The 71,706-nt window shown below is 43.8% G+C and overlaps 4 protein-coding genes, 1 non-coding gene and 1 pseudogene across 6 annotated transcripts; 2 read left to right on the top strand and 4 right to left on the bottom strand.

The window, feature by feature from the left end:
• The first annotated feature begins 26,778 nt into the window (after positions 1–26,778).
• On the top strand, positions 26,779–32,206 carry LOC136541782 (serine/threonine-protein kinase PBL34-like). Of its 2 annotated transcripts, XM_066533877.1 has the most exons (6): positions 26,779–27,243; positions 28,591–28,928; positions 29,027–29,162; positions 30,220–30,356; positions 30,426–30,549; positions 31,386–32,206. In XM_066533877.1, exons 1-6 carry the CDS (start codon positions 27,039–27,041, stop codon positions 31,892–31,894), a joined length of 1,449 nt encoding a protein of 482 aa, XP_066389974.1. In that variant the 5' UTR covers positions 26,779–27,038; the 3' UTR covers positions 31,895–32,206. The 2 variants fall into 2 exon arrangements, with proteins under 2 accessions (XP_066389974.1, XP_066389973.1); XM_066533876.1 differs by having other exon boundaries at positions 30,220–30,549.
• Positions 32,207–32,726: 520 nt separating this feature from the next.
• Positions 32,727–34,578, bottom strand: LOC136545954 (signal recognition particle subunit SRP54 2-like). Its single transcript, XM_066537915.1, has one exon. It carries the CDS (start codon positions 34,361–34,363, stop codon positions 32,915–32,917), a length of 1,449 nt encoding a protein of 482 aa, XP_066394012.1. The 5' UTR covers positions 34,364–34,578; the 3' UTR covers positions 32,727–32,914.
• Positions 34,579–38,480: 3,902 nt separating this feature from the next.
• Positions 38,481–40,403, top strand: LOC136545953 (protein ALP1-like). Its single transcript, XM_066537914.1, has 3 exons — positions 38,481–38,646; positions 39,038–39,281; positions 39,362–40,403. Exons 2-3 carry the CDS (start codon positions 39,043–39,045, stop codon positions 40,401–40,403), a joined length of 1,281 nt encoding a protein of 426 aa, XP_066394011.1. The 5' UTR covers positions 38,481–38,646; positions 39,038–39,042.
• Positions 40,404–40,644: 241 nt separating this feature from the next.
• On the bottom strand, positions 40,645–41,767 carry LOC136545952 (glutathione S-transferase T3-like; annotated as a pseudogene).
• A 4,473-nt stretch (positions 41,768–46,240) lies between these two features.
• Positions 46,241–47,283, bottom strand: LOC136545951 (protein RGF1 INDUCIBLE TRANSCRIPTION FACTOR 1-like). Its single transcript, XM_066537913.1, has 3 exons — positions 47,095–47,283; positions 46,590–46,829; positions 46,241–46,456 (listed from the first exon to the last, which is right to left on the bottom strand). Exons 1-3 carry the CDS (start codon positions 47,281–47,283, stop codon positions 46,241–46,243), a joined length of 645 nt encoding a protein of 214 aa, XP_066394010.1.
• An 11,732-nt stretch (positions 47,284–59,015) lies between these two features.
• On the bottom strand, positions 59,016–59,124 carry LOC136547713 (small nucleolar RNA R71). Its single transcript, XR_010781676.1, has one exon. It is a non-coding gene; the product is annotated as a small nucleolar RNA R71 (small nucleolar RNA).
• Between the last annotated feature and the right edge of the window lie 12,582 nt (positions 59,125–71,706).

Raw genomic sequence — 71,706 nt, 5'->3', positions numbered from 1 at the left:
TACTAAGCATTCTACGCCTTTGTAAATGAAATCATCTTCAAGGATGGTAAACAATCAACAAGGTAGGCAATGCATCAAGTAGGTAACATTTGAATTAATCAACTTAATGCAATAGGTAACATAGGTGATAAACTTTTCAAAGTAAACAAGGTAATGGTTTAATGCATAAACCGGGGCTTGCCTTCGTTGGCGATCTCAGGTTCCGGATCCATACCACAATTATCGAATCCCGTGACAACCAGGGATTCTTCCAGAACTTGCTCAACTAGAATCGTTTCACTCTCGGGTTCTACACGAAACGATAACATATGCCTTACCATGATGATAATGTAAACATGATGCTTTCATGGTACATGAAATGTAAAAACACCCCGCAAATGATTTTATTTCACGGTACAGTTGCAAGCCAACAAAACCAACTTGCAAACCTACCATCAAGAACCACACATGTGACTTGACCAAATGGATCTTGAAACCTCACTAGTCACAAAACATGACCAAAACAAGATCCAACACTAATCAAACACTTAGAGTTTGTCTTTATTTATTTTTGAATTAATCTGGAATTAAGCCCAAAAATGAACTTGTTCCAAATAACCTGAAAATTTTATGTAAGCTTCCCCATGACAAATTAGTGTACCAAAAGAAATTTCATAATTTTTGGAATTATATAGTGACCTACAAAAATCATGGAAATTGCATTTTCAATTAATGGACTGAATATTTGAACATTAAAAGTTTATTCAAATTTCAAGTTTCAAATTTTTAAATCATACTAGAACATGTATAGAAGCTACACACAAAATTTCAGAATTTTTGGAGCTATCATGAATTTCTTACAAAATCCCAAAGTTTCAGCACTATTCACAAATTCAGAAAATAAAAATTTTCACTGTTCTTCTTCCTCACTCGCACTGACAGGCGGTCCCGCTCGTCAGTGACACGGAACAAGACACGGCGGCGTGGCCAGCTCCGACCAGCAAAATGCGCCGGCGGTGTTTCTCCGGTGAGATGGACTGCACCAACGTGATCTACACCATGTCGCGAATCTAACCCAACCCTCAAAACAGCAACAGGCACACCAAATGGAACTCTATGCCGGCCATGGCGACTCGGACTCGACGGCGGTCGACGTAGCTATGGCTACGGTGCAGTAGAGTCAAAAGAAAAGCGAGCATCATGCTCAGGAGCTCACTGTGATCACGAGGGTGTACTTGGTGCAGGCGGAGGCGTACTGAATCGCCCTGGCCACGGTGAGGTGAGTCGCGGCGGAGCTTTGGCCGGCTCCGAAGAAGACGACGGCGCGCGGTGGCGCTGATCGGCTAGAAGCGAGGCGAGTAGGTTGGGAATGAGCGGCAGGGTGAGGCAGAGCTGCCAGCCAACGCAATTGGCCTGAGGCAGTCCGACGAGGATGAATGTCACGAGCACGGCAATGGCACCGGCGGCGAGCAGTCGACGGAAAACCGAGGAATGACGACGGCGTGCTCCTATTTATAGAAAGGAAGAAGGCGTCTGGCGTCGACAGCACACGAATGAGCTTGCCACGGAGATGGCAGCGTGTCACCACGCGTGAAAGCGGCGAAGAAGGTCGGCGGTAAGCAGCTCGGTGGCGGTGGCGTCCTGTTCCGGTTGGATTTTGAATTTTGAAATAATTATAGAACTGCCACTGCGTCCATTTTTCAAATTACTCACAAATTTTCTAAAGAAGTTGAAAATCTCCAAAAATGAAAGTTGTTCAATTTTTCAAACTCTACAACTTTGCTTCTAGGAACATTTTCAAATTCTGCCTCCATTTTGAAATTTGAATTTGGGGTGCATTTGAGCATTTCAATCATTTCAAAATTACTCCAAATTTTATATGTAAACTTGAAAAACTTTGAATACCAAAGTTGATCCACATAAAATCACCTCCAACTTTGCTTTTTGCCTCAACCCCAAATTCCATATGGATTTTGAATTAGTCAAAAGGGGCAAAAAGGACTTTTATAATTTGAATATGAATTCAAATTTGATTTGTCTTCCTTTTACTTAAATTTTGATTTTTGACCAGTAACATGGCCCATTAGGGTCATTTAAGTCAAATGACACATGACCTCACATGATCACATGAAATTTGACCCTTGTGGTCATGATCTTTATTTAGGGTTTTGAAACACATCACATGAAATAACAACATTATGAAATAAGGCTTATTTAGTGAATGCATTCAAAAAATTTCTACTTTATGAATGCTTTGCAATGCATATGATGACATGTCAAATTTTAGTGCTAGGTCAAAACACCAGAGGTGTTAAAACCCTTCCCCCTTAAAGAAATCTCATCCCGAGATTTAAAACTTAAGGCTAAGTAATGGAAAAGGAAATATGTCAAGCTAACACATTAGAACTTTATTCAAAAAGGCGAGTGAGGGGGTTTTCCATTCTGTTGACAAACGAGACAAGTTACAATATAGACAAGGTATTGCAACTAGATAGAAGCGAAGAAGTTAGGAAAATTCTCTTCTAAGTAATCCTCGGACTCCCAAGTAGCTTCATCTTAAGTGTGTTGATTCCATTATACTTTGTAGAACTTGATCGTACGTCTCTGAGTGACTCGATCTTTCTGATCTAAGACTCTAATGGGGTACTCGGCATAAGTCAAATCAGGTTCTAGTTCTACATCACCAAAGTCGATCTCTTGGTCAGGTACTTGAAGACATTTCTTTAACTGAGATACATGGAAGATATCATGCATAGCTGACATGTGATCTGGTAGCTTGACGCAATAGGCAACCGGTCCACATCGTTGTTGGATTTGAAAAGGACCTACATAACGGGGCGCCAACTTTCCACGAATCCCAAAATGATGAACTCCTTTCATTGGTGATACCTTGAGGTAGACATAATCTCCCACTTTGAATTCTAGCGGTCGTCTCCTCTTATCAGCATAGCTTTTCTGTCGGGATTGAGCTACCTTCATATTGGCTTGTATGAGTTTAACTTTCTCTTCAGCTTCCTTGACCACATTCGGTCCAAAGAACCAACGTTCTCCAGCTTCTGACCAATTTAAAGGTATCTGGCATCTACGGCCATACAGTGCTTCGAATGGTGCCATTCTAATGCTCTCTTGATGGCTATTATTATATGAGAATTCAGCTAAGGGAAGGCATTCGTCCCATTTAGCACCAAAGGAAAGAACACATGCTCTTAACATATCTTCAAGAATTTGATTTACCCTTTCAGTCTGTCCATCTATTTGCGGATGATAAGCAGAACTACAGATAAGTTTAGTTCCCAAAGACTCATGTAGACTTTTCCAAAACTTGGATATGAACAATGACCCTCTGTCAGAGACAATGGTCTTGGGTGCCCCATGCAGACTGAAGATTCTATCAAGATAAAGCTTGGCATATTGTTTCGCTCGATATTTATCTCTAACTGGTAAGAAATGAGCTATCTTGGTTAGACGATCAACAATAACCCATATTGAATTGTAGCCTGCAGATGTCCTAGGCAATCCTACGATGAAGTCCATACAGATATCTTCCCACTTCCAAGATGGAACTGGCAACAAATGTAATGGACCTGCAGTCTTCATATGAACCGCTTTGACTCTCTGACAAATATCACACTTGGCCACATATTGAGCTATTTCTATTTTCATTTTGGTCCACCAATATCTCTTTCTCAAATCATGATACATTTTGTTGCTACCTAGATGAATGGAGTATCTTGTAGAATGAGCTTCATCAAGAATCTGCTTTCGCAGCTTTAGATTTTTGGGTACTACCAATCTATCCTTAAACCATACAACATCTGATTCATCAATCTTGAAACATGTTGGTTTTCTAGATCTGACTTTATCTTTGATATGGGCTATGCCCTTACTTTTCCGTTGAGCATCAATGATCTGATCTTTGATAGTGGATTCAACTGCAATATTGGACAGGGAACCTTGTTCTATGATTTGTAAATTCAGATGCTCCATCTCTTGACACAATGTTTACTGCATAGGTTCTACAATTAGGCAATGACAATGACTCTTGCGACTCAGGGCATCGGCAACCACATTAGCCTTGCCCAGATGATAGTGCACTTCTAAATCATAATCTTTAATAAGTTCCAACCATCTTCTTTGCCTCATATTCAACTCTGACTGGGTGAAGATGTATTTCAAACTTTTGTGATCCATATAGATATGACATATATTGCCCAATAAATAATGTCGCCAAATCTTGAGTGAATGAACAACATCAGCTAATTCAAGATCATGGGTGGGATAATGTTCTTCATGCTTCTTGAGTTGTCTAGAAGCGTATGCTATGACTCTGCCTTCTTGCATAAGAACACAGCCAATACCAATTCCAGATACATCACAATAGATATCAAATGGCCTCTCGATATCAGGTTGTGCTAATACTGGTGCAGTTGTCAATAACTTCTTCAATATCTGAAAGGCCTCTTCACATTCTGTTGACCATACAAACTTAGTTTGATTTTTCAATAGTCCAGTAATTGGCTTCGCAATTCTAGAGAAGTCAGGGATAAACCGACGGTAATACCCTGCCAACCCCAGGAAACTACGAACTTGATGAACAGTTGTAGGTGCTTTCCAATTAAGGACTTCTTCTACCTTGCTCGGATCTACAGCTATACCTTCAGCAGATAGCACATGACCCAGAAATTGTACTTCCTCCAACCAAAATGCACATTTGCTGAATTTGGCATATAATTGGTGATCTCTTAATCTTTGTAGAACAATACGGAGATGTTCCGCATGTTCCTCTTTGCTCTTAGAGTAGATAAGAATGTCATCAATAAACACCACGGCAAACTTATCCAACTCAGGCATGAAAACTGAGTTCATCAGGTACATGAAATGAGCCGGGGCATTGGTCAGCCCAAAAGACATGACTAAATACTCATATAGACCATATCGGGTAGTAAATGCTATCTTCGGCACATCTTCTCGTCTGATCTTAATCTGGTGATAGCCTGATCTCAAGTCTATCTTCGAGAACACCTTAGCTCCCGCAAGTTGATCAAAAAGCAAATCAATTCAGGGTAAGGGGTATTTATTCTTTATGGTGACTTCATTTAACGGCCGATAGTCAACACATAACCTTAAGGTTTGGTCCTTCTTCTTCACGAAGATAGCAGGGCATCCCCAAGGTGATGAACTGGGTTGAATGAAACCCTTGTCTAACAACTCTTGTAGTTGCATTTTTAATTCTGCTAGTTCTTTGGGTGGCATCCTATATGCTCTTCTTGATATTGGTGCTGTTCCTGGTTTCAGATCAATTCTGAACTCCACGTCTCAGTCTGGTGGCAGACCAGGCAGATCATCGGGAAAGACATCCACAAAATCACATACCACTGAAATTTTCTCGGCTTCTTCAACAATAGTTGCACAGACTGTTTCCACTGTACTCTTAGGAAAGGGAAGTTGGATGAGAAGTTGGGTTTTGCTGTCAGGTGCATTTACCCTTATGGTTCTACGCAGGACATCTATGATAGCCCCATGTTGAGTTAACCAATTCATACCAAGGATCACATCTATATCTTGATCCTTTAATATCAGCATATTGGTAGGGAACTCATAACCTCCCAAATCAATAGGTACATGCTGAACTACCTCCCTTGTATAGATTCGTCCCCCGGGCTACTGTATATGATAGGGTTCTTTTGTTTCCCCAATAGCTATCCCATGCTTCACAACAAATGTACGATTGATGAATGTATGGGATGCACCAGAATCAAATAAGGTAATTGCAGGATGCTTAGCAATGGGAAACATACCCATCATAATTGGTTCTCCTTCTGGAATAGATTCCACTTGAGTATAGAAGACCCTTCCAGTTTTCTTCTCAGCCTGACCCTTCTGATTGTTTTGAGCATTGCCCTTGTACTGATTCTGAGCTTGATTAACAGGGGCTTTGGGTGCATCAGGATTGTTCTTCCTAGGATACGGACATTCTTGGGAAAAGTGTCCGAGTTTACCACAATTATAACATGGAAAATTGTGATTCTGGGGAGTAGCATTGCGGTTTGCATTATTTGTATTATTTTGTTGCTGCGGTGCTTGATGAGTATAAGGCGTATTAGTTGCAGGGCGAATGAAGATTTGCTGCCTGCTTTGGCCTTGTTGTGGGCGGAATGGTGCACGGCCATGATTCTAAGGATGGTATATGATCTTCTGATGCTTTCCACTCGACGATCCGAAAGCAAATATTTTCTTCTTCTTCGCCTCCTTGTGTCGGTGGTAATTCTCCTCTGAAGCGATAGCAATGTTGATTGTCTCGTGGTAAGTTGCGTTACCACAAGTTGCCATCATGGTCTGAAGTTTAGTGTTCAGGCCTCTAAGAAAATGATTCTTTTTCTTCCTGTCAGTATTCACATACTCAATAGCATACTGCGACAGGTGGTTAAAACGCCCAACATAATGCATCACTGGGTGCTCCCCTTGCTTAAGAGCCAAGAACTCTTCTAACTTCATGGTCATCACACCGTCTGGAATATAGTGTGCCCTAAAGGCATCCTTGAACTCCCTCTAGTTGATTTGGTGACCAGCGGGCTGTACTGCTACCAAATTTGCCCACCAGGCACCAGTAGCTCCTCGGAGTTGCTGTGCCACAAACCTAGGTTTCTAAACCTCAGTACAGTGAATCAGCTCAAACTTTTGCTCTATTGTCCTAAGCTAATCATCTGCTTCTAAAGGTTCTTCTGCCTTAGAGAACACTGGTGGACGTGTGTCAGTAAAATCCACATAGGTTGACTCGTCATTTCCATTACGATGGCCACGATTAGGGTATGGTGCCTGCTGGTTCTACACCAATTCCCTTAATAGCCTAGCATTCTCTGCCATTGCATTGACAAGTGCGGCTATGGCATCTGCCATAGTCGAAGGCATTGGTGGAGGATTTGGGCACTCATCATTGTCGTGCGAGCCACTAGCACCAGTTCGGGTGATAGGACGAGGCATCTATTAGAGAAACACATTTACTTACATTATTCTTTATTGAAAGCATTTAAAAGGTTTCATGCTACAAAGGGTCCTTATTTATATTACATGTCTTGTATCCCACAAGACAACCCTAGTTTTCTAGGAAAGCAGTAAAGGAACTACTTCTACTCTAAGCTCTCAGTCTTCGGCATCCGTGCCCATATCGGACGAAACCTCATCTTCATCTGAGAAGTACACTAACTCCTCAGGATCCTCCTCCTCTTCTTCATTCTCGACTTCTCCTAGAGCTACAATCATTTCTTCATCGGTAACTTCACCATCCCCATGAGGAGGATGAAGTTGATCATACAACAGGTGGACATTCTCATGAAGAATGGCATTGTCCATCTCCAGGTCTTCTACGTAGAACTCCAACTCATGGACGTGTTCATTGGCCGCATCCTCTCGTGTCCAGGCTTCATTCCGCAGCTCCATGGTCATGGTGATGCCCCTTTGCATTTCCGCCAACTCCTCTTGATCTTTGGCATGAGCTCGACGAAGAGTGTTGAGCTCCTTGTTAAGGTTCTCGACATTGGCGGGGTTGCTTGAAGATCCTTCCTCACCTAGGTTCTTGTCACTTCCCTCACCAAGCTCATGGCTTCTTGGTGCCAATTGGTGACGAGGGACTCCATGAGGTCCGGTGGACTTGCGTGCGGTTTTCTTGGTCTTTGCCATAGCTTGTAGGATTTAAGGTAGGACTATAAGAATAGCTTGAGGATAATGGAGGTTAGCAAGAATGGGATTGACATTACTTACCCAACCACTATTAAGGGGATTTATTATGCAATGTGCTTAAGCATGATGCATGAATCGATCTTATGAATCTAAGTACAACAGATTTATATAATCATAAGTACTAGATTTTTAATACATAGGACAAACCTAATCATATTATCCGCCACAAACTTTCAAATAAGATAGGATTGAGTCTAGCTCAAAGGTAAGAAGAAAGAAATTGAACTTTCGAAATATCATGTTTACTTTACTTGATCCAAATCATTTTGAAGGTTTTCCAAAGTAACCTACAATGATCTTAGATGGGAACTGCTCTAATACCAGCTATGGCAGAACCTCCTAAGGAATCGGGCCCACGTATATCTATCGTTGTCTCAACAGACCTTTGATAGCGTACACGAGTTCCCAACAACTTAAAAGGTCTATCGGGTATCCTCGGGAAACCCAAATCATCCACGATACTCTTTTCAAATAGGATCCCAATCACAGTCATTGCAGATTACAACAGTTTATTCAAATATATACCAGAGTAAAAGATAGCGGAAGTCTTAAGATAACATAGTTACAAACCAGTTGTTTTCAAACTTACAATACCATAAGTGTCATACAACCATAGTAGCGAGATAATATTACATTAACTTTATTTATCATACAAACTAGTGCCTTGTCCAAAGGCCATTCATCACTCCTCATCATCATTGACTTCAAACATAGACATGCAGTAGGGACCAAAAAAAGCCTGCGCATGTGACTCACCTGTAACAAGGGTTAACAAACCCTGAGTACAAAGGTACTCAACAAGACTAACCCGACGTAACGGGTGTAAGACTTTAGGGATGCAGGGGTTTGGGACAAGGTAAGGATGTAGCAAAATTCAAAGTCCTTTGCCAAAGGCTTACTATATTTATCCTATTCTCAAATTTTACCCCTAAGTCCTTTTAGTTCACTATCTCAATTAAATATACATTTCTCATATTCCGTTCCTTCTCATTCCATTCTTTTTCTCATATTTTAGTAATTCACCAGTCCTGCATTGCTTCTGTAATGAATCGAGTCTCCATATCCGTGGAGCACCGGCAATTCGAATTGATTCAAGTCCCAGCTGGGGATTCCTTATCACACGACATATGTAGAACTTAATCTTGCATATATCAACCTTGCTACCGGATCCTCCTATACTAAGCCGTCTCCACGCCACCCGAGAGCACAGCACACCTCAAATCCGACCACATTCTAGCTATGAGGGTACACACTACTCCCGCCATCTCTCCACTCCCAGTGCGTGGGCATTCGTCTTAGTATCGGATTAGCCGAAGTAGGCTTACCGAAGTATGTGACCAGTACTACAAAGTGTCTCATTCAGAAGATCCACAATGAGTGGCCTTTAAGCGACATAGTGGACAACATTACCCAACATTCAAGGTAAGTCGCCCGACTAGTCTCTAGTTCATTCTACCTTCTTTCTTTCTTTGGCTAGTATGCCATCTTTGATTGTATCGAAACTTTTACTTTGAAAGCCTACCATAAAGCATACTAAGCATTCTACGCCTTTGTAAATGAAATCATCTTCAAGGATGGTAAACAATCAACAAGGTAGGCAATGCATCAAGTAGGTAACATTTGAATTAATCAACTTAATGCAATAGGTAACATAGGTGATAAACTTTTCAAAGTAAACAAGGTAATGGTTTAATGCATAAACCGGGGCTTGCCTTCGTTGACGATCTTAGGTTCCGGATCCATACCACAATTATCGAATCCCGTGACAACCAGGGATTCTATTTAAGCCCCATGGGCGGTTGTAGCTCCAACTCTTGCACATTTTCATTGACATAGCAACCTTGTGAGCTTAGCCAAAGCACTCCCACTCATCTCCATCATTGATCCATCATCATTGTGAGATTGGGAGAGAATCCAAGTACATTGCTTGAGTGATTGCATCTAGTGGCACTTGGTATTCGTGTTGCGCTACAGATTTTGCTTGTTTCTCTTGGTGGTTGCCACCACCTAGATGGTTGGAGCAGCGGTGGAGGATCGGCACGAGTTGGTGATTGTTCATGGCCATCTTCGGTGATTGTAAGGGGAGTTGTACCTTCCTCGGTGGAGTGACGAAAGGTAACTCTAGTAAATTGCTCGTGTCATTGAGTTACCTCACTTATGGGTCGGTTCTTGTGGTGTCCTATCGTGTGGACGAGGTTTGTGAAACACCTCTTAGCCGCCGAACCACCAAGTGTTGGTCGACACAATAGGGACGTAGTGTGTTGGCAAGCACGTGAACCTCGGGAGAAAATCGATTGTCTCTTGTCATTTGCATTCTCCCGGTGATTGGCTTGATCTTCATCTTGTGATTGGTTCATCCCTACACGGCGGTATAATCACCCTACTTACTTGCTTACATTCTTGCAAACTAGTTGATATAAGCTCTTGTGGCAGAACCTCCTAAGGAATCGGGCCCATGTATATCTATCATTGTCTCAACAGACCTTTGATAGCGTACACGAGTTCCCAACAACTTAAAAGGTCTATCGGGTGTCCTCGGGAAACCCGAATCATCCACGATACTCTTTTCAAACAGGATCCCAATCACAGTCATTGCAGATTACAACAGTTTATTCAAATATATACCAGAGTAAAAGATAGCGGAAGTCTTAAGATAACATAGTTACAAACCAGTTGTTTTCAAACTTACAATACCATAAGTGTCATACAACCATAGTAGCAAGATAATATTACATTAACTTTATTTATCATACAAACTAGTGCCTTGTCCAAAGGTCATTCATCACTCCTCATCGTCATTGACTTCAAACACAGACATGCAGCAGGGACCAAAACAAGCCTGCACATGTGACTCATCTGCAACAAGGGTTAACAAACCCTGAGTACAAAGGTACTCAACAAGACTAACCCGACGTAACGGGTGTAAGACTTTAGGGATGCAGGGGTTTGGGACAAGGTAAGGATGTAGCAAAATTCAAAGTCCTTTGCCAAAAGCTTACTATATTTATCCTATTCTCAAATTTTACCCCTAAGTCCTTTTAGTTCACTATCTCAATTAAATATACATTTCTCATATTCCGTTCCTTCTCATTCCATTCTTTTTCTCATATTTTAGTAATTCACCAGTCCTGCATTGCTTCTGTAATGAATCGAGTCTCCATATCCGTAGAGCACCGGCAATTTGAATTGATTCAAGTCCCAGCTGGGGATTCCTTATCACACGACATATGTAAAACTTAATCTTGCATATATCAACCTTGCTACCAGATCCTCCTATACTAAGCCATCTCCACGCCACCTGAGAGCACAGCACACCTCAAATCCGGCCACATTCCAGCCATGAGGGTACACACTACTCCTGCCATCTCTCCACTCCCAGTGCGTGGGCATTCGTCTTAGTATCGGATTAGCCGAAGTAGGCTTACCGGAGTATGTGACCAGTACTACAAAGTGTCTCATTCAGAAGATCCACAATGAGTGGCCTTTAAGCGACATAGTCGACAACATTACCCAACATTCAAGGTAAGTCGCCCGACTAGTCTCTAGTTCATTCTATCTTCTTTCTTTCTTTGGCCAGTATGCCATCTTTGATTGTATCGAAACTTTTACTTTGAAAGCCTACCATAAAGCATACTAAGCATTCTACGCCTTTGTAAATGAAATCATCTTCAAGGATGGTAAACAATCAACAAGGTAGGCATGCATCAAGTAGGTAACATTTGAATTAATCAACTTAATGCAATAGGTAACATAGGTGATAAACTTTTCAAAGTAAACAAGGTAATGGTTTAATGCATAAACCGGGGCTTGCCTTCGTTGGCGATCTCAGGTTCCGGATCCGTACCACAATTATCGAATCCCGTGACAACCAGGGATTCTTCCAGAACTTGCTCAACTAGAATCGTTTCACTCTCAGGTTCTACACGAAATGATAACATATGCCTTAACATGATGATAATGTAAACATGATGCTTTCATGGTACATAAAATGTAAAAACACCCCGCAAATGATTTTATTTCACGGTACAGTTGCAAGCCAACAAAACCAACTTGCAAACCTACCATCAAGAACCACACATGTGACTTGACCAAATGGATCTTGAAACCTCACTAGTCACAAAACATGACCAAAACAAGATCCAACACTAATCAAACACTTAGGGTTTGTCTTTATTTATTTTTGAATTAATCTGGAATTAAGCCCAAAAATGAACTTGTTCAAAATGACCTGAAAGTTTTATGTAAGCTTCCCCATGACAAATTAGTATGCCAAAACAAATTTCATAATTTTCTGAATTATACAGTGACCTACAAAAATCATGGAAATTGCATTTTTCAATTAATGGACTGAATATTTGAACATTAAAAATTTATTCAAATTTCAAGTTTCAAATTTTTAAATCATACTAGAACATGTACAGAAGCTACACACAAAATTTCAGAATTTTTGGAGCTATCATGAATTTCTTACAAAATCCCAAAGTTTCAGCACTATTCATAAATTCAGAAAATAAAAATTTTCACTGTTCTTCTTCCTCACTCGCACTGACAGGCGGTCCTGCTCGTCAGTGACACGGAACAAGACACGGCGGCGCGGCCAGCTCCGACCAGCAAAATGCGCCGGCGGTGATTCTCCGGTGAGATGGACTGCACCAACGTGATCTACACCATGTCGCGAATCTAACCCAACCCTCAGAACAGCAACAGGCACACCAGATGGAACTCTACGCCGGCCATGGCGACTCGGACTCGATGGCGGTCGACGTAGCTATGGCTACGGTGCAGTAGAGTCAAAAGAAAAGCAAGCATCACGCTCAGGAGCTCACTGTGATCACGAGGGTGTACTTGGTGCAGGCAGAGGCGTACTGAATCGCCCTGGCCACGGTGAGGTGAGTCGCGGCGGAGCTTCGACCGGCTCCGAAGAAGACGACGTCGCGCGGTGGCGCTGATCGGCTAGAAGCAAGGCGAGTAGGTCGGGAATGAGCGGCAGGGTGAGGCAGAGCTGTCGGCCAACGCAATTGGCCTGAGGCGGTCCGACGAGGATGAATGTCACGAGCGCGGCAATGGCACCGGCGGCGAGCAGTCGACGAAAAACCGAGGAATGACGACGGCGTGCTCCTATTTATAGAAAGGAAGAAGGCGTCTGGCGTCGACAGCACACGAATGAGCTTGCCACGGAGATGGCAACGTGTCACCACGCGTGAAAGCGGCGAAGAAGGTCGGCGGCAAGCAGCTCGGTGGCGGTGGCGTCCTGTTCCGGTTGGATTTTGAATTTTGAAATAATTACAGAACTGCCACTGCGTCCATTTTTCAAATTACTCACAAATTTTCTAAAGAAGTTGAAAATCTCCAAAAATGAAAGTTGTTCAATTTTTCAAACTCTACAACTTTGCTTCTAGGAACATTTTCAAATTCTGCCTCCATTTTGAAATTTGAATTTGGGGTGCATTTGAGCATTTCAATCATTTCAAAATTACTCCAAATTTTATATGTAAACTTGAAAAACTTTGAATACCAAAGTTGATCCACATAAAATCACCTCCAACTTTGCTTTTTGCCTCAACCCCAAATTCCATATGGATTTTGAATTAGTCAAAAGGGGCAAAAAGGACTTTTATAATTTGAATATGAATTCAAATTTGATTTGTCTTCCTTTTACTTAAATTTTGATTTTTGACCAGTAACATGGCCCATTAGGGTCATTTAAGTCAAATGACACATGACCTCACATGATCACATGAAATTTGACCCTTGTGGTCATGATCTTTATTTAGGGTTTTGAAACACATCACATGAAATAACAACATTATGAAATAAGGCTTATTTAGTGAATGCATTAAAAAAATTTCTACTTTATGAATGCTTTGCAATGCATATGATGACATGTCAAATTTTAGTGCTAGGTCAAAACACCAGAGGTGTTACAGCTCTTTAGTGTAACTAGAATTGAGAGCTTGCTTGATTATTTACATTCATCTAGTTGAGCTCTTTGGAGTAGCAAGTTTGTGTGCCTAAGTAATCATTGCAACTAGAATTGTTGAATAGGTGGCTTGCAACCCTTGTAGAGCTAGAGCAAGTTTGCATTACGCTATTTGTCATACTAATCAAATTGCTCTAGTTGATTTGTAGATTTTTAAATAGGCTATTCACCCCCCCCCCTCTAGCCATATTAGGACCTTTCACCTAGGCTCAGGAATAAAGTCACCGACCGACTCAAACTGGACGTAGGGCACGTTGCCTGAACCAGTATAAACCCTGTATCATTGAGTGCTAGGCCACCTCCGACCACAACGTACGGCAAAACTACAAATATTTACGTGTTGGTCACTTTCTGCACCGATAGATGGCGACAGGAAAGTGGCCAGGCGTGGTGAAGAACGCCGCGTCGGAGCAGTCATCATGGACCACACCGCATCGACTCGAAAGAACTCGGCGGCGAGTGGTGAGTGATGGTGGGGAGACAGGAAAGCAGATGGCGACGCTCGAGCACAGTGGAGCACGTCGCTGCATTGCGGCCGCAGTGATGCGGGGGCAGAGAGTTGGTTCAAGAATGGATAGGGAAACAACAACGATTCGATAAATATGTGAGAGTGGCAATTTTGCGGATGGCAATGTTGCCTGTTGAGCTGTTCGGGCGTTGGGGCCCACCAACGTGCGTCCGGACAAAACGGACGCCCCATCCACAACATTATCCATCTCCAAAACACACTCTCTCGTAAGTGCACGGGAAAGCAATGACAATTTTGTATTTTAGGCCTTTTTGAAAACTGTTGTTATAAATAGATATCTATGAAACTTTCTTTAAAAGGCAGAAGCGAAGGAAGGGTGCTCATATACATAGAGGAGCATAATCCTAGAAGTGGAAACTTCGAAACATGGCATAATCTGGAGAATTGGGAATGGGCAGCAAATCAATATTTGGAGTGACCCGTGGCTTACCCCAAAGGGCCAAAACCTTCTGACCACAGTGGAAGAGTTGATAGACCCGACAACGGGACAGTGGGATGCTCAACTACTGAACCAAACTTTTTGGGAGGAATAAGCTGACGACACTTTGATAGTCATGAAAGCTTGCAGCTGACAACTCCTCACTTTAAAGGCCCTGCTACACTCTTTTGGTGAATCAACAGGTCTGAAAGTGAACTATAGCAAATCAGTCATGGTGCCAATCAATATTCAGGAGAGTAAGCTTGACCATCTGGCAAGGACTTTCAATTGTGAGACAGGCAAGCTGCCTTTCATATATCTGGGCCTGCCTCTTGGATTAACAAAGCCCAAAGTCATTGATTTTTCACCTCTTGTCAGCAGATGTCAAAGAAGGCTAGCTGCAACATCAATTTTCCTCAATCAAGTTGGAAGGCTAGAATTGACCAACTCAGTTTTCTCAGCTTTTCCTACTTTCTGCATGAGCACTTTTGCTCTTCATAACACAGTGATTGCTCAAATTGATAAATTCAGAAAATTGTGTCTATGGAGAGGGGCTGACCTCAATGCAAGACAAAAGCCAAAAGCTGCCTGGACAAATGTTTGTAAATCAAAGCAGGAAGGGGGACTAGGAGTGATAGATCTCAAAACTCAAAATGAAGCACAGCTCCTAAAGCACTTGATGAAATTTTTCAACGGAGAAGACTTACCCTGGGTTTCACTTGTATGGGAGAGTTACTATGAGGCTGGTAGTTTACCATCCCTAGCTAAGAAAGGCTCTTTTTGGTGGAGAGATATCTTAAAATTACTGGACAAATTCAAAGGGTTAGCAATGGTAAACATCAACAATGCTAAGTCATGCTTCCTATGGACAGACTTATGGAACAACAAGGTCCCAATGCACACCTATCCAGAACTTTTTTCATTTGTGAAATCAAAGACAACAATTCTAGCGGAAGCCAAATCAAGGGAAAACATTCTGAACCTTTTCCACTTACCACTATCACAACAAGCTTTTGATCAGCTGACTCAATTACAGCAAGACCGTAGAGAAATATTGGATTGCTAATAAGAAGCATGTGATATCTAATGTTGTTTCTTTTGCTGTATTATGGTCTTTGTGGAAACTAAGAAATGAGCTGTGCTTTCAGGGAGTGGTTTGGTTGGGAGTGAAGATAGTGTTGATCCGGGTCTCAAGAATGCTAAGAAGGTGGTTGCCGTTGTACAAGCAGGAAGTTGGAAGAGCTGGTCTACAAGCTGGAAGGTTACCACGTCGTCCGGCGCAGATCGAGTGAAAGGAGGAGATTACAATGGCTTCGTCATCGCAGTTGGATCCACTGGGTGCTCAGTCTTTAACCGATGCCAGGAATGAATCTCATGTGATTGAGTCTTGTAATGAGCAACTTGGCTAGCTTGTGTTTGGTTCAGTGATTTTGTGCGTGAGCGCCGAACTTTGTCTGAACTCGATGGTTTTGCTTTTTGAAATACAAAAGCAAGGGAGACTGTCTAAAAAAAATACTTCTAAGATATTCAGTTTTTTTAGCTGGGTCCCATATTCGTCGACGCTACTGTCAATGCCCGATATACAAATATTCTTGCATATAATTTTCAAAAAGAAATATTCTTGCATATATATTGTATATATATAATTCCATAGTCAAGAGATTCTCTGCGATGAAATCCACCCACATTTCATTATTCGATCACCAAACATTGTTATTGTTAGTCATCATTGACAATCTCCCAAAATAATAGATAATAAAATTAACCGGAGACTAAGGAAAACTATTCGCTGACCATTCTAACGTTCTGCAACAAGCAATTGTTTAGTGACAAGTCACAGGCCAAAGCTTGGACTCCCACTCTGTAACATTCTCGTTGTTACACCTAAATCATTTACTAAAATATGTAATGAGCATCATATTTAGGCCATCTTCGCTGGTCTGAAACTTGACTGAAACTGGCTGGTTTTGTGAGAGAGAAACACTGTAGCGGCTGGTTGATGAACAATGTTCGCTGAGGAGGAGCAGCCGACTGACCAGCGAACGCGCCCTTATATGTTAGTGCATGTGATGAAGTGTGTAGATCAATTTCTTATAACCTAAAATGACTAATAAAAATGTTAAATGAAAGTTGATTCAATAGCTCATGTATATCAAGTAGGGTTTAAAACTAATTTTTATTGAACAAAAATGCTATAGAACATATATGTGGTGCTTAAATAAAGATTGGAATATGAACTTTGTAGATGACAATGAAATACTTGCTGTAGAAAAATAATATTGCTAGCCAATATTTTTAATAGGCTAGAAAAGCAATTTGAAATCAAGTTCAGCTCAAAAGACAGAATATTTTTAAGTATGTTGACAGCTAGACAATGCCATGTTTGGCAATTTATTTTGCGAAATCTGGTTAAGAAAATGTATAAGTGTTAGCTCGGTTTGGTAGCCTCATATGCCATCTTGAGCATGATGAAGATAGTTAAGGTCCAGAAGCAACCGTTTAGTTTTTATATGCGCTTTAAAATTCGTGCACAACACGGTCTCGAGCTGGTTGGCCGCGTGGGCGCAGTCACCACGCTCGGGAGTTCGGCGTCGCCACGCTGGTTGTCCCGCGTGCACGCGCGCTGCCATGCGTGGCCGGCCACGGCTACTCTGGCCTGGCTGTGGCCTGGACGCCGCTGGCTCCTGGCGCGCGGAGCCGCCGCCGCTGCTTGCGTAACCAGGCGGTGCTGTCGCCGGCCCCATCGCGCTGCCGCACTACCGACCCACCTCGCGCAGCGACGCAGCCGCTGCCGGTGCCATCGCCTCGCCGTCATGTCCGTGCCTCCCTCTGCGTCTCTGTGTCGTTGCCGGCCCAGTGCGGTGCCGCCTCTGCCGCGCGCACGTGGCTAGGCTCACCGCCGCCTTGTCATTGATGGCACTACGGTGCGCGGGCCACGTCGGTCGCGAACGCGCGCACCTGTCTGCTAGCGCCGGGACGTGGGTCTCTACAGTCGCGCCAACCACATCCAACCAAGTCACGCGCACACCGAGCCATCGGCCGTACCCCACCGCTCTCTCTCTCTCTGTTTCTCATCTCTCTGCTGCCGTCGAGCCGCACCCACGTGCGAGCCAGAGAACGGTCACCTCTACTCAATTCCGCCCGTCTACACCTTCGCCCTCCCGTCTTCTCGCCGCCCGACCCCGCACACCCATGATGACGCCCCCGCCCAAGCACCAATTTGGCTTCTTTCCTCCAGCGTGCCATTAAGGCCGTGTCTGGCTGTGGACGAGGGCAACCCTCCTACCATCCCTCCCGAGTCAATTCACTCGCACCACTAGCTTCGCCTTGCCTTCCTCTCCACCTTGCGCACGTCAGCGGAACCGCTACCGCCTCCCCATCATTACTGATGCGACCGTGCCGCCACGGTGCACCGCTGCACGGCTCGGCCGCACATGGTCAGCCCTCCTCCATCATCCTCCGCCCCAATCGTCACCTCGCCCTGGTCCATGGTAGCCTCCTGATGCTCATGCGCTAACCAATTAGGCCTATAGCTACCCCAGCACATCGAAACAGTGGTGCCACCATCGCAGATGGCCGTGTGCCACTGTAGCCTTCCTCAGCCAGTCGTGTCACCCAGCATCGCCGCTTAGCGTAGCCGCTCAGGTCGGAGAGTGTGAGACGGTACGACTTGGCTATGGTCTAGCGCCGTAGTAAGAACTAGAAGATGAAGAATGATGAAATGGTTCTGATTGCTCAACCATTGCTTGAAAGTAGAATAGGTGCTTACCTAGACTGGTTAGCTAATGAAGTAATCATGACTGCTAATAAAACTTGACTGTAAGGGTGAACTATTAGTAATGCTTTTCGTAAATAAAAAGAAAACAGCAAACCTATATTGCCTATCATATCCTTGAGAGTCGGGAAACTATTCTCACTAGTTGGGTAAGTCTTGCGAGTACATTGTGTACTCAGGGTTTATTTTACCCCTGTTGCAGGTGCAGCTTGAGGAGTAGCTCTTGTGTGGAGGATTCTTTTGGTGGGCATAGACGGATCCTTATATCGTTTCCGCTAGATGTTTATTTTCATTCCGCCGTTTAATTATCGCACTCTGAACTCTGGTATTGTAATAAATAATTTCCAAGAACTCTTGTTGTATGAAATAGACTAAGTATTGTAACTCGCACTCATTATCAGATTCTGAATGTAAAACGTGGATTATTTTGAGTTCTTCCTTGGGGTGTGCTCGACAGAATTGTCCGATATAGCTCACTTTCGAGGTGCTTAGTGTCTAGTGGAAGACGAGCGTCTCCGAAAGCGTGTTATTTTGGACGGTTCTGCCACACACTCCCACATAACTTTTTTTTGTTCGAGATGTTAGCCACTCACCTGGACATTCTTGACCATGTTCAGACACAGCAGAGTTCTGAAGCTTTCTGCGTCATTCTTTATACGATTACTAAGTAGCGTGCCCGTGCGTTGCTACGGGACAACTAAATTTGTTTACTAAAAACACACGGATCGCACCATAAGATAATAATACTGTAAAATTAAATACCGACGTTAAAGCGACATTTAATCCAAAAAGCAAAGTTCATGAAATTAACGCAGTCATGGAGAGCGCGGCGTCGCATGCTTACAAACTCTATTGTATATCTATATAGACCTTTCCATGATACGGGTAAGATAATATTTTATATCAGCAGGAAGAAATATCCGATATTAATTTCTTTTGTCTACCAATAAATCCACGAATAAGTTCCACCACATCACGAGGCTCACATTTTAGTGACCTCTGATCCTGAGCAAGTAATGTCGTGCCATGAATGGCCACAAGGACCACCGCCATTCGCCTGCCAACCTCTGAGCTGCCCATGAGAATTCAGATGGGTGAAGAGCATATATTGCCCCGGGCTAACACCACGATCATATTTTAGGTAATGCAAAGTAACAACCAAACGCGGTATAAAATAAGGAGTGATACAAACTTACAGGGTTATTATATCATTATCCAAAAAAGATCAAACTTATGTTGTCCAATACAACAAGGATTAACTTAATCTATGCCTTGATATATATTGTGTTTCTCTCCCCGTCCAACCTAAGACCAACTATCCAGTTCCAGTTAGCAGATGCTGTCGAGCTTCCCTACATTGAACCATTTTGTTGTTGAGACAGAAACAACTCAAGGCTAGATTTGCAGTGCTGTGCATCCAAATATGGTTGATATTTGCATTTTCTTGAGTGAGAAGTGCGAACACATGCATGTTGCCTGGTGAACAGTCATATGGTTCCATTACCATGGTAATTGTTTTTGAATCACTCATGCTAAATGGTAGAAAATGCAATTGCAGAATTGCCCCTGCTCACAGATTGATCCCAAAAGAAACTCATGGTTTATTCTACATGTATTGACCGCCACCCAAAGGCAATAGCTATTCCACTCTAATACTGTGTCGGTAGAATAGAGAAGTCAACAAATGACATGGCAATGGTTTGATGAGACCATAGATACACACATGCTCAGTTTCATGTATCATGAAAAACTTTCATTGACGAGCATGTTTTTTACTCTGGTCTTCATGCAGCCCTCTTTCAGATAATCAAGACTGCATCAAGCACTGGTTACTCTGAGGATAGAGAAGCTGACAACCAAGGAAAGATCTGTCCTCCCGTAATGCCATGCACACCAAGCCAAAGGAATCAAGAATCTGAAACGCACACTTCTAATGATGGCTCTGCTTCACTAGCAATGACCAGACCAGCTGCTCTTGGTCTGCAAAATGCATCACCACAACAACAATAATTCGATTTCATGGCTTCAAATATCATGAGCTGAAGAAAACATGAAAGCAAAATATTTAGTGAGGTAGCTGATTATCATAGGATAGTGCTACCATCGGTGTGTGTTATTACCAGAATATAATTTTGCAAGCTAACAAACATCCAGCATTTAGGATAAAACAATTATGTACCATCAAATTTATAAAAAGAAAAGCCTCACTTCACATCAAACTTACCGGTATAGCATTTTTAAACCAATACTGCCAGCTTGCTCGAAATATAGGGTCATCATAGAATAAATACAGAGAATAAACCAAGTGGTAATAATATTTTCCACATGCTAAAATATTTTCTCTTTGTTAAATAAACAACAAAATTATCTGGTGAGCTGCTTGTGTTCTCACCTAGGTCACACCTCTTCACCAGAAATGAAACAGTAGCGTCCAATACCACCAAATTGTCTGCCAAGAAATGTTGCACAATTTCAGGTCACGTAATATAAATTGCATTTATAACTCATGGTCTTCCATATATCAACTCCTCATCTGCATCTGGACCAAACCATTTTTCATAATGCATAATCTGAGAGACTAATTCTGCTCAGACATAGAACAAAGGAAGTGTAGCAGCCCGACCACCCTTTTTGCACTTCAGGAACACAAATCTACTCTCGTAACATAAATCTACTCTCATAACAACAACCTATAGACTGTAGATAGAGTTTGTCTGTTTTTTTTATCTCGTGTAATGTAATCCATGAATTAATTAGAATCACAGTTCTAGATATTAACTGAGTTACATGTCCCAAACAAACTAAATGCATCTACTCCGAATTGCAGTTTACGAACCGTTTCACAAAAATTGTTGCCCAAAACAGATGCCCGAACGAAACATCTTACAAGCTAATTGATTTTGTGGATTTACTGGAAAAACAAATCATGACTCCTAGAGCAAACCATAGAGTGCAACCTCTTGATGCCTCGTCTGAGTCCGACGTCATGACAAGATTGATGCCACAACCCCTTCTTTGCCACTGCCTCTATCCGTGCTACCACTACCATATAACCGAGCCACGAATCCTGAATTGCAGCCTGCTGTGGGAACCAGCGGAGGTGCCGTCGATGTGGAGGTTCTAGTAAAGCAGGGTTCTGCCTGCAACAATGGGACAAGACCTGCAACAATGGGGCAAGATAATGAATCAGCTGTAGAGTGAATAGATCGGCAATGGTGTAGTCCGGCGACTTGATGTCATTAGCTGGCCCCGTACCCCAAACCACCAGTGAGTTTTCTAGCGAATCGATGGCATTACCTTGGTCTCCTCCCACGGTGCGGTACCAAGGCACCAGATCTACCGATAGGGCCTGTTGGATGAGCGGGCGTGTGAGGTGGGAGTCATGGATCAGAGTGGGAGCGGGTGAAAGCTCTAGTTTGGTTTTGGTGAATTGATGAAACCCTAAGTGCTAACCTAGTTTATCAAGTGATCATGAGATAGGTAGCACATTCCAAGTGGTGAAGCAAATGAAGATCATGACATGATGATGGCAATGCCATGGTGATGATCAAGTGCTTGGAATTAAAAAGAAGAAAGAGAAAAACAAAAGGCTCAAGGCAAAGGTATAAATGATATGAGCCATTTTGTTTTGGTGATCGAGACACTTAGCGAGTGTGATCATATTTAGGATCGATAGTCGTACTATTAAGAGGAGTGAAACTCGTATCGGAATACGGTTATCAAAGTGCCACTAGATGCTCTAACTCATTGCATATGCATTTAGGATCTAGTGGAGTGCTAACACCCATGAAAATGTTTATGAAAATATGCTAACACATGTGCACAAGGTGATACACTTGATGGTTGGCATATTTGAGCAAGGGTTAGGAACTTCACTAGCGGAGTGTCCGCCCGTAGAGTGCGGACAGTCCGACGGGGCCACCGGCGCCCTAGACAGAAAAGACAGAGGTCACTATAAGTGACCGGACGCTGGTCTCGGTAGGACCGGCGTGTCCGGTCAGGTGGAGCACGAAGACGCTGGCGTCGGTCTCTGACCGGACGCTGGAGGGGTGCGTTCGGTCCTGCTGACGTGGCAGCGCATAGGGAGTCGCCGTGTGACCGGACGCTGGGTGTGTCTGGTCGAGCATGACCAGATGCGTCCAGTCGTGAAAAGTCATCTCTGGATGCTTACTAGAAACGACCGGACGCTGGGGCTCAGCGTCCGGTCACTTTGAGCTGGTGCGTCCGGTCATCACTTGACCGTTGAGATCGGGCGATCTACATTTGAAGAGAGGGGACACGTGGCACGCATCGCGTGACCGAACATTGAGGTCCAGCGTCCGGTCAATATGACCAGAGCGTTCGATCACCCCGTGTTGTGCCTAGTGAAGGGGTACAACGACTCTATTTCGTGGGGGTTTCTATTTAAACCCCATGGCTGGCTCAAGCTCACCCTCTTGGCCATTTGCATTGACATAGCAACCTTGTGAGCTTAGCCAAAGCCCTTCCACTCATCTCCATCATAGATTCATCATTTTTGTGAGATTGGGAGAGAATCCAAGTGCATTACTTGAGTGTTTGCATCTAGAGGCACTTGGTGTTCGTGTTTTGCTGCGGGATTCGCTTGTTACTCTTGGTGGTTGTCACCACCTAGACGGCTTGGAGCAGCGAGGATCATCGAGCGGAGGGTGGTGATTGTCTCCGGCTCCGATCATGGTGATTGTGAGGGGTTCTTGACCTTTTCTCGACAGAAAGCCAAAAGGTACTCTAGTGAATTGCTCGTGGCTTTTGTGATCCTCATCTTGTGTTGGTTGTGCGGCACCCTATTGAGGGTTTGGCGTGTGATGCCAATTAGCGCGTGAACCTCCAAGTGAGTGAATCGCCACAACGAGGAGTAGCTTGCCGGCAAGCAAGTGAACCTCGGTAAAAAATCATTGTGTTCATCATTTGATTCCGAGGTGATTGGTCTTTATTGTTATTTATTCTTGTGATTGATTGGTTCCTTCCTCGACACGGCGGTATAACCTTCTTGCTCACTGTCTTTATATTACCGCAAACTAGTTGTCAAGCTCTTTAGTGTAGCTAGTTGTGAGAGCTTGTTAGTTTGGTTAGTGTGGCTCTTTAGTTAGCCTTTGAGAGCACACTAACTTAGTGTAGTGACATAGCTATTGTGTGGATAGAAACTATATCAATTAGATTTGTGGTAGGTGGCTTGCATTTTTAGTAGGCTAGCGCAACACTTGCTTCGCCTCATAATTGTCTAACCGGTTTGCTAAGTGTTGTTGTAGAAATTTTTATTAGGCTATTCACCCCCCTCTAGCCATTAGGATCTTTCAACGGGGTAGCAGAGGAGCTATGGTGCCGTTGAGGCCTACCGCGGCGGACGCCGAGACGTGGCGGCGGTAGGGAGCGGGCGAGCGTCAGGAGGGCCGCGAGGAAGAGGAGGCGGAGGATTGGCACACCTGGCGATCCTATTGTGTCGCGTCGGGGCAGCGGCGGGCGATCGTGGAGGCGGCGGCGTCCGGTGGCGTCGGGTCGACGGCGCAACTTCGGCGTCCAGTGGCGTCAGGCCGATCGATGGATCGGGATTGAGGAGGACGGAGCCGAGGTCGCGAGGAGGAGGCCGCGGTGTCGCGAGGGCGTCACACGAGGAGGAGTGGGCACGACGAGATGGACGATTCGGTCCCACCTGCCGGCGCTTCGAAACAAGAAGAGTTGCGGTGGCACGTCATTGGTAGAGAGGCAGATCCAAAACAAATGTCGCACAAAAAGTGTCCACGCTCTGTTCCTTTTAGTTGTAGAAGATTCCAACCATTGTTTTGTTGGTTCTTTAATAAAAAGCAAAAAAAAAAAAGAAATCGACATTTTATTGTGGTGACTCTAGAATTCGCATCAGAAAATCTTCTTGTAACTATCAATTTTTTTTTATAAAAAAAACAGAAGTGCTAGGAGGCATCTACACGCTCGGTGGAGCTGACTCACCTAGCACCTAGGTATTTTTTTTTGTAAGTGTTTTTTTATACAACGAAATGATTGGCAATGACAAATCCTTTGCTGCAAAATGCCATATCCCTTTTATTCACGAGTCACGACGCAATACTTCAACTGGGGAAGAAAAGTGCAACCACCTATTCACTGAGTAGAACATGATCGCTTTTCTAGTGTCTAGCATTTTAAATAAAGAGCTGTTGGTCATATAACCTTTAACCAAAAAAAAAATGTATTGTCATTGCTGGCTATAGATCTTGAGACAGCAAACTTGGAACGAGGAAACTATATACTAGAACTCTCTACCTTACGTCTGAAGACAAAGCTCTCTCGTCTTTGGTGCGAGAACATACATATATATATTGGTATTCTTTCATTGCAGGCATTTCTCCCATCAGGAACTCATGACCAAAGTTTTCTACTTCTCTGTGGTTTCATGCAGATTCATTGGCCACAAGCATGAACTCTGAAGTCACAGAATTAGGTATAGAAACTACCTACCGTGCCTATCATTCTATCCAAAACGAAACACCCGAAACAAAAGCCTTCTGCTTTGACTGCTTCAAAGTCCAAGACCCTGTTCGTTTGGGATTGTTTAGCTGATAAGTCGTATTTTTTTTAGCCAACGAACAATATTTTTCTCTCACACCAGATCAGCCATGGTTTATCAGCCACACAAGCCCAAACGAACATGGCGCTAGTACCACTTCTTTTTAGAGGAGGACCAGTGGCCGCACAGTATTTCCTTTTTCTGCTCAGTGCTCATATACCTCTGCACGTACTCGGCCGCTAGGGCCCCACGGGGGATGCAATGCACGCGAGTGCCGTGACTGGCTCGCGCGTGGGGCCTGCTTCTGGGGCCCCACCTGTTGCGGCGTTGTCGCTGCCTCGCTGGGAGAAATATTTTTCGGAGCGCCGCTGGCCTGTGGGGGACAAGGCCGCACAGGGCCACAGGCACAGCGGCGCGGCGTGAACAGGCGGGCACGGGGGTTCTTGCGTGGATGCACTTACTCCGTTGGATTTGGATTGGACGGTGGTTTTGTGGTCGTAGCATAAAACAACCTTGGTACTTCAATCAAACTTCGAAGTATGACTTCGTCGTCCTGAGTTGCAGGTTTTTCTTAGCAAAGTGCACCAGTGTTCAAAACTTCAAATGCCACCTCTTGTCGCCCAATTTTAACCACTACGCCTGTCAGGTCTCACGTAGATCCGACGTGCTTTATTTTTTTTCAAAGGGTTGGGTGAGATATATTCCAATATAGAAACTTGGGCTTTCACAAATGAAAGCAACATCACAACTTTTTAATTTAATAAATTAGATCACAAGTTGTATCAAGTTAAGGTGCCTTTTTGTTGCAAAACTATACATGTAAGAAATTTCATCTCAAAGTATAAACTTAAAAGATGCCATTTGCTAAAGATTTCGTTTTGTCATACTAAATCTATAGTTTTATGATAAGTTGCACATCAAGTATGTAGCTTTGCAATATAATATACATAGTTGTGTGATACATTGACCAAAAAGTATCTTTGTAATGCAAGTTATTAAACATGTAGATAGTTTTCTCCAATATTGCACCAATTATAACTCCATGTGGGTTGTGAAGCTTATCTTAGGCATCCTAGGCATGAGTAATCATAACTCCATGTGGGGTCCCAATAAAGTATAATTCCAACTATTTTAATCTAACCAACTTTTTGAGGTTTGCAAATGCAATATGTCGTACTCCATCCGTCCAGAAAAAATATGCAATTCTAGCACAGTATCACGTTTGAGTATCTTAAGTTTGATCAATTATAGATAAAAAAGTATCAATATCATATGATCTTAAATAAATATCATTAGATTAATTACGAAATGTATTTTCATAATAAATTGATTTGGAGCCATAAATATGAATACTATTCACTAAAAACTCAAACGTGAACTACTTTTTCTGACACGCAACCCACAGTTGCATGTTTTCTTGGACAGAGGGAGTACTTGACTAGGAGCATGTCAACATATTATGGTTTGACAAATACTTTTATATTGTATACACTGTGTTCAATCTTGACTAGGAGCATGTCAACATATATTCCTTTATATGATCGCATCGTGTGAAAAAAGTCAATGTATTGACCAAAAAAGGAAGCACATTTGAAAAATTAATTAGACAATCATAATTAAGTGAGTATATATAGAAAAAAAATCGGTGAATATTGAAGAGTACATCTGTCATTTTGCAATCAAGAGTTAATGGACAAGTTAGGACATTGAACGCAATCATTTTGCAGGGAAAATATGACGACTTCCGACCGAGGGGGCGGTTCTGCAAAAAAACGGCCTCTGTCCCTGCGGACGGCGTCAAAAGACCCTGCCCCGTCCTCGCCTCGGTCAGCCAGTCCCGTCCCGTTCCCGGCCGGCCAAATTCCCACGCCCCTGCCCAGCCTGCCCGAATCCTCGCGCTTTACCCTGCCCGCTCTGCCCCCCATTCACACTCTCGCTGCTCCGCTCGGCTCGTCGGGACGCGCCCCCGCCTCGCCAGCCATGCCCGCCCACGCTCTCGCCGGAGGCCGCGCGCGGCGGCTTCCCATTCCGCCGCGCTGACGAGGGTGTCTCTCAGTGGGGGCGCTTCGGGTGTTCATTTGGTTCGGGAAGGGGAGTGCGGCGATGGGGAAGCAGCAGGAGGGGAAGCGGCGCCGCGGGGAGAAGGACGGGAAGCGGAAGGGAAGGGGGAAGGCAGCAGTAGCGGCCGCAGTGCTGCCGGAGGATGCGGCGCCAGTGACCGGGTGCTGGATCCGCTTCCCGCGCCTCCGCGGCTGCATGTCGTCGCGCGCCAAGGTCGACTCCTCCACCAGCGCGCGTGGCGGCGGCGGTAAGAATTGCTGTCGTATTTGTTAGTGTCCTGGTACTCGCTTGTTTGTTTAACTGGTCTGCTTCGCGCTTCTTTCGCTTGCGCCATCGTGGGATTTCACATGCTCGCTCGCTCGCTCGCCTGTCTGTGTGCACGGGCACGGCTGCCAGGGAAGCCCGTACGGGCGCTGCCGAGGTCAGAGAGATGGTGGAAGCATGGATTGCTTTGCCTATTTCTTTTTTGGTTGAGTTGATGTTGATCGGACTATGGGCTGGCGGATTGCATGATTGGAATTGGATGTACGTTGGCGTGCACTAATGTCTCGGGTGGGTGGTATGACTTACCCCCGCGACATTGAGAGCTGGACAGAGTGGGTGGTGTCGGGTGGGATTGGTATGCCCGGATGACATGGTTCATTCCGTTTTACTTTCCCGCGGTGGCAGATAAGCTGACGTGGTGTCTGCTGCCTGCTCTGTGCTCTTGTCTATGAGCTGGAATGGTGCCATTGATGGGCATGGGTCATGGGGAGAGGTTGCTTCAGTGCTGGGGGATTTTGAATGGTTGGAGTAGGAACAGCTTGGCTGAAATGCTGGGCGCTGGTTTGGTTGCTGCAAGATGGGTGGATGTTGGCGCGAGCCAGACAGATGCTCAAATTGGGTTTAAATTTAACATTTGTCCTTTTCCTGTTCGTTTATTTGTAAATGTGTAGAATTGCTGAACTGGCTGATTTGCAGGCACATGTTTGGCTGTAAATATAACAAAATAGTTAGGACCATTTTTTGACAGGATCCAAGGATTTCTGTTACACCCAAAAAATTGGTTGAGCACACTTGGAAAGTTGGAATGTGGACAAATGAATTCCTTTGAATGGAGTGTCAAGTGAATGTCGAGTGGTATACCTTAGTTTTGGTTGGGAAACCAAAATAGAAAGTGCTCTGATTGGTTCGCTAGACAATATACTTTGTAGTTAGGATTACGTAGTACTAAGCCACACCGCATAGGGCATTTATGTGATACACACTAAAATTATCAGATGTAACATTGAACTATACTCAGTGCTGATAGTTATGCATATGGAACTTGCCATGGGATGTAGAATCTGTCTCATGAATTATACGTGGGGTTGATTGGTTCCAGATTCACTATCTGTTAATGGGAAACATGGATAGTTATTTTATTAGTAATATTTACTATTTAGGGTTTGTCTGGATCTGAGGATTTGGATTCATATCCTCAGGATTTTGAGATTTGGTCTGAAAAACTGAATCCTAAAAATTTTCATAGCAATTGCGCTCTTACTCAGCGTTTTCAAGTTTGAATCATCCTTAAGTGTTTATCACCTAACAGATAATATATCTACATGTGTAGAAACCAAACCAGCGACTGATGATGGTTGCCAGGACCAATCAGTCCCACCAGCCTCTGGTTCCACCACAGCCAGTAACACCGGAAGTATCTCACATTCTTCGATAGTTGGAGAGGAGCTAAAACTAGCTTTCCAACTGCGTAGATTTACTTTTAATGAACTGAAGTGTGCCACGAGAAACTTCCGACCTGAGAGTCTTCTTGGTGAGGGAGGTTTTGGCTGTGTTTTTAAAGGATGGATTGAGGAGAATGGAACTGCTCCTGTGAAGCCAGGCACTGGATTAACTGTTGCTGTCAAGACACTTAACCATGATGGGTTGCAGGGGCATAAAGAGTGGGTGGTATGTTTTTGTCTTTCCTTGGTATACTTAGTTGAAGAGAGTATTATTCAGCTTTCTGCTAATGCGTCACTAAGCAAAGTATCATTGTTTGTCTGCAGGCAGAAGTTGATTTTCTTGGAAACCTTCCGCATCCACATCTAGTGAAATTGGTTGGCTACTGCATTGAAGATGATCAAAGGTTGCTTGTGTACGAATTTATGCCCCGTGGAAGTTTGGAGAATCATCTTTTTAGAAGCAAGTATCTTTTAATCTTACCTTTATTAGTTTTATGTAACACATATGCTATTGTTATCTTTTTTTTTCTCCTTTCTATCGGTTAATCCATGTTAGCGTTTCTGTTCTTGTGATGATAGATACAGTGTGATATTCTAACACATGTGGTACAGTCACTTCTATTTTGGTCATCACATGTGCACGGGCACTTTGGTTTTGGTTAACACAAGTGGTATGGACACCTTAACTGACCAGGGGATTGTTTGTCACAAAGTTTCCCACTGTGTGAGGGAATAATTTTTTGGCCAACAGAGTACATTTACTAACATCTTGATCTGGCACTTTGGTATATAGGAATTCATGAGGAAATGTGTTATGGTAGGCACCACATATGGGCGCAGGGAAAGGCGGCAAACTGGCTCAACCAGCCAGGGGCCGGTCTAGTTGAGTCATAGAAGATTTAGGAAAGAGTCAACTGATTATTATGGTCCTATTTGTTAGTTTCCTATTTGTTAGCACAAGTTGTTAGAGTCCTCAATGTATAAGTATTAAACTTGGAGAGGAATAAAGACTAGCCTGGGATTGTGTCATCCTTGACACCCTTGGGCGCCTGGCCCCTCTTTCCCCCCTTCCCGCATAAACCCTAGCCGCCCACCACGGCTTCAGCTCGTCGCAAGCTTCAGGGATCTCTCGCTCCTCATTCCCCTCCATACGATCTGAGAAGCAAGGGCCGGCGTCATACCAAAATGATTAAGGTGTTATGTTGATTCTCGCCTAGTTGTTTGTTTGAAGCTTTAACCATTAATATGGGCTGTAGGTGGTTTTACATATTTCCCATTTTACATTTTCTCTTGTTAGAGTGTTACTATTTTTCTTAATCAAATGAATTGAGTTCCATTTATTGGGTTTCGACTTTGTAATAGTTCTGTTACTGAGAATTTTGTTTGCTGCTATTGCTGAGAGGATTTTATGTGCCAAATTTGACCAATGTCAAGTTGTTTTGTTTTGTCATAATTTCATCTTGAACCTTTACATACCCATCTAATAACAATATTTTGTATATTATTGTATCAAATAGAGTCATTGCCTCTCCCATGGGCCATTAGAATGAAAATTGCTCTTGGTGCTGCCAAAGGCCTTGCTTTTCTTCATGAAGAAGCTGAAAGACCAGTAATATATCGGGACTTCAAAACATCCAATATTCTTCTAGATGCGGTAAGCAACTGTATTGAAATGTTAACTCTATCTGTTCATACAATTGTCTTTGCTAACATATTCTTTCAGGACTATAACGCAAAACTCTCTGATTTTGGACTTGCTAAAGATGGCCCTGAGGGTGATAAAACGCATGTGTCAACTAGGGTCATGGGAACATATGGATATGCTGCGCCTGAATATGTAATGACAGGTGAGTTGATAAATTATGATATTGCTTAATCTATGTTCATATTTGTAGTGGATATTTCGTGTGGTTGTTTATTAGTGTTCTGTAAACATGTCAGCCAGCCCTATATATTTTGTCAAAATAATGTGCTAAAATGCTGTAAACTTCAATGCATTCTAAGGTCTGGAGTTGTGTGTGTAACACACAACACAGACATGGACATGTGTGCACACACAACTTCAGTGAACTTAAACACTCATGTGTGTGTGCGCACATGGCATACAGAAGTTGTGTATGGCAGTGTGTTGTAGGTTGAGGTTGTGTGTCTGTGTATGCATGTGTAGCTTGCTTGCATTCTAGTACACTGAACTTGTGTATGTGACACTGAAACTTTGTGTGTGACACACATGCACATACAATTTGGGGTGAACGAAAGTTGTGCTCGGCACACATTAAACTTGCGTTGTAGGTTGAGGTTGTGTGTCTGTGTATGCATGTGCTGTAAGCTTGCTTGCATTCTAGTACACTGAACTTGTGTATGTGACACGCAGAAACTTTGTGTGTGACACACATGCACATACGATTTGGAGTAAACTGAAGTTTCATTTTCTTTTTTAGGTGCTAGGTAGGCTAGATACTACTCCCTCTGTTCCAATTTATAGGTCGTTTTGGCATTTCTCGACACAACTTTTATTATGTATCTAGACACATCGTATATTTAGGTGCATAGCAAAATCTACGTACTTAGAAAAGCTAAAACGACCTATAATTTGAGACTGAGGGTGGTATTGTTTTAGGAGCCTATTAAATTTCTATGTGTTTCCTACTGCTTATAAGTTATAAGTTCCTTTCTCGTCCAGGTCACCTGACATCAAAGAGTGATGTATATAGCTTTGGTGTGGTACTACTAGAGATGATGACTGGTAGAAGGTCAATGGACAAGAACAGGCCAAATGGAGAACACAACCTGGTTGAATGGGCACGCCCTTATCTGGGAGAAAGACGCAGATTCTATAAGCTTGTAGATCCTCGTTTGGATGGGAACTTCTCCATAAAAGGTGCTCAGAAGACGGCTCAGCTGGCCCATGCCTGCCTCAGCCGTGACCCCAAGGCTAGGCCTCTGATGAGCCAAGTGGTGGAGGTTCTGAAGCCTCTCCAGAACCTCAAGGACATGGCCAGCTCTTCCTACTTCTTCCAGTCCATGCAACATGAGCGGCGCACAGCCCTTGCCAACCCACATGGCAGTCAAAGCATGAAAGCACAGAGCAACTTTGTGCGGAACGGGCAGCAGCCGATGAGGAGCCTCTCGTATGGCCCTCATGCTTCCCCGTATCGCCAATCGCCAAGGCTTGACAGCAAGCGGCAATGAGTCATGGTGCTTGTCTGTTGACCATAATATATTTCAAGACTGGAGTTGTAACCAGAACTGGTGTATGAACTTAGCCATCCAGCACCTCCATAGCATCTGAGCTCCCAATTATATTGTGGATGAAGCAGCAACAATGATTCGAATTTTACATATCATCTGCGGGTGTGATTTTTTTTCTTGTTATCACTTAGATTTTAGCTGTCCTATCTCTACAGCACTAGATACCTTGACTTGAAAGGTGGGACTAAACAGGGTTTTGATCGGTCTTTGAAACAATGCTCAGGCAGCAGATGCTTGGGATTTGTTCCATCCTGTAAACCATCAGTAGGTAAGTCTGATTAGTCTGTTTTGCGACTCTCTGATCTGTTATTTAAACTGTCGGTTGCTTTGTAATTAATTGTCATGTGGAGAAAAGCAAAAAGGAGCAATGGATGAAAGATCACCGGTGTCGACATCATCGTTCCATAATGCATGCTTGATGGCAGTAGCTCATCTGCTCACGCTCAGTTTAAGGCCCTTGCATGTGCCATTGATGTTGTGACAGCTCGCTTTCAGGTGTTGGTACAGATCTGCCAGATCATAATCATGCTTGCTTATGGCTGCCATTACTTCTGGCATTTACGGTTCTTTCGACTTGGATTGATGCTGCTGGTGTCATGCGCTGCGGTCATGGTCACTTGGGCTGTTGCCTGTTGGTCAGGGGCTGGCAGCCTGGCTGTGGTGGCAACATATCTAGTATAATAAAAAAAAGTATATACACGGTGTGAGCAACGCCTGACAGTTTTTTTAAAGTAAAGCTGGTAGGAGTTTTGCCAAGATTATATACTAATAAATGAGACGAGTTCAGCCTATAATAAAGCCCCAAAAGAGAGAAACATGAACAAAAAAGAAACTAACGCCTGGCAAAACCTGAGTAGAGTTGTACTCACACGACACAGTCTATCTATCATATAGCTACATACATACATTTGTAAGGCTAGCACGGTTAGCGCCCACGACTTGAAAGGGTTTACATAGTCATCAACTTTGGGGGGCGCCCATTTGTCTGATGAGTTTCTGCAGCCCAAATTTGCCACCAAACCGATTGAGCAGCTCGTGAGGGATGGCATTGGCTATGTGATTTATGTCGTTGGGTCTCTTGACGTTTGGCAACTTGCTCATCATTTTGGCCATTCGCTTGTGCTCCTCCAGCATGTCCACCACTTCCCTGACGGGCCTGCCGGACCCCCGAGCCACCCGGTTGATCCGCGACTGGTTCATCAGCTTCGGGCTGCTGCTCCCGTCAAGCTCCGCATCAGTCATGGAGTCCATCATGGTCATGTACCTCTTCATCTTCGCTTGCCCTTCCTTGTCATTGAACTTGTCGCTAATGAGTCCACCAGGTATCATAGAGACGAGCTGCCCAAGAGGGCCCATACTCTGCACTGCCCGGAACAGCTTGCGCAGATCTCTGAGCGTGAAGTTTCCCCTTTTTATCAGCTCCTCCAGAATCTGATACGGTGATGTGTTATCAGCAGGACCAGGAATTACATCATGGATCTTGTCCATGAAGCCAGACAGGTCTCCCAAGCCTAGCAGGCGGCTCACGAAGGACTTGGCGTCGAAGGCCTCCAGGTCTGGAATATGCTCTCCGGTCCCGACGAAGATCACAGGGCTTTTCGTGGCCGCGACGGCGCTGAGCGCGCCGCCGCCCTTGGCGTGGCCATCCATCTTGGTGACGATCACGGCGCCGACCGGGGCGCTCTGCCTGAACGCCTGCGCCTGCTCGAACGCGGCCTGGCCGATGCTGGCGTCCATCACCAACACCACCAGGTCCGGCCTCGTGGCGCCCGCGACCTGCCGCATCTCCTCCAGGAGCGCGGCCTCCTGCCTGTGGCGCCCGCTCGTGTCCACTACGATGAGGTCGCAGCCCTCCTCGTTCCTGAACCTGTCCACGCCGTCGACGGCGACCTTCACGGGGTCCGACTCGGTGTGGCTCCCGTAGAACGGGATGCCGGCTTTCGTCGCGCTCTGCTTCAGCTGGTCCAAGGCGCCCGCGCGGAACGTGTCGGCGCAGACCAGCGCCGGGCTGAACCCCTTCGTCCGGCGGTGGTAGTCCGCGTACTTGACGCAGGTGGTGGTCTTCCCGGAGCCCTGCAGGCCGACGAACATCACCACGCTGGCCGGCTTCCTCCCTTTGCTCGGGGTGAAGGACGGCTTCCCGGGGTCCAGCATCCGGCGCAGCTCGGCCACGACGGCCCGATGGATGACGCGGCGCTTGTTGGTGCCGTCCGCGAGCGCCTGCAGGTTGACGGTGCTCTTGATGCTGGCCTGCACGCCGCGGACCGTCTCGAAGCGGACGTCGGCCTGCAGGAGCGTGCGCGAGATCTCGTTTACGCAGTCGTTGAGCACCTTCTCGTCCACCACCATTGTCTTGGACATCCGCGCTAGCGCGCCTTTGATGCTCCCGCTTAGCTGCGACATCACCATCTCGTCGGCTGGGGTTGGGCGACGGGCGTGCGGCGGATCGAGCCTCCAACTTTCAGGTGGGTTTTCAGGCGGCGGTGCGCTTACGTATTTGTTTACCACCTGAAAAACTAATCGGAATCGATTCTGTACCGACTTGGCCGTGGGCACATGCTATGTTTATCGACAGCTGTACCGACTTGCCGCGCGCGTCCTGCCGGTCCCCAGCCAATCCAATGTCCGAATACCTGGGAAGAGACGGGCACAGAATTTAAAAAAAAGGAAACGGACTTGAAAAGAAAAACAACGGAAAAAAAACAGAACGAAACTTATATATACAAAATAAACGCAAAAAATACAAAAAAAAAAAAGAAAATCATGAAACTCTTCGGGGTTTAACATTATATAGTAAGATTAGTCTAATCTCTACTTTTATCTTTTTTTATTTGGATTAGTAAATATGCCCGTGTGTTGCAATGGAAAGCAAGTTATCAAACATTCATATAAAACAAGATGAGAGAATGTTACATATCTATTTGTGTTTTACTTTTTCTACAAAATTTTAAAATTATATTTTATTTTATGATGATCATGATATCCATAATATAAGTTTACGTTGGCAATAACATGATAATACCTAGTAAGTCTACATCGAATTAGAAAACATCATTGATAGTGTATCGCAATTCGCTAGCTTAATGCTATTATGGTTGGTTGTCAACAATGGACCCCCCCCCCCCCCCCCCCCCTATGTCGATTTTCTGCCTCCGTCCCTGGCAGAGCTCCGGCGTGCACGATGCACTCGGCTGCTTCTTAGAGAACGCGCCCATCATCGCCAGCCTCGCCGTCCGATTCACGGGGTCAAAGCATTGGATCGTTCGTCGCTGGAGGTCCTGCACATCCACGTAGCTCATCACCCGGTTACAGCACCGCCACCTGGGCGCGAGATAAGTTGGCAGTGGCAGCGATCGACGTTCCAGCACCGTCATCTCAAGGAGCTTGTGCTTGCCGGGTTCAAGCGGATGCTACGGCAGATTTCCTTGGTGAGATACCTGGCCAGGGTGTGCAAGTCGCTGGAGCGTGTGGCTCTTCTCAAGGACCGGTGCGTGCGAGAGATGGGGCTCTAGGACTGGGAGGTGGTGCCGCCGGAGCTGGAGTGCCCATGGAGCAAGGTTGACAAGATGGTGGTGAGGAGGCAGGTCAAGTATGGGAGAACTTGGTGCAGGCCTCAGCTTCAGGTGACCGTGGAGTGACCGTCCCATGGTGCATCGTACGTCCCAAAATAGAAGTCGTTCTTGCTTCCCAGCAAATCAGTTTTTTTTTTAACTTTGACCAATGATATATAAAAGAATATTAATATTTATAATACATAATTAATATCACTACCAAATATGCTCATGCGTTGCAACGGCAGTCTTTTTTTTTCTTAGAGTCTAAGAATGGCCGTGGGGCTTAGGCTTTGTTTGGATTATAACCACAACTTGCCACGTCATAAGCTAGGCGTGCCATAATTTTTTAGGCAGGTGTGTTGTTCACTATCATGACTACAATGTGCCATACTTTCTTAATACCGTTTCCACATGGCATAGTCTCATTTTCTTGTCAAACTTTTGCCACAAGTGTGGCTTTTATTTTGCTGGACGCACTTTGATCATGTTTGGCTCGGCTTGTCCCCATGCCCACCGTGCAGTGCGCCTGTTGTGTGAGCGTCGTGGTACAAAAAAAAAGTCAGGACTCTATTTCAAATCCCATGGCCCAATCACCGCAACCCTGGCACTTTTAATGCAATTGAGTTATTGTAGTGCCGAATCAAGATGATCATCAAGCACTTCAAAATTACTTAGACCTAATCATTTATAACATTTCATCTGGTACTGTTCCACGGCTGAGGTGAAATTAAAAAAAGAAAATCAAGTATTTATGTATCAACTATTTTTTAAGACTGCAGATAAACTGTCAAACCTAATAATATGCAAACTAAATATCTGTACAGCTGCTTCATTGCTAGTGTGGCAGCTCAAAGGCGAATCACTGTGGATTTTTGGAACGTGATACATGTAATGCCATGTTTTTACACTTGTTTAGCTGAAAGAAGAATCAAATATAAAAGGTTTTGTTTTATACCACGTAAAGCATACGGTGTCTTGGTATGTTGTGTCTCTTCTGTTATTGGAGATTGGAGACGTGGGTTCGAGTCTTGTGGCTCGTAGTTTTAGCGTTTATTGCATGCGTTGTTTTTGTCGCTGGGACTACCAAGTTCCAAGGAGCACGTGCTGGAAGACGGAACACATCTGGAACGGATGTGCGGGATGACGGAACACAGGCGAGCAACCATAAAATCTAGCAGGGAACCCGCGCTATGCGCGGGCAATAGTGGAGAAAAAAGATTTGTATTGAGGTGAAAAAGAAAAGAAAATAGGTTGTTGTTCCTTAATGGGTTAGTACTGTTCATAGTAACCCGTCACTGTTCATATGATCCGGTGGAGCAGTGTTCATAAACCCGTTAACGTTTATCAAAAACCCGTTACTGTTCATCTGCGGGCCAAAACCGGTACTGTTCATCCAGCGGTTGACTGTGCCGGTAACAGTGTTTTGTGAGAGAGATCGGAGATCTGAGGTTGCACGCTCTTTATACTATAGTATAGATACGGATGGAACCCGGACCGGAAAAGAAATTTGGATCCGGACTGGAAAAGGAATTCAGAGGAGGCAGAGAACGAGTCGTGTATGGAATACCCAAAACATTTGGATCCGGACTGGAAAAGGAATTTGGAGGAGGCAGAGAAGAGTCGTGTATGGAATACCCAAAACATGAGGACATTAGAGAAGTAAAAAAAAGACAGGATGCTTTTTTAAGCATTAGGTATATATTAGATGGATCGTTGAATGTTGCATATATTTTCTACAAATCTAGTTAAAGTTGAGAAAATTTGATTTACACCTATTCCATAACAACTTGTGGGAGAAAGGGGGTGTACGTAATTGGTCAGCTGTTAGCACTAATCCATCACGGGCTGAGGAACCGGGGACTTCGAAATAGACCCGGCCCCCTCGCTCTCGACGGCACAGCGTCCGGGTCGCTGGCCCAAACTGAACCATCGCCGATGTACTAATTGAGAGGAGTGGTTTCTCAAGGAAAAAAAAAACTAATTGAGAGGAGTGAGGAGGAGAGAAGACAAGTATTGAAAAAAACTCTAAATCCGTTCCAAGAAATCTGTCCTCCGTCCTCGTTGTTCTTTGCTTCTTCAACATATTTGCTAATATTTATCTATATATAAGAAAAAAGGGATAATTTGGAAAAAGAAAGAACAAAAAAAGGGCCAAGAACGACGGACCGGTGGAGATAGAAAAAAGAACTCACGATGTAAATAAAAACGGACGAAGCTAAACAAATAAAGAAAAACAGACATGAGAAAATAGTAATACATAGTAATATTGTTGCCAAAGAAAATTTGTTTGTTTGGTCTCCACTTCCGAGTAGGCAGGCCCGTTCGGCTTACCCCATATTCGGCTTGTTCGGCTAGTTTTTTCAGCCGGAACAGTGTTTTTCTCTCACAACAATTCAGCCGGAACAGTGTTTTTCAGCCAGTTTCAGCCAAGTTTCAGACCAACGAACGGACCCTAAGAGCAGTGCTTTGGATACGTTTTCAAGTATGAACTATATATTCTTTGAAAAATAGTAATACATAGTAATATTAAAGTACCGTTTGAGTGGTCCTTCACTCTTTCCCATACCCATACAAGTTAGAGCAGCTATTCAGACATGGTTGAGTGTTCGATCCTATAACGAATTAGAACATTTGACATGATTACTGAACAAAATCTACAAGCCTTTCATTCATATACGAGTTAAGAGTAGAGCATGTCCGATTTCGATTTCAAGATGAATGCAGGATGTGTGAGCATCGAATAAATCTCTAAGCTAAGAGCATCTCCAATGGTTTGCCAAATTGCACTTGCCAAATCTTGGGTTTTGGCAAGTGGCTAAAACAAATGGCAAGTGAAATAATCTTGTATCTCCAATGGTTTGGCATTTGGGCTTGGTAAAATAGAAAAGGAGGTCCACATCCTTCAACCGTTCAACTGTCGCGACGCTCGGCCTGGACCGCGCCCGTGTCTCTTCATATGCTCGGTGCCGAGATCTCGTGGCAGTCGTGCGTCGCTGCTTCATCGCGGCGATCTCCATCTGCTGGCCGCCATCCTACGCCGGTCTCCATCTCCTGGACGTGGTGCTGCGCCGTGGTCTCCATCTCCTGGCCGCCGTGCTGTGCCGATCTTTGATTCCGCCGTGTCTCCATCGTACGCAGGTCAGTATCTCGTTCCCAGAGTTCTCCAAGTTGGTTCGTAGCATCTCGTTCCCAGCATCTCGTTCAAGTTATTTGTTCCCAGCCTCCTCTGTATTTGTTCAGTATCATGAATATGCCTAGATGAATACATTGAGTTTGATTTTTTCAAAAATTACATTGAGTTTGTTCAGGCTGCTGTCTACATGTTCAGATTCCAATCAATATGTTCAGGTTACTGTTTTTGATTTTTTTTTTCAGATGTTAGCGTATGAAAAAAAATGTAGCCAAAAAATAATATTGCATCAACGAATTATGGAGAGTTTTAGTTATGATTTGTTTATTGCAGCAACCTAGTTCTTATTTTCAGTTATTGTGAATTGGGGTTTTGATTTAGGATATATTTGTCGTTCAGGAATCATGTCTAGGAAGAGATCCCTTCTTCGAACGCAATTGGATGATTCATCATCCGATGATGAGGATTGTTTGATATTAGGGACTGCTGCAATTGTTGATACTTTTGCCAATGAAAAAAAACACGGTGGCTCTATCCTAGGTCGTAGAATGATTTACCGTGACAGAAAAGGCGGCCATGAGAGGATGTTTCAAGATTATTTGGCAGTGAATCCAACATATGGCCCTGAATTATTCCGTCGAAGGTTGGTGTTCTTTCACTCCGGATTGACTTGTTATCTGTGTTTAAATATTACTGGAGTTTGTAAAATTTATTTTTTTCCAGGTACAGGATGTCTAGGGAGCTTTTCCTACGCATAATGAACGCCGTTGAAGCACACGATGATTATTTTGTGCAGAAAAGGGACGCGGCAAATGTACTTGGGTTGAGTTGCTTCCAAAAAATCACTGCTGCAATGCGTATGATCACCTATGGGGTTCCCGCTGATGCCACAGATGAGTACATTCGCATTGGCGAAAGTACTGCATTTGAGAGCCTACGGAGGTTTGTTGTTGCAGTGGATGAAATCTTTGGAGAACAGTATCTCAGATATCCCACTGAGGCGGACACAACACGCTTACTTGCAATCGGTGAGCAAAAAGGTTTTCCCGGCATGTTAGGTTCTATCGATTGTATGCATTGGGCTTGGAAGAACTGTCCGTACGATAAGCAGGGTCAGTACAAGGGGCATGTGGAGCAGCCCACCATCATTTTGGAGGCAGTTGCTTCGAACGACCTTTGGATATGGCATGCCTTCTTTGGAATGCCCGGGTCTCATAATGACATCAATGTTCTGCATAGGTCACCTTTGTTTGATAACTTGGCAGAAGGTAGAGCTCCACAAGTTAACTATTCCATTAACGGCCATGATTACACAATGGGCTACTACCTAGCTGATGGCATATACCCCACATGGGCTACTTTAGTCAAGTCGATCAGTCTTCCTCAAGGGAACAAGAGGCAATATTTTGCCAAAGCGCAAGAAGCAGCTAGGAAAATGGTCGAAAGAGCTTTTGGGGTTCTTCAAGCTAGGTTTGCTATTGTTCGAGGTCCCGTTCACATTTGGGACAAAGATACAATATCTCAGATTATGAGAGCTTGTGTGATCATGCATAACATGATTGTGGAAGATGAAGGATTCATGGTCGACCCTAACGAGCGTTTTGATTATGGTGGAAATAATGTTGAACTTGCTCATGGACGAGCTACTCGAACACTTGATGAATACATTGATGCGCACCGGAAGATCAGAAACAAGGAAACACATGATCAGCTGAAAGAAGACCTCATCGAGCACTTGTGGAACCATCATCCAGATTTATATTAGATATTATTTCGTTTTATTTTTGCTTCATATAAGCTTGTTTTAATTAAGTGGAATACTATCTGTCTTGTCAAAACAGTAGTACCAGCAGTTTTTATCACATCCATTAGATTTGCCGGCCAAGAATTCATGATAACTAAAATTCAACTGAAATTAAGGATACATAAACTGAAATGAAGGTTTCATAATTAGAACTAAACAAGAACTTTAACTAAAATTGATATAACCCGAACTTGAACTAAACTTAATTTTCACGCATCCTCTCAACAATCTGCTGTTGCATCTTCGCAAGCCATTCACGCTGGATCGGATTGAGGGAGGACATGTCCGCTAACATAATTTCTTTCTCTTCCTTCATTAGCTTCGCTTTTGCTTTTTTTTCTTCGGCTTCTGCTTTTTTTTCTTCGGTTGCCACCCGTTTCTTCTCTAGCTCAAATGTCGCCTTCTCTAACTCTAATGTAGCCATGAACCTCTCCTCTTTGGCCTTCTCCTTTTGCATATCCAAGGCTTTCTTCTCCTCCATCATCTTTCCCAAAGCCTCCATGCAAGCCTCGCCACCTCCACGCCTCAAATTTTCTTTTGCCTTTTTTATTCCTTCTGACCTTTTCCTTGGTTCCGGAGACTCAGAATCAACTTGTATGACATGATCCTCACTATTGACTTCATCATCTCTCGGCCTTGACACCTTACTCGAAGGCTTCTGTTTCTTCTTGTTGGCTTGCTTCTCTTTCTCAATCTCGGCCAGTTCTATCATCTTCGCTTTCCACTTGTCTTCTCCCTTCAATATGGTGTAGCAATGTAGAAGGCCAAATGATTTGTTGTCCTTGTCCCATTCAATATACAACTTCTTTGCTTCGTTAATTTGTACAAGAAATTGTCAGTGTATATGTCATTCACAAATAATCACAACTAAAATAAAACACCACATGATTTTGTACCTTGTCTTCAATAGTGAACCCACTTTGATTCCTTCGTAGAATTGCTTCATAGCATGCACAAAACTTGTTTACTTGGTACTGAATTGTCAGCCACCTATGCATGATGGAACTCTCAGTCCTCATAGCTGTACTTTTCTTGTGCTTCTCAAAAAAAGCATGAACTCTACCCCAAAAAGATGAACGAGATTGATTGGCACCAACAATGGGATCTTTGCTTACATTCAGCCAGCCTGAGCATATAATTTCATCCTCCTTCTAATGAAAATTTTTGGTCCTCTTCGTTCCCTTTGTATTCTTGATAGCTTGCACTTTGTCCTGACCTTGAGTGTCTTGAGTGAGTCCAATGCTCAACTCGTCCAAACCAGCAACGGTACCATCTCCTCCATTGAGAAGAATGTCCGACAAGAAACTTGCATCTCCTCCTTGCATCTCCATAACTCTACAAAACATACAATAAAAAAAATTATAAACAACAGTTTTTCATGGCTTCCTGCAATTAAAAAAATTATAAACAACAGCTTGCTGTGATAATAATAACTTGCACACTACTGTTTCATGGCAACGAATGATTGGCTACAGTTTTGTTATTTATTCATGATTCCAAACAAAATAATAAAAGGACAGTAGGCTCTACAAATTGACAAAAACAACAGCAGCTTGAACATAATGATGGATAGCAGCCTGAACAACAGCTTGCTGCAATTAAAAAAAATTATAAACAACAGCTTTCATATTACAACTTTCATGGCAATGAATGATTGGCTACAACTATTCATCGTTCTGAACAACAGAGATATCAGATGGACAAGTACATGCACAAAAGAACACTAGTCTTTGATTACGATAGCAGATGGACAGCAGAGATACATGCACAATATGACAAATAAAGGAGCGGATCCATCTAGCAGATACATGCACAAGACGATTAACATATACCTTCATCAATCCATCTGCAACTCTACAACTACCGGCCTTCATCAGTACTGCTACCCTACTGCTACTCAGTTGGCCAGTTCCAGGAACATACCTTTACGGACGGGAGGGACGGAGGCCGCGCGGACGACGACGGACGGAGGCCGCGCGGACGGAGGACGGCTGCGCGTACAACGACAGACGGACGCCGCGTGGACGACGACGGAGGCAAGAGGACGGGGCGGCGATGACCACCGCAGCACGAGGGACTGACTCGATCTCATCGGCGAGGAGACCGAATGGCGCAGCGATTTATATGACGAGCGACGATAATTGAGACGCGCGGGAAGGAGTTCGGAATTTTCCGAGGCTGCGCGGGAGAAGGGGCGGCGCGGGCTTCCTCGCGCGATGGCAAGTCGAGGACTGCGCGCAAATTTGCGCGTGTCTCACCCCTGGATAGCAACTCCTCATAATTTGGCAAGTGTTTTAGCAAACCACTGGAGAAACAAATTTGTAGTTTTTGCCAAATAACCAAGGATAGCAAGTGCAAATGGCAAACCATTGGAGATGCTCTAACTTCATGTTGCAACACACTGATACATTTGCTAAATATCAAAACCGCAGGGTTGTCTAGGTGACGACGCAACAATATGTGCATTCCGGCGCACGTACATGTTGCTAGTATTACTAATGATATATCTCTAACAGAGTCTGCGCATTAATTCTCATGAGACATATACTAAAAAAAGATGAATCTTAGAACATCTGACATTTAGTTTGGTAGATTTTAATCATAATAGTAACAATAACCACTGGATTTGTTGTTTTCTAAAAAAACCACATACTCCCTATGTACCAAAATATTCCCTCTGCACCCCCTCAAAAAATTTTTGATGTTCTAGGATTCAAATATGTGTCAGAAAATTTGATGTTTAGCTCTTGGAAAATAGATTTGGATTAGATTGTAGTCTGCATGTCTTCATGCATTTCTTTTACTGAGGAGGTTATCCTTAATTAGTATGGTTTACCTTCAAGGAATACATGAATAATTTCCGTTGAGCACTAATTTATTCTAGAAAAAATCCTAAAAACATCATTTTTTAGATGGAGGGAGTAGTTGACGCTTTTGTTATGAATTTGGACAAATGTGTATCTAGATTCATAGCTAAAGTGTCAACTATTTTGAGGCGAAGGGAGTATGCTATTTTGAAAAATATATAAACTAGCCTACTAAACTTGTATTTAAATTACCCACCACCGATACCATGAAAGGTAAGTAGAAAACCCTATAATTTTCATTTAAATTATCTGTCACTATCATTTGAAGGATAATACAAAACAACCCTTAGATTCACATTTAAAAAGTTTCATATTTAAATTACCACCGTCTGTCATTATGAAAAATAATGTAGAGTAACATCTGTATCTCATCTCTACTATTATAAAAAATAATTTTAATATCACTCAAATATATTTCTAAATACTAATATCACGACGCTACGCCAGATCCCCTCCAAGACTCATCATTTTCTACATACTAATATCGCTGAGTTGCCATTTGTTGATCGGCCAGCTGGCCGAGACGTCGATTGCTGACTCCGCGATTCCATTCATCGTTCTGTCCATGTGAACGACATGAGTCCAAGACCGCACCATAGGTCCCTTCTCCTAATCTCTATTCATATATCTATATCTCTTATAATCCTAAACCCCACTAGCTATATATCTCAATATGCAAGATGTTGTCACCCGAACAGGCACTCAAGCACCTAGGGAACCGAAATCCCTACACGCATCATGTCGTCACCTGAATAACTCTCGGTACGCGAGAGAAAGCCTCTGCACTCGCACAGAGCACCAAGGAGACCTTGACACTCGAGGACGATAAAACACTATTAAAAAAGACCTTGGCACCTGTGGAGCGCCAATCCGGACTTGCAGTACCGGAGGATTAAGCGGTTTGCACCACCACCGGAAGACATAGCTGTTTAACCAACTTGTCATTAAGTTCTACGGGGTTACTATCGGATATATAGGCCAGGGGTACCCGTACTGCCTGTATATTCAATAATGTCCATCTATCGAGCTAGAAGCCATGGCAAAGGAGGCCCACCAAGGTTGGGCGATTCCACCGACTTGGAGATCAAGACGTATCGAGGATATCTGGAGCCGTCGTATCTGGACGATTGAGTAGGATCAATCTGTTGTGCATTCTGTATAACAAATTAGGAATCCAATCTGTTAATCGATCACTCTCATTGTAACCCTAACTCCCCTATGCTATATAAAGGGGCTAGGGGCCTCACGGTTGGGATCCCATCTACTTCATTCTAGCGCATAGTTAGAAGAACCGAGCATCTGAATACAAGAGAAGCAGCATCACCCCCAATTAGACTAGGGCCCCTCACGTGTCTGAACTAGTATAAATCTTGTGTCTGTGCTACCATCTGATTCTTCTTACGCGAGTAGCTCTGCTAGGTATTGCCGGAGCTAAATCTTTTGACACCATGGTGTTGGCACACCCATGGATGTGTACCAAAAACTTATGTTGTACTTACTAAAAGACTTCTGCTTGTACTCTATGTGATTGTGTGGAGACAATTTGTTGTAAACCTTACTCTATTAATGTTGTGTTGAGCTTGATGTGAGATGTAATAATCCTTTTTGGTGTGTGATCCTAGTTGAAGGTCGGATATATAATACTCTATATGGGTAGTGTACTAGGATGACAATTAAGTTTATTATGTAACTAATCATAGTTAATGGAAGACTGATTAGTTAGGTAATCGACTCAAGAGGGAGATGATCCTGACAAATTTGACTTTCTAGGCTAGAGATAACCTTCTTGCCCGTGCACGCCTTCTGAAGTTTCTCACTTTTGTGAAGACAATAGGGCTCGAGCAGTTTGCCTCTTCCTCTCCAAAAAACCATGGCTTTGGACCGCTCAAATCTGTCTTTGTGTTCCCCTTCAGAAGTCTTTGACAACACGTCTTTGGTCCCAATTTCAGAGCACTTTCAAAGATAACTTCACGGAACCACTGGCCCATTACCTTGGAAGCCTATCTTAGGAGGAAATCTGGAGTTGGCCCTTAGGTTTCTTGCAAGAACAAACATTTCATCTTGCACTGATGGTCACACACACAACAAATGATCTCGCGGGCATAAAATTCACATATCTGGATCACCTAGTGAGGCTTTTGACCATTGTCACCATTAGCACTACAACCATAGTCAATTTATCCTACATCACCAAACGGTCGACTATCTCCATCCATCCTTATTGCATGTCTCTATCTTCATAGATGGATGATTGGGTGACCTTGTTCACCTTTGGCTTCCAACTTGTGCATCCTATTGATCAACACCACATGATCCTATGACCTCCTTTTCACTTCAGTGGTTGATATAGTGATATTGTGCACAAAGACTTCTCTATATCATGCGATCTCTAACCTTATAGTGTTTGTTTCTTTGTTGCTTCTTATTGGATCATGGTGTTCTTCACCCATATTGTTCCTTATCATCCACATGATCTGCATAATCCTATCTTATACATATTTGTAAATTGGTGAAGTCAACTTGCACCATACTGTCAAATGGGTACATTGGCTACCAATAAAGAATACTAAGCCCAAAATTCAAAAACATGTGGTAAGTTTGAGGATAGAAATAGAGTGGATATGTTTGCCCACATCAAACCTTACGTATACTATTAGCCTTTGTTTGCATGGTCATTCTCATCTAGAAAATTAGAATGTTTAGAACACCAAGCGAGCAGTTAACTATAGTGTATTAGTTATTTTAAAAACAACTTTGTGTGATTAATGTAAAAAAACATTGATCACTTGGTCTAGTAAAAATGTATATGAAAGCCTGGCAAATTGAAGAAATATCCCTACATAGAATAGGGTTCTTTTATTCATTCATTCATGACAAACATTTTCTCATCTTATTTGCCTCTACATGTAGTATATGGTCATGAGCATCACATTAGAAGAATGGTGCACGTTGCGGAATTCCCTTGCGTCGGTGACGAGCAATCCTTTTTGGTGGTGGTTCTTCTTCATTGTTGTCATTGCAGCTATCTTTGATACTAGCAGTGCTTGAACCAACATTATCATTGCTGGTCACATTGTCCTTTCCTCCATATTCGAGTCTACTTTCCACCATGACTGGCATATCCATATCCTCTTTTATGCCTTTGAGCTGCAAAATGTGATAATTTCAAATGTGTGAAATTAGTAAATATGACTTACGATCTGAAGTACAATAATTGTCAAACTTATTACTTCTTTTTATACCTTAACAAACTTAATACTTATAATACATAATAACTTACATTGCATCCAAGAGAGCAAAAGCGAAATGCATCAAGTAGAGCACGACCACACATCTTACAGTTGTGTGAGGATGATGAAGATGCTTTACTAATGGAGACACCAGAACTACAGAGTTGTGGCCGCTCATTCAAGAATACAACCCTTGCACTATTGATTATGTAAGTTTGCACATCTCTTATATCAAGAATGTCCCCAATGTCTGAAACCCTGACGACGTCATGGTATGATGACCGCCTTATCTGAAAGATCCAATTATTAGAAACCTAAATGCTATCAACTAGAACATATTACATGCTCGTTTAATCAAATATGCATGGCCAGCAAGTGATTGGAACATTCCAAACATATAACAGATTTCATGTAAAGTTTTATGCATGTGTCTTGGATGCAAGTTGAAGAAAAAGTAATAATAATAAAGACATCAGTATCACAAACTATTGAATTGTATGCCATGTCCCATATGTCAAGTTTCAAACTTTTTTAATGTTATGATTACAAATGTACCTGGATTACACGATGAGTGGAATGGTCACATGAACGATAATGACAACAAAGAGCTCTTGGTGCCGCCTCACACTGGGTGCAAAATAGGTTACACTCATTGCGAGTAGCAAGAAAATGGGTTGTGCAAATAGTAAAGAACTGTGTTGCAAGCAATAACTCTAGCCATGAAGGCACTTCCGCTCTTTTCATTATTAAACCAATGACCTATGATGTACTTTGTGTCGCTGCACAGGTTTGTCAGTGAAGGAAATGGCTATATTTATAGGGAAACAAAGGTGATAAGTTCATTCACTTTTCCTGTAAATTGGCTGGCATGTTAGTTTATAATGAGAAGTAAATTAACCTTTTCCCTAGAATCATTAACTTTCCCCTAAAATCATTAGCTAAGAACTAAAATCGCTGGCATATGAGAAGTTTGTAATAATTTGTGGCTTTAGAAACTAAAACGGCGATTGAAACTATAGAAAATAATAATGACAAGTAAATCATTACTACAGAAAGTTCATCACTGCCAGTTCCAAACACTACTATATTCAGACCTTTCACAGCCACGTCATAACACCCATCGCAGTCCAATTTCGGCCTCGGTAGTAAGCTATCGATAGTGATGGTCATAGCCATCACCGTCGGCATCTCAGACTGACTGTGGTGTACACTACACCGTCATATTGGCTTATAATCCATCCGTGATAAGGTCCTTACTTCTATCGCATTGGAGCACAACCTAGCTATGTGGGTATACACTAACACTGTCGCATTGGTAAATGATCCGCCTGTGTGGAGGCTATCATCACCGTCATGTGGGCACATCAACCGCCTGTGTAGTGGTCACCAACACCATCGCCTTGTACTTCGACCTGACTATCTATGGTGCATGTTCGCTGTTGCTTCGACTACCAAGACATCTATAGAGGTAAACATCACAGTCGCCTTGCACAACGACCCAATTGTGTGTAGTGTGTGTTCACCATCGCTTTGGTGACCGACACGTCTGTGTCGAGGTGGACATCACCATTGCTTCGGCTTATGAACCGTCTAGTCATAGGTAGTTGCAGTATGATCCACCTGTGAAGATTCTTTAGTCGGTGTTGGTTTACTAAGCGATTTGGCAGTGATCACAATTGACCCCTGTCGCATGAGATGAATAGCGGCGGTGATGGTCGTCTGTTTCAGCAATGGTGAGTGGTACGACGGTGATGACAAAACAGCCAATGACCCTTACATCCGACGGTGACAGAACTGCATCCAGTTTTTACAATTTTTTTACTAATTCAGCTCAGCCTTAATAACTTACTGAACCACACCATACAGATATAATCATTACACACCATTCATTATGTCCACAACAAAGAGTACTTTTTATAATAGCAAGTGACACTAACATAACCACTGTGTCAACTCAAGAATGAACACAAGCAGTACATAGATAGGAGAATAAAGGTTCTGCTCCCTACAGACTTACATAATAAAAACAAGGTAGATGTGCTCTGCTCCTTTAGATTGCCACTCCTGCTTGCAAGGCAAAGCTTCCTTCAGCTTGGTAGCCAGTGCACCATGGAATCCCTCTCTTCCTCCCTTAGCCATTGCAGAAAAATCATTCAAAAGCACTCAGACTCCACAACTTGCACAAAGCAGCAGCATTAATAATATTCAACATACAATTGCTTTAGTTACCAAGCCAAAATTGAACTTTATATAGAATAAAAAAACTCCCTACCTAAAGAAAGACATGTCGTAACAAGAAAAATAGCATATGCAACTTTATTGCTCTTCTACTGACTCCATGAATAAGGGAACATAATGAAGATAGTGAGGTCTCTCCAGACATAGCCTCCAGGTAGGTCTAGGATACCACATGATCTAGGCAGGGAGGACAAAAACTTTTCTGCGGTTCATGTCATATGCGATCAGTGTTCTGTCCTCACCAAAAAGGAAAATCAAGTTCCATTCTAGGTGAACTGCAATCACTCTATAGTCCACATCGCAAACATCATAACCAAATTGAATATTGTTCTGTCCAAATATCTCCAGCGTGGTCACCGTATGCTTCAATGTCAAGTTATCAGTACCATAGTCTTCTAGGATCTAGAATGAAAGCTGAGACTTTCTGAACATACTAGCAGTACATAAACACAACTAACCCCGAGCTTCATGGATGGAGATTGCTTCACCACGTAGCCTATGAATTTTCCTCTATGTCTTTCCCTGCATATCAATAGCAACTATCTAGGACAACTCCAGCCAGTGCATAAAACCATTAAGAAACACAATTGTTGAATATGTGTATACAACACCCTTGCCCCATTCAGATTCATTAAACATCCATGTTGCACTCTTAGATGAGTAGATTGTAACACCTCTGGTGTTTTAACCTAGCACTAAAAATTGACATGTCATCATATGCATTGCAAAGCATTCATAAAGTAGAAAATTTTGAATGCATTCACTAAATAAGGTTTATTTCATAATGTTGTTATTTCATGTTGTGTGATTCAAAACCCTAAATAAAGATCATGGCTACAATGGTCAAAATTCATGTGATCGTGTGAGTTCATGTGTCTTTTGACTCAAATAACCCTAATGGGCCATGTTACTGGTCAAAAATCAAAATTTAAGTAAAAGGAAGACAAATCAAATTTGAATTCAAATTCAAATCACAAAAGTCCTTTTTGCCTTTTTTGACTAATTCAAAATCCATGTGGAATTTGGGGTTGAGGCAAAAAGCAAAGTTGGAGATTATTTTATGTAGACCAACTTTGGTATTCAAAGTTTTTCAAGTTTACATATAAAATTTGGAGTAATTTTGAAATGATTCAAATGCTCAAAAGCACCCCAAATTCAAATTTCAAAATGGAGGCAAAATTTGAAAATGTTCCTAGAAGCAAAGTTGTAGAGTTTGAAAAATTGAACAACTTTCATTTTTGGAGATTTTCAACTTCTTTAGAAAATTTGAGAGTAATTTGAAAAATGGACTCAGTGGCAGTTCTGTAAATATTTCAAAAATCAAAATCCACCTCTCTGCTTGCCACCGGCACCACGCGGATGTCGCCGCCGATCAGATTTCGCCGCTTTCACGCGCGGTGACACGCCGATGCCTCCGTGGCGAGCTCGCCCGTGTGCTGTCGACACCGCACACCTTCCTTCTTTCTATAAATAGGAGCACGCCGTCGTCATTTCGCAGTTTCCCATCGACTTCTCGCCGCCGGTGTCCTGCCCGCGCTCGTGCAATACATCCTCGCCGTAGTACCTAGGGCCAATTGCGTTGGCCAGAAGCTCCGCCTCGCCCTGCCGCTCATTCCCGACCTGCTCGCCTCGCCTCTAGCCGGTCAGCGCCACCACGCGACTTCGTCTTCTTCGGAGCCGGCCGGAGCTCCGCCATCATCGGTCTCACCGTGGTCCCGTCGATCTAGTACATCTCCATCTTCACCGAGTCTACCTACGTGATCACGGTGAGCTCCTGAACATGAAGATCATTTCGCTTTAGTCCCTACTGCAACGTCACTGTGGCTACGCCATACACCGTTGTGCCCAGGCCGCCATGCCCGGCGTGGAGGTGTCTCCGGTGCACCTTTTTCCTTTCTGATAGTTGAGATCGGTTCGGGGGAAAGAGTAGGTTATGTAGGTGCGGTCTGCTTCGCCAGAGCTTCACCGCTGGCGCATTTTGCCGATCGGAGCAGACAGCGCCGCCGTGCGTCTTCTTTGGGTCACTGACAAGCGCGGCCTGGCTGTCAGTGCGAGAGAGGAAGAAGAACAGTGCAATTTTTTATTTTATGAAATTGTGAATAGTGCTAAAACTTTGGGAATTTGTAGGAAATTCATCATAGCTCCAAAAATTCTAAAATTTTGTGTGTAGCTTCTGTACATGTTCTAGTATGGTTTAAAAATTTGAACTTGAAATTTGAATAAATTTTTAATGTTCAAATATTCAGTCCATTAATTGATAAATGCAATTTCCATGATTTTTGTAGGTCACTGTATAATTCCAAAAATTATGAAATTTGTTTCGGTACACTAATTTGTCATAAGGAAGCTTACATAAAACTTTCAGGTCATTTGGAACAAGTTCATTTTTGGGCTTAATTCCAAATTAATTCAAAAATAAATAAAGACAAACCCTAAGTGTTTGATTAGTGTTGGATCTTGTTTTGGTCATGTTTTGTGACTAGTAGGGTTTCAAGATCCATTTGGTCAAGTCACATGTGTGGTTCTTGATGGTAGGATTGCAAGTTGGTTTTGTTGGCTTGCAATGGCACCGTGAAGAAAAATCGTATTCGGGGGTTTTTACATTTCGTGTACCATGAAAGCATCATGTTTACATTATCATCATGTTAAAGCATATGTTATCGTTTCGTGTAGAACCCAAGAGTGTAACAATTCTAGTTGAGCAAGTTCTGGAAGAATCCCCGGTTGTCACGGGATTCGGTAATCGTGATACTGATCCGGAACCTGAGATCGTCAACGAAGGCAAGCCCCAGTTTATGCATTAAACCCTTACCTTGTTTACTTTGAAAAGTTTATCACCTATGTTACCTATTGCATTAAGTTGATTTATTCAAATGTTTCCTACTTGATGCATTTCCTACCTTGATAATTGTTTACCATCCTTGAAGATGATTTCATTTACAAAGGCGTAGTATGCTTAGTATGCTTTATGGTAGGTTTTCAAAGTAAAAGTTTTGATACAATCAAAGATGGCATACTGGCCAAAGAAAGAAAGAAGGTAGAATGAACTAGAGATTAGTCGGGTGACTTACCTTGAATATTGGGTAATGTTGCCGACTATGTCGCTTAAAGGCCACTCATTGTGGATATTCTGAACGAGACACTTTGTAGTACTGGTCACATACCCCGGTAAGCCTACTTTGGCTAATCTGATACTAAGACGAATGCCCACGCACTGGGAGTGGAGAGATGGCGAGAGTAGCGTGTACCCTCGTGGCTGGAATGTGGCCGGATTTGAGGTGTGCTGTGCTCTCGGGTGGCGTGGAGACGGCTTAGTATAGGAGGATCCGATAGCGAGGTTGATATATGCAAGATTAAGTTCTACATATGTTGTGTGATAAGGAATCCCCAGTTGGGACTTGAATCAATTCGAATTGCTGGTGCTCCGCGGATATGGAGACTCGATTCATTACAGAAGCAATGCAAGACTGGTGAATTACTAAAACATGAGAAAGAATGGAATGAGAAGGAATGGAATATTGGAAATGTACATTTAGTTTGAGATAATGAACTAAAAGGACTTAGGGGTAAAATTTGAGAATAGGATAAATATAGTAAGCTTTTGGCAAAGGACTTTGAATTTTGCTACATCCTTACCTTGTCCCAAATCCCTGCATCTCTAAAGTCTTACGCCCTGTTACGTCGGGTTAGTCTTGTTGAGTACCTTTGTACTCAGGGTTTGTTAACCCTTGTTGCAGGTGAGTCGCATGCGCAGGCTTGTTTTGGTCCCTGCTGCATGACTGTGTTTGAAGTCAATGATGATGAGGAGTGATGAATGGCCTTTGGACAAGGCACTAGTTTGTATGATAAATAATGTTAATGTAATATTATCCCGCTACTATGGTCGTATGACACTTGTGGTATTGTAAGTTTGAAAACAACTGGTTTGTAACTATGTTATCTTAAGACTTCTGCTATCTTTTACTCTGGTATATATTTGAATAAACTATTGTAATCTGTAATGTCTATGATTGGGATCCTGTTTGAAAAGAGAATCGTGGATGATTCAGGTTTCCCAAGGACACCCGACAGACCTGTTGAGTTGTTGGGAACTCATGAATGCTATCCGAGGTCTGTCAAGACAATGATAGGTGCATGTGGGCCCAATTCCTTAGGAGGTTCTGCCACATAGATGCTCACACTTATGGACTCACCCACCATCTTCTTCCCATATTCAATCACATGGAAGGGTGAGGAGACTATCGGATCAAAGCCCAAGCAAGCTAAACCAAAAGAACAATTGTTATTCAGCAGTAACCACCATTTGTTAGTCACCGGATTGCAGACAACATAGCAAAACCCAACACACAAGCAGAGGAGCCCGTGGTAGTAATCTGAGATCATAACATCCTGAATGGGGAAGGGTAAGAAGGTTAAGGAGGGATATTCACCGGTCAGGCTAGTGAACTTGTGTTTGCCTTTCTAGCTATGATAGAAGAATCTAGTGACAATCTGGGACAGCTCCTTATGGTACTCAGATTTGGAGACAAGGTAGTTCTAGGAGTGATAGGCACACTTGCAGTTGCATAAGGAGCGGGCAGTGAGGCAGCGAAGGATGAGGACCAAGACATGGTCTATGAGGACGACCACTTCATTCCTCTTTTTGGGGTCCTCCTCCATCTTGACTAGGATCTGGTAGAGCAGGGCCAGTGATGGAAGCGGTGGCGCTGCCGCCTGAATCAGAGAAGGAGTGCATGCAGAGATTGGATTTCCATATGATTACACCGAGTGAGAGCAGGAGTTAAGGCGAGGCCACATCTCCCACGTGATCTTTGTGGAGCATGCTTCTCCTAAATTGGCGTTGGAAGTTGGATAGAGAAAATTGACTGCACCACACGACTCGTTGTGAGTTCTCAAGCTAGTTTGTAGAGGGTATTTAGCCCCACTCATCTGCCTCCCCTGCCTCCTCCTCAATCAACGTACATTGATCGCTCCACTCCACCTCTCTAGCCCTCAAGCTCGCTGCCATCCACACACCGTAGCTCCATCCGCACCATTGCACGAGCCCTCAGTTGGCCTCATCACACTCCGCATCGTGCGACATCGATGCTGGCAATCATGGCCATGAGGTGGCACCCCACGTCACTGACGACGCTCCCTATTGAGCTAGCCATTGAGATCGCTGACCACCTTGCAATGACCTCAGAGCGGCCCATGGATGACCTCCATAGCTTATGGGTGACCTGCTCGTCCATGCGCTGCATCTGCAATGACCCTACCGTCGATCGGTGCGTGGCACTAGACCGGTTCAGACGCGGGGCGACGTTGTGGGATGATCATGACAACTACTATGCCCTCCTTCCTAGCCTGACCTAACTCGGCAACCTGGAGGCTTGCTTCCTCACTAGGATACCAATCGTATTCAAGGAAAACCACAACCCTTGACCATGCCTCAATGATCTCGCCCAAGCTACCAATGGCAGGCACAATGTGGCGGCCTATCTGGTCACCATACTGCCCTATAGGCACCATGGCGATGCCAGCAATGATGACACTATGAGGCGGTACATAAGATGGGTCGAGGGTGAGGAAGAATCATGGGCGGCGGTGGTGGACCAACGAGAAGGTGATCCGTGAAATAACATGGGGGCAAGAAGTGGCTAATGCCGCTAGCACAGGTGCGCGGTGATCTTCCATGCGCAGGCGGCGCTTGTAACATTGCAGATGGATGGGAAGGAAGGGCTATGTAATGCAGTGAGGACTGTAGGCTTTGCTACAAATTTGAGTTGTTCATATGGGATATTGGAATAAGAAACTACTAATTCACTCTTTACATGCTTGAGTGAATTAGTTAGCCTTTGATTTTCTGTTGCTTTTGCTTTTGCTTTTCTATTGTTTTGTTTTAAATTTTATTTGTAGTGTCCTATAACTTAAGATGACTTAATAGACTATATGTACAATGGTTGTCCTTTTAAGTTGTCTCATAGTAACTCACAATTCCTTAATTAATGCATAGAACAAAATAGGAATGTGAGTTGCATGACAACAACAACTTATACAATGGTACATCGTATGATACGACACGAGCGAAGAAGGAAACAAACAATCAAAGAAATAATATGTCTAAAAATGCAAATGTTAAAAAATGAAACAATACCGTTAAAAGTACCACAACCACATGAGGCAACATTTTGTTAAAAAGTAAATCTTTATTCATAAGTCTAGTAGGTTGCATATGAAAGGTGTACAATAAGAGCAAGTATAATAGCAGGCTATAAGCTGGCTAAATACTAAGGTGGAGAAGAGAGGAGAGGAGAGAGAGGAAAAGCGGGCTATAAGCTTATAGCTAGTTTAGGCACAAGAACCAAGAAACTCTATGAGGGAGACAAGTGAGCCATGTATTAATAGTAAGGAGCTAACTACTACATGAGTGTGCTGAGAGAAGGTTGGAAAGAAATCTTACAACCAACAACCAGCTATATTATTAGCCTTGCTCTAACAAAGATGTATCAAAGACTACTGGGTGTATAATAACAAAGACTTATCGAGTACAGAAAACAACCTATACTCGACTGCAACTTTGCAAAACTTCCACTAACATCACCCAAGAAGGGGTATGGAGTGGAGATTGAAACGATAGAGTTGTAGTCACAGGCTGCTCCGATGAAGAGAGCCGATGCGACACCCACCTCACAAAGCTTCCACTTGCATCCCCGTAGGCAAGGGTTGCAGTGGAAAGCACAAGGAGACCTGCCCATGTGTCCAACTCCTCCACGGAAATAGAAGAGAGGATCACCCTGGTGCCCCAAGCCATCGAATTTTGATACACGACACTGGTAGCTCCATCGAGTATACCTTGGTGTGCCAATCTCCAAACACCCCGAGGCAACGCGCAGTCGCTGAGGGCTACCGATGAAGCTATCTTCCATGGCAACACCTCAGCACCATGGCAGCCCGATGAATCCCACCATGGGAATACCATGAGATGGAGGATTACAAAGTGTAATCAGCACCCACGGACATACCAAAGGCGGTGATCCTCCCTATATCTTCGCAAAACTTCCACTAGCACCTAGGATAGGCAGCCATTGCTGCACCCCAAATGCGGAAGAAAGCCATTCTTGAATGTCTTATCCCATCGCTAGTGCTGCCACTAGAGAAGATGAAGAACAAGCACTATGGCAATGAAGATGGATGACAGGGTCAAAAGCTTCCTTTCACTAAAACTAAAGGCGGTTCTTGGAGGAAGAAGGTGCGGAATGAGCACAACTGATGGCCTAAACTAGCTTACCTTGGCTTAAATAGCCCCACCTCAAGACGTGCATGGGGAAGGCAACAGTCAAGGTCTGTGACATCCATGGGCACCCATGTGAGTCATGGGCGATGGATCAGTGAACACGATGCGGTTCAAATTCCCTAGCACATTTGATTCCCTGCCACATTTCATCCTCATCTAAAGCTAGACTTAATGATGACGTGTACTCAAGCATATGATACGACATGAGCAGAGAAGGCAATAGTCAAGGTTTGTGACATCCACGGCCACCCACGCGAGTCACATGGGCAACGGAGCCATAACATGTATCTCAGTTGGCTTTGCGTTCCAAACGACTATGGAAGTCAACCCCACAAGCATAGGTGTACTAGTTAGTACTAGTAGCCCACCCCAGTAGTACAATGGAAGGTACATTGTAGTGCTTTTAAGGTGCCATTTTTGTGTATTTTGGAGTGCCCTCATCAGCATTCCCCATGTACCCATAACACTAGAAATCAACATAAGTATTCTACTACTACAGTGCTTCTTCCTTCATCATTGTCACGTGGTCTGTCGGGGTTATGATCCCTGGGTGTCTCAAGGCATCGACTAGTTAGCAGGTGGAGCAGACCACAATACATCAGCTAGTAAGGGCCCAAATGATCGAGGCCTAGCTAGTCCAAGAAAACCAGGCCAAGCGCTAAGGCCAATGTCGGCCACAACCCCTTCATCAGACTTGGCCACACGATGCATAAGAAACTCACGACCTCTCCATTGCACTGACCCTTGGGAGGAACAAGGAGAGGTTGGACCCAACCTAGCATGCCTACTCTGATAGGAGTGAGCACGCTGTACTGACCCTGCAAGGACCAGGGGAACAGTGGTCACCTCGGTCCGGTTAGACGCCATCCTTGCGTCATGCAGCACGGACAAGACAACACCACATAATGGTGGCATCTATTGACGGTCACTAACACCCATTTTGACCATCAACATTTTACCCAAAAGCATGGTAAAGTGAGGTAAATCATCATCACATGTGAAGATTATGTTTGAATTTCACCTAGTTCCACTTGTGCTTGTAGATTTATTTGTATGCAGGAAATATACCAAAGATTGGCCAAAAAGGTGACAAACATGAACATATGGAGCAAGTGGACATGGCAGGTGGCCCTAGGCCCATAGCCCAGTGCCAGCCGACCCCACATGGGCACCGATCGGTGCCACCTTGGCACCTACCATTTCACCGATCCATGGGAGCTGCTCCTAAGATAATCACAAGCTTCCATTCAAGGTGGTTTGATTAACAGACAAGATTAGATGCCGGTGGATCCATGGGCCCATTGTCGTAGATTTGGGAGCCTCCAACCGACTTACCAACCGATCTACCATCCGAATTTCAACATGTGTTGTTTCTTCAACTGCCATTGGGAGCCAACAACAGCGCTATGATCAAAAGGCGATGCATCCAAGGGCCGGCCACCGCCCCACTACCGCCGCCCTAGGGTGGCCACCTACCTCCCTGCTTCCTACAAATACCCCTCCCCTCACTATACACTATAAATAGTGGGTGTGGAGCTTGGTGGAGAAGTGCCCCATTCATTTCCAAGCTCTCCAAGTTTCTCTTAGCTTTCTAGCTTAGCATTAGCTATAGAGTAGTAGTCTAGTAGTGGAGTAGAGCAAGAGCGGAGCTTCTCAGAGTTTGGAAGAGTCTTTTGGGTCTGGTATAGCTCCTTTGTAATTCTTTCATTTTTGCATTACTTTATTCAATATTTATTTAATTACTTTATTCTAGTATTGCTTGCTTTACTTTAAGTACTTAGTCATTAGTGTTCATCATTAGTGAGCTTAGGTGCTTGTTGTTTGGCATTAGTAGCATAGGTTATCTTATCATTAGTAGTTTTTCGTTAGTACCAGTTCCACCGTCTGGTTAGGGTGCTTTGATCTTATTTCATTGAAGCTTGGATCAAAGTAGTAAGTTTATAGATTAAGCGTGGTGCTTAGGCTATAGATTACCTGTGGATATGGCTAGGCCTCCAGATAGATTGTGGTAGGTGGCAAGTGGTGATAGCCTTGTCCATCCTCTATATTCCACCATGATAGGTCTAGTTATTAAATCTTAGGGCTCGTGGTAGACCTTGTCTATTTAACTCTCCTAGTTGGTAGGTGTGCTGTGCCCTAAAGTACTATCACATTTCTACTAGTTATTTGTTTACACTTAGTTACTAGAAAGATATATCGCTCGCTCTCCCACCAAGCTATCTCTGATTAGCTTGTATTTAGTAGTTAGTTTAAGTAGTTCACACTCATCCTTCACTATCATTCACCTACCTAGGATCAACTAAAGCTTTCCTGTAGCAAATCCTAGTCCATTTATAAATTCTAGCCTTCCATCTTCCTGTGGGATAAATTATAAATTTGACACTCGGTACCCACCGAGCAAAGTGCTACACGATAGTTCTATGTGCTTGTGGAATCCTCCAATAGTCGTTAAGAACTATTAACAATCATTTCTGGCACCATTGTCGGGGAAGGCAACTGGCCTCGAATTTATAAGGTTGAATTTGTTAGCTAGGTTATTTTTAGTTATCCTAGTTAGTTTATCATTTTTCCCTCATATCCTATGACTACCCTACACGATCATGGGCGATAAGTCCATTCGTGATTTTTCAGCACCCTCGGCTGCTAATGTAGCCACCGGACCCAATGTTATCAATGAAGATGCTAACTTTGAGCTTAAGCTAGCATTAATTATGATGGTTCAAGCTAGTCCGTTCTATGGGAAAGCCCACGAGGATGCAAATGCTCACCTCTAACATTTCTTGGAGATTTGTAGCACATTCACCATTAAGGGAGTGAGCCAAGAGGCTATACGTCTTTGCCTTTCCCCTTCTCTTTTTTAGGAAAGGCTAAGCAATGGTTTTATTCTAACCACAACGCTGTAGATACTTGGGACAAGTGTTCCAACACTTTCCTAGTTAAGTTTTCCCCATGGGGAAGACTAATGCTCTGCGCAATAAAATCTCTAGTTTTCAACAACTAGCAGATGAGTCGATTCCCAAGGCTTGGGAATGAATGCAAGAGTATGTCTCTGCATGCCCACACCATGGCATGGGAGACTGGCTTTTGATCTAGAACTTATACCATGGATTAGTGCCGTTAGATAGGAGCCATTTAGATGCTGCTATTGGTGGTGCATTCTTTTCGCTAAGTGTTGCAGATGCAAAGACACTAAACAAGAAGATGGTCTCCAACCAAGGATGGAGCGATGATCGACTCCAACCCTGTAAATGAGGTATGCATTCAATTAAAGAAATTGACATGCTTGCGGCTAAGATGGATCTACTCGCAAAGCGAGTGGAACATTATGAGAAGGTGAGTGCCCAAGAGACACTCAAAGCTATGGATTCCCACATGACTTGTGAAGTCTGTGGAGATGTTGGACATTTGGGCAATTCCTGCCGTGAAACCCAAGAGGACCTCAACTTCGTCAACACCGATAACGGGTTTTGTCCTCAACATCAAGGCTAGAATCAGCGCTCCAACAACCAGGGAGGTAATAATTATTACTCTTCTTCTTGTTTGAATAATCAAGGTAATAATAGTTATGGTTTTTTTGAAAGATCTTGTTTATAGCAATGGTAGAATGACTGATAGTATAAATAAAAAGTTACATGCTGATGATAAGATGTTGGAAAACATAAATGCTAAATTGGATGAGTTTTTGTTGATATATTTAACACACACAGATAAATCTACAAGCGCACGGATACCGCTATAGCTTTCACCCGATGGTATTTCAAGTATCGTATCCATAGGGAAACATGTGAGACTAACTACGGTCTAACTTAACTAAGGGTAGCAACAAGGTTAGGATAAATAGGAGCGTAGAGAGGATAACTAAAGTTCTCTAGTTCTAACTTGGGTAAGCTTATGTCTTCTACTATTCAACTAGGGACATTACTAGGGAAAGACACCAGCAGAGGATGCTTTACTTCACAACCTCGTCCTATGTGCGCCTACAGATGGGAGGTGGACTACAAAGGATCAACGAAGCTATATAGTACATGCTATATAGAACTTATGTCACTCACGCGATCTACCACCTTTTGGAATATAGGATGCATCCATGATTAGCCCAAGTCTAAGCACCACGCTTACACTTAGATTAATACTCTACTCCCTCTAGAATAGGAATAAAGTACTCAAAAGAGTCATGATCCTGATGAACAATATAAACAAGATGCTTACTCAAATTAGAAGTTGATTACCAGAGATACCTTGAAGGCAAGCTCAAGTAGAATTTGGATCCGCCAAGGTACAAGCCATAGAGAGAGCACTGATAGGCCAACACCTCCTTCAAACTCTTCCCTTAATCTCTATCTCACTATTTCTATTTATAAGACTAGATCCTATAGAGGACAAATCTTCTCTTGATAGCTGGCTCTGATCCTGATGAGGAGAATATGAATTAGGGTTTCAGGATGGCTCTAGGGAGGGTGGCAGGAGCTGGTATATGTCGGCTGGAGCATCCAACATGAGCCTTTGGATCAAACTAACTTAAAGGACAGCATAGATGCAACCTAGGAGATAGTGGAGAACTGATATAGCAATGGGAGGCTGACATGGGGGCCCATAGGTTGGGCAGCCTCTAGGTGGGGCCGATTGGCCCCACATGTCAGAGACATGGGCTCCACTTCGGTGATTCACCTTCTAGAGTCTTCTAGAGTGTTCCCACATCGATTACGCAGTGGAATTCCATAATTTCCTTTGATGAATAGGTCCCCCTTGATGGTTTTTTGGATAAACCCTGCTGAAAACATAGATTCACCAAAACTCATGGAATTTATTAGTTTAAACCCCTATACCTATGTTTGGTGATGGAATTAAGTATAAATATAGGTTATGTTGATGGTTTATAATTGATGTTAGCGATCGTCAACAATTTTCTTCTGTCTTAAAGAATCAACTTAGTTTTAATAAGATGATAGAAACCAATTAGCTCAAATTGCTGCTGCTATCCCATCTAATGAAAAAGAGAATTACTGGCAAACCTGAGGGAACCATGGAGACAACCAACCTTATCACAGCAAGGTATGACTTCTCTAAGAGTGGTTGGGGATTTCCTATTAAGAAAGGTGATCCTAGGAACCCAATCATTACTTGCTCCATAGCCCCCACACTTTTCATAATGCCATTTGTGATCTAGGGTCTAGTGTTAACATAATGTCTAAAGCAACTTATGATAAATTGTTCTACACTACCTATCAACAGAATATCATCGGCAGTCCTCCGAGAGGTAGCCCACGAAGGTAGATTGATCGGTAGAGGAGCATGAGATCAAGAACAAGAAGGCAACAGAGACACATGAGTTAGATAGGTTCAGGCCATCACTATGATGTAATACCCTACTCCTATGATCTGTTGGTTTATATTAGCTATCGTCTGATATTGCATGTGTTTGGAGGGGGGTCCCTGCCCGCCTTATATAGTCTGGATAGCAGGGTTACAAGTTGGTTAGATCTGAGAGATAACCAGAAAGTAATAACTGATTATAGGAATCTTGGGATCATACATATCCTAACAGATCTCATAGTATCTTTGGGATATCTTTTAGATGTCTTGCAGAAGGCACCAACCAGAGTCATGCCCCACAAGACTTTGTCTTGTGGGCTGGGCCACCCCTGAGTGCATAGCCCATGTGGTCTGCCATGGGTATCCGTGGTCATACCCCCCATAGCTAGTCCCTGAGCACCTTGTACTAGTTGTGCAACACCATCTTGAGCTTGTCCGAGCAGGTGTAAACAAAGCCGAGCAGTCGAACTCATGGTCCGACCACCGTGATGAGTTGCCGAGCAGTTGCTGAGCAGCATGTACTATTACCGAGCAGCATGAACCGTAGCCGAGCAGCATAACCCAAGCACGGCTTGCCATAAGGGTGTAAGGAGCTCAAGTTCAGAATCAAAAATTTCTTCGTAGTGGATGAAGTGTGCCCACTTAGAGTCTGACCACGAGAAAAGGAGATAATCTTCCTTAGCATCGAGAGGCGCGGAGTCTTCTAGAATAAAGCAAGCACATTCACCACGAGGTGAAGTGTGCCCACTTAGTCATATTCATATGGTGCCAGGGTCCAAAGTAGAAGAATAGTAAAAGACCAGCTAAGCAGGCAGCCAGTCCTCGAGCGTAGCCCTGAAATGAGAGAGAGAGCACATTCACCGCAAGGTGAAGTGTGCCCACTTAGTCCCCGAGCCTGACAGTAGATGATGCAGTCATGTGGTGCCAGGGTCAGAAATAGAAAATATTAAAAAGACTGGCCGAGCAGGCAGTCAGTCCCCGAGTCATTTACAGAGATATCTAAAAAACTCCACCATGGAGAAAAAACCAGAGTAATGGCTGTGCAGTAACCATTATTGAGCCTCAATAAATGGCAGAGAAGTCAGTGATTATTCGGCGAGTAATAACCAATGACAGTGATAAATGAGCGACATGGGCTGTAGTTACTCGAAAGCCTAGGCTATGGCCCATTAATCCACGTCGGAGAATTCAGAGGGGCGCAAATTGTGGGCACGGTTTCCCAAAAACCCTCGAATGCAAGAGGGTGGGGAAAGTGCTTTATAGCTACGCCTCTGCATCCCGCGTTCATACCTTTGCCATTCTGCCATTCTGTCTTCATCCTCAATCCTCGTGTTTCTAGAGTCGCTTCCACATTTGCTTCCGTCGCCAAACCCCAATCACATCAGAGAGATGGCGCTGAAGAAAGGAGCTACCAAATTGAAGAAAACAAGCCCCAAGAAGGCGAGCGCCGGCACCTAGCGGGACAAAGAGTGGGTGCCATCATGAATGGGAGAGGCGGAGCTTAACAGATTGGTGGAGGCTAGCGTTCTTCCTGACCGTGCTACCGCCGGATGGTGGCCAACCCTTGGTGAGTCCTTCCCAACGCCTCATACCGATGAAGTGGTGATATTCGAGGACTATTTCTGGCGTGGGTTGGGATTTCCTATTCATCCATTCCTGAGGGATCTGTTAGAGCTTTGGGTGGTTAGTCTGTGCAACCTCCATCCCAATACCATTCTGCACATCTCAGTCTTCATCCATTTCTATGAGGCATATCTCGAAATCCTCCCCCATTTCAACCTCTTCCGTTACCTGTTCTGGCTGAAAATGAGACGCGGCGGTGGTTCTAAAGTGGTCGGCGGGGTGTACCTTCAGCTCGGTGATGGGATGGTGGGCGAGTACCTTACTATGCCACTGAACACATCATTGAAGGGGAAAGCCTGGGGGAAGAGGGCAGCGGCAGACGAACCGGAGGCACAGATGTTGGTCGGACAGAGAGTTCTCCCCCTGTGTTGGAGAAAGCCTGGTGGAAGAGGGCAGTGGCAGACGAACCGGCCCAGAAGAGGAGGAAGACGGCAGGTGCTGCTCCCATCAAATCAGGCGACATCTTGCTTGGCGATGATTAGACCAGTCAAACATGAAGGACCATTGTGTTCGACTGGTCTGATGACGATGAAGTTCCAATGGATCCTCCACCGAGCACGAAGGAGCCTCCATGCAGCACTCCCATGGGGAATCAATCAAGGGGAGGCGAAGAAGTCCCTGAGCCATAGACGAGGGATGTCCCTGAGCAACGGATGAGGGAAGTTCCCTCATAGCAGACGATGGGAGTCCCTGCGGGGCAAATGATGGGAGTCCCCAAGCAATAGGCGGAGGCAAACCTGGAGCAGTAGGCGAAGAGGGCCCTAGAGCGTGAGGCAGAACAGAGGTCGACTGTGGAGGAGCCAAGACCTCCTCCATAGAGTATGGGAGTCGACCCCACGGCTGCGCCTATGGCCTCGGGCAGGCACTGCCGATTTAAGAAATTGAACCGGCAGACCAAACCGTAAGTATTCTTGTCTTGGAGTTAATTTGCTATAGTTTCTTAACTTTTTTGATGACTAACGAGTTGACTTGATGTAGAGCAAGGCATACAACGGATCCAATCTTGCCCATCCAGACTAATGAGCAACCAAAGGCTGGCTCTAGGACGAAGGGAATGCCGGTGGACCCCATCCTGTAGTCCCCGGGTGCTCATCAACACGCGGGGGAGCCAATTGCCGTTGTTGGTGGACTTGGCGGTGGTGAAAAGCTGCCGTCAATGGTGAACGAGTCGGTGACTGCACCCTTGGTGATGGGAGGCACCACTGGGCCCTCTAGAGTAGAAACTATAGTTACCAACGTCACACCAGAATCTAGAGCGGAGAATCTTGTAGTGCCAAAGGAGTAGATGGTGCTCCTCGAGGCGTTAGAGGGCATGGTCAGACCCGCTATCCGGCCACCGAGCCCCCAGGTGGTGCCTCCGACTGCAGTAGAGGAGGACGAGGTGGAGGAGATCGAGCGTGAGGAACCTCGACCCCAAGTTGTCCAAATCCTTCGAAAGCACAGCGATGACATAGTAATTGTCGAAGAGGAGGACACCACCAGGGAGTTCAGGAGACTAGAAACCGCCCTTGCCATGGTGACGAAGCAGATCAAGGTTAGTACCGCGTCTGGAATGCTCATCTTTGATGTTGGGAATTGGATTTTGACATTGTCATTGTGCATTTGTAGGAGATAACTTAGACCATCGAGCAGCGCCGCCAGCTGATAAAGAGGATGGAGCCCCTCGCCGAGGAGAATGAAAAACTCAAAGTGGCGGTGAACGTCTCGAAGAGAAACATCCAGAGGGCTCGGCGTGAATGAGACCTTGTAGAGTCCAATGCATGGGACCTAGAATACTAGAGGGGGGCCCTGTCTGAGCAGCTATGGAGCCAGTTCAAGTAGCTGGCTACTATCTCTAGACAACTGAGGAGTGCCTCTGAGCAGTTGGAATAGATTTCCGAAGAGCTCAGAAGTGTATCTGAGCAGATAGCAGGTACAGTATATCGGCAAATGCACTTGGTATTGCTGAACAGTCATATTTTTGGTGGTAACTGTTGCGTTTGTAGAGCAAGATGTAGAGCTTGACCAACTGCGCCAGGCCATCAAACAACTTCGACTGGAGAAGGCAAAGGAGTCTGAGCGAGCAGACAAACTGGCCGAGGAGCTAAAAGGTGAATACCTCCTGGTCAGAATTACTATCAAAGTAGTTTCCTTGTATGATGGAACATTGTAACGCTTGCAAGCTACTATCATAAAGCCAAGGCATAGTTTGATGTGCTGGTGCAGGAGGCCAGGACCCAAAGGGATAACTTCGACGCTGTAGTCGCCGCAATTAAACCGGTGCTTGATAGCATCGACCTAGAACCGGGTATTCAGCTCGACGGTAGGCAGCAACATTCGGACATAATCATCCAGAGTGTAACACCTCTGGTGTTTTGACCTAGCATTAAAACTTGACATGTCATCATATGCATTGCAAAACATTCATAAAGTAGAAAAATTTGAATGCATTCACTAAATAAGCTTTATTTCATAAGTTGTTATTTTATGTGATGTATGTGATCCAAAACTCTAAATAAAGATCATGACCACAAGTGTCAAATTTCATGTGATCATGTGAGACCATGTGTCAATTGAATCAAATAACCCTAATGGGCCATGTAATTGGTCAAAAATCATAGTTAAGTAAAAAGGTAAACAAATCAAATTTGAATTCAAATTCAAATCATAAAAGTCCTTTTTGCCCCTTCTGTCTATTTCAAAATCAATTTGGAATTTGGGGGTGTGACAAAAAGCAAAGTTGAAGCTTATTTTATAAGGATCAACTTTGGTATTCAAAGTTTTTAAAGTTTACATATAAAATTTGGAGTAATTTTGAAATGATTCAAATGCTCAAATGCACCCCAAATTCAAATTTCAAAATGGAGGCAGAATTTGAAAATGTTCATTTAAGAAAAGTTGTAGAACTTGAAATGTTGAGAAACTTTTATTTTTGAATATTTTCAACTTCTTTAGAAATTTTGAGAGTAATTTGTAAAATGAACTCAGTGGCAATTCTGTAAATATTTCAAAAATTTAGTTGACAGCAGAGCGCCACCGCCTGCTCGCCACCGAGCTGCCGCCGCCGATCATCTTCATCGCTTCCTCGCATGGTGACATGTCTTTGTCTCCGTGGCGACCTCATTCAGGAGCTGGCGAAGCTGGACGCGCCTTCTTCTATAAATAGGAGCACCCGCTGCCGTCGTCCTTCTTTTCCTCCCATCGGTTCGCCGCCGGTGACTCTACCGCGCTCGCGAAATTCATCCTCACCGTAGCACCTCATGCCAATTGTGCTTACTAGTACCTCCGCCTCACCCTGCCGCTCCTTCCAGGTCCACTCACCTCGCCTCTAGCAGTCCAGCGCCACCGCACGATGCCTTCTTCCTCGGAGCCGGCCGAAGCACCGCCACCACCGACCTCGCCGTGGCCAGGACGCTCTAGCCCATCTCCGCCTTCACCAAGTACACCGTCGTGTTCGCGGTGAGCTCCTGAGCATGATGCTCTCTCCATTTTACTCTCTACCGCGCTGTAGCCGGTGTTGTGCCGTGCGCCGCCGTGTCTGTGCCACCGTGGCCACCATGGCTGGCGTAGAGCTTCCTCCGGTGCATCTGCAACTGTTCTGAGGGTCGGGTTAGGTTCGCGAGGTGTTGTAGATCATGATGGTGCTGTCCACTTCGTCGGAGCCTCATCATCGGCGCGTTTTGGCTGACCGGAGCCGGCAGCGCCGCCGTGCCTTGTTCTGTGTCGCTGACAGCGGGTCCTGGCTGTCAGTGAGAGAGAAAGAAAGAACAGAGAGATTTTGGTATTTTCTAAATTTTGAATAGTGCAGTAACTTTGGAAATTCATAGGAAAATAATTACAACTCCAAAAATTTTAAAAATTTGTGTATAGCTTTTGTACATGTTCTATTATGGTTTAAAAATATGAAACTTTAAATTTGTATAAATTTTTAATGTTTAAAAATTCAGTTAATTAATTGATAAATGTAATTTCCATGATTTTTGTAGGCCACTGTACAACTCCAAAAATTATGAAATTTGTTTTGGTACACTAATTTGTCATGAGGAAGCTTACATAAAATTTTGAGGTCATTTGGAACAAGTTCATTTTTGGGCTTATTTCCAAATTAATTAAAAAATGAATAAAAGCAAACCCTAAGTGTTAGGTTAGAGTTTGATCTTGTTTTGGTCATGTTTTGTGACCCGTAGGGTTTCAAGATCAATTTGGTCAAGTCACTTGTGTGGTCATTGATAGTAGAATTGCAAGTTGGTTTTGGTTGGCTTGCAATTGTACCGTGAAGGAAAGTTGTACTCAAGGTGTTATTATATTTCATGCACCATGAAAGCATCATGTTTACATTATCATCATGTTGAAGCATATGTTATTATTTCATGTAGAAACCGAGAGTGAACCGATCCAAGTTGAGCAAGTTGTGGAAGAATCCCCGGTTGTCTCGGGATTCGATATTTGTGGTACTGATCCAGAACCCGAGATCGTCAACGAAGGCAAGCCCCGGTTTATGCATTAAACCATTACCTTGTTTACTTTGAAAAGTTTATCACCTATGTTACCTATTGCATTAAGTTGATTATTTCAAATGTTACCTACTCGATGCATTGCCTACCTTGTTAATTGTTTACTATCCTTGAAGATGATTTCATTTACAAAGGCGTAGAATGCTTAGTATGCTTTATGGTAGGCTTTCAAAGTAAAAGTTTCAATACATTCAAAGATGGCATCCTGGCCAAGGAAAGAAAGAAGGTAGAATGAACTAGAGACTAGTCGGGTGACTTATCTTGAATATTGGGTAATGTTGCCAACTATGTCGCTTAAAGGCCACTCATTATGGATCTTCTGAATGAGACACTTTGTAGTACTGGTCACATACTCTGGTAAGCCTACTTCGGCTAATCCAATACTAAGACGAATGCCCACGCACTAGGAGTGGAGAGATGGTGGGAGTAGCGTGTACCCTCATGGCTAGAATGTGGCCAGATTTGAGGTGTGCTGTGCTCTCAGGTGGCGTGGAGACGACTTAGTATAGGAGGATCCAGTAGCGAGGTTGATATATGCAAGATTAAGTTCTACATATGTCGTGTGATAAGGAATCCCTAGCTAGGACTTGAATCAATTCGAATTGCTGGTGCTCCACGGATATGGAGACTCAATTCATTACAGAAGCAATGCAGGACTGGTGAATTACTAAAATTTGAGAAAAGGAATGGAATGAGAAGGATTGGAACATATAATATGAACACTTAGTTGAGATAATGAACTAAGAATACTTAGGGGTAAAACTTGAAAATAGGATCAAGAATAGTAAGCTTTTGGCAAAGAACTTTTGAATCTTGCTACATCCTTACCTTGCCCCAACACCTGCATCACTAAAGTCTATCACACCCTTTTACATCAGGTCAGTCTTGTTGAGTACTTTTGTACTCAGGGTTTGTTAACCCTTGTTGCAGGTGAGTCGCATGCGTAGGCTTGTTTTGGTCCCTGCTGCATGTCAGTGTTTGAATTCGATGACGATGAGGAATGATGAATGGCCTTTGGACAAGGCACTAGTTTGTATGATAAATAATGTTAATGTAATATTATTCTGCTACTATGGTTGTATGACACTTATGGTTATGTAAGTTTAAAACAACTGGTTTGTAATATTAAAACTTAAGTCTTCTACTTTATAATCTCTGGTATGTATATTGAAAACTGTTGTAATCTGTAATGTCTGTGATTGGGATCCTGTTCGGAAAAGATTCGTGGATGATTCGGGTTTCCCAAGGACACCCGATAGACCTGTTAAGTTGTTGGGAACTTGTGTACGCTATCAGAGGTCTGTTGAGACAACGATAGATGCACGTGGGCCCAATTTCTTAGGAGGTTCTGCCACACAGTGGTGCAAGGTAGCATGGGAGAACTTCTAGAGCTTCAACCGCAATGCCATTGTGTCCATCGCTACTCACGCCCTTGCAGTGGTTTGATCCCATTACCCAACCATCGACCTTTAGGCGATAGGGGGTGGGTTCACTGAAGGACTGAGCGATGCAGAGACCCAACAGTTGGAGGATCAGGTGGAGGACGCAGTAAAGAAGCTGGCCGGCGATATAGACCTGTTCGGTGAGACGGACGGTGATGGTGGAGCTCGGTGATCTATTCAGAGATTGTCATCTGTAATATCTTGACAGTGTAGTTAGGACGCGCGAAAGCATGAAAAACAATTATGTATGTGAGGAATATTACAAGGTGCATGTGTATGCAGTTTGCTTGTGTTTTCAGCGAAAGCGCGAAAAACAATTTTGTAGTGTTGACCATGACGTATTTATATGGAGTATAAGTAGAGTCCAAGTAGTTAGTTCGATACTGACCCCTATGGCCTCAGCTAGCCCATAGTCCATAACATTGAGAGTGGAGCCCATGCACGTGTAGGAGGAACAGGCATGACCAAGGAACCGTAGCCGACCACCCATAATGCAGAGCACGGAGCCTGTAGCACGTGTAGGGAGAGTTTGGAGACTGGGTCTTCTCCATAGAAAATAGAGTGAAACATGTGCTGCTCAGTGATTGTTGAAATAACTTGGAGATATAGGTAGTATAAGCGGCGTCCGAGCAATTAGTGCTGTGCTGAGCTCTCAACCTTGGCTAGCCCATAGTCCATAACGTCGAGCGTGGAGCCCGTGGACGTGTAGGATGAATAGGCGTGACCAAGGAACCACAGCCGACCACCCATAACCACTGTTCGTCAAAACGGTCGTTTAGCCCGTTTAAACACCGTGTAAACGCTATACGGTACTGCGCCGTTTCCGTTTAATCACCCGTTTACCCTGTTGAATTGGCCATTTAGCCCATTTAATGGGACGTTTTGCCCGAATAATGGCTAAACAGTAGGTGACCGACTGTTTACCGTTTAGCGTTTAGGAAAACACTGCCCATAACGTAGAGCGCGGAGCCCGTAGCACGTGTAGGGAGAGATCAAAAACTGGGTCTTCTCCGAAGAGAACAGAAAAGAAAGTATGCTGCTCGCTAATCGGTGAAATATCTTGGAGATTTGGAGCAAAGTGTTCAGCAATTTGGAGAAGACTTATTTGGCAATTTTTGGCGAAAATGTGTTGGTGATTTGGAGAAACCATTCGGTGATATTGGAGAGAGCTGTTCGATGATATTGGAGAGAACCATTCGGCGATAACATTGGAGATTTGGAGAAATGTGGTCGGCGCAGTTATGTCTATTTCGTATTGGAGTTCATTATGGAGTAGCAGAGCTCGGCGACCATAAGTGGGGGTTAAACCACAATGCAGAAAAAGTGGAGACAAGTTATGGAGAACAAAACTTTATTCAACATAAAGTGGAGAGTACATATCTAGAGCGTTTCGAGGATATAAACGTATAAGGTGCTCGATGTGCCACGAGTTGGGAACATCAATTCTGTCTAAATCACATAGGTGATAAGACCCTGGTTGGGTGACCTCTTTGACAATGTAAGGCCCTTCCCAAGGGGAAGAGAGCTTGTGCATCCCTTCATTTTTTTGTTTTCTGTGGAGAACGAGGTCACCGATAGCAAATGAACGACCTTTGATGTTTCGGTTGTAGTACCTTCGCAAGCCTTCCAGATATTTGGCTATGCGGACGTAGGTGATTAGGCATTCCTCCTCGGCCTTGTCGATGTCCTCTATCCAAACAGCTGTGGCCTGCTCTTCATCAAAGTTTTCCACCCTAGGTGCTCGGAAGGCAATGTCTGCTGGTAGGATGGCTTCTGAGCCATAGACCAAGAAGTATGGAGACACACTAGTGCTGCGACTAGCTTGAGTATGCAGTCCCCAGAGTACAGCTGGTAGCTCCTTGAGCCATCTGCTCGGGTGCTTTTCTTCTTTCTTATATAGTCTCTTTTTGAGGGCATCAAGGATCATGCCGTTCGCCTGTTCGACCTATCCGTTGGCTCTAGGATGAGCAACGAAAACATATTTGATGGAGATGCAATGGTCTTCGTAGAAGTCCCAAAAGTGATGGCCAGTAAATGTAGTTCTGAGGTCGGTAATGATGCTGTTCGGGAGACCAAATATGTGGATGATATCTTCAAAGAGCTCGACTTCTTTCTTTGCAGTAGCTGAGACGAGTGGTTTATACTCAATCCACTTGGAGAACTTATCAATGACAACGTATACATACCGAAAGCCACCTGGCGCTAGCTTGAAAGGCCCAATCATATCCTGTCCCCAGCATGCGATGGGCCAGGAAGCTGGAATGGTTTGCAGCTCTTGTGTCGGCACGTGTATTTGCTTGGCAAAAAATTGACATCCTTCACAACATCGTATAAGGTCTTTTACATTGGAGATGGCTGTGGGCCAGTAGAAACCCGCTTGGAAAGCCTTGCTGACTAGTGTTCTCGAGGCCGCGTGATTGCTGCAGGAACCAGAGTGAACTTCGAGAAGTAGCTTCACTCCCTCTTCTTGGGTGATGCATTTCTGCAAAATCCCTTCCTTGGCACTTTTCCTCATCAAATTGGCATCTACTAGCACATAATGCTTGCTTCGATGATTTAGGCATTCGGTTTCAGTCTTGTTGGTGGGTACTTTAGCGCTGGTGAGGTACTTGATGAATTGTTTCTTCCAATCGGCGGCTGGCGAAGGTACCGATAGTACCAGCTGCTCGGCAGGGGGAACTTCCTATAGTTCCTTACCTTCCTTAATGGACAGTGCTAGGAGATCTTGAATGAAGACCCCTAGTGGACTCACGGCACGAGAAGAGCCCAACTTGTATAAATG

This window comes from Miscanthus floridulus, chromosome 3 (assembly GCF_019320115.1).
Source record: "Miscanthus floridulus cultivar M001 chromosome 3, ASM1932011v1, whole genome shotgun sequence".
In the NCBI taxonomy this organism is placed as follows: domain Eukaryota; kingdom Viridiplantae; phylum Streptophyta; class Magnoliopsida; order Poales; family Poaceae; genus Miscanthus; species Miscanthus floridulus.
The sequence above is the reverse complement of the archived record's forward strand: the minus strand, read 5'-3'. Positions and strand labels throughout refer to the sequence as shown.

Bases quoted from the DNA above. Each gene is read 5' to 3' on its own strand.
- LOC136541782 (XM_066533876.1), top strand. From the start codon at position 27,039: ATGGGGAAGCAGCAGGAGGGGAAGCGGCGCCGCGGGGAGAAGGACGGG. The intron at 28,929-29,026 runs GTATGTTTTTGT...GTTTGTCTGCAG, and splicing joins AGGGGCATAAAGAGTGGGTG to GCAGAAGTTGATTTTCTTGG. The intron at 30,550-31,385 runs GTGAGTTGATAA...TTTCTCGTCCAG, and splicing joins GCCTGAATATGTAATGACAG to GTCACCTGACATCAAAGAGT.
- LOC136545954 (XM_066537915.1), bottom strand. From the start codon at position 34,363: ATGGTGATGTCGCAGCTAAGCGGGAGCATCAAAGGCGCGCTAGCGCGG.
- LOC136545953 (XM_066537914.1), top strand. From the start codon at position 39,043: ATGTCTAGGAAGAGATCCCTTCTTCGAACGCAATTGGATGATTCATCA. The intron at 39,282-39,361 runs GTTGGTGTTCTT...ATTTTTTTCCAG, and splicing joins CCTGAATTATTCCGTCGAAG to GTACAGGATGTCTAGGGAGC.
- LOC136545951 (XM_066537913.1), bottom strand. From the start codon at position 47,283: ATGAAAAGAGCGGAAGTGCCTTCATGGCTAGAGTTATTGCTTGCAACA. The intron at 46,830-47,094 runs GTACATTTGTAA...TGGATCTTTCAG, and splicing joins CCACTCATCGTGTAATCCAG to ATAAGGCGGTCATCATACCA. The intron at 46,457-46,589 runs GTAAGTTATTAT...CACATTTTGCAG, and splicing joins TTTGCTCTCTTGGATGCAAT to CTCAAAGGCATAAAAGAGGA.